At 36.4% G+C, this 72,089-nt stretch overlaps 2 protein-coding genes across 4 annotated transcripts; one reads left to right on the plus strand and one right to left on the minus strand.

Moving 5' to 3' along the window:
- The first annotated feature begins 18,045 nt into the window (after positions 1 to 18,045).
- LOC141677363 (pentatricopeptide repeat-containing protein At1g62350-like) lies at positions 18,046 to 27,754 on the plus strand. 2 transcript variants are annotated; one of them, XR_012557396.1, is made up of 4 exons: positions 18,046 to 18,402; positions 18,508 to 18,894; positions 22,387 to 22,467; positions 27,302 to 27,754. XR_012557396.1 is itself a non-coding variant. In XM_074483258.1 (3 exons), exons 1-3 carry the CDS (start codon positions 18,103 to 18,105, stop codon positions 22,414 to 22,416), a joined length of 717 nt encoding a protein of 238 aa, XP_074339359.1. In that variant the 5' UTR covers positions 18,046 to 18,102; the 3' UTR covers positions 22,417 to 27,127. The 2 variants fall into 2 exon arrangements, 1 of the variants encoding a protein (XP_074339359.1); XM_074483258.1 differs by lacking the exon at positions 27,302 to 27,754 and having other exon boundaries at positions 22,387 to 27,127.
- A 2,317-nt stretch (positions 27,755 to 30,071) lies between these two features.
- LOC141678216 (cation/H(+) antiporter 2-like) lies at positions 30,072 to 34,225 on the minus strand. Of its 2 annotated transcripts, none has more exons than XM_074484484.1 (4): positions 33,698 to 34,225; positions 32,181 to 33,179; positions 30,800 to 31,716; positions 30,072 to 30,603 (listed from the first exon to the last, which is right to left on the minus strand). In XM_074484484.1, the coding sequence occupies exons 1-4, from the start codon at positions 33,863 to 33,865 to the stop codon at positions 30,303 to 30,305; spliced, it is 2,385 nt and encodes a 794-aa protein (XP_074340585.1). In that variant the 5' UTR covers positions 33,866 to 34,225; the 3' UTR covers positions 30,072 to 30,302. The 2 variants fall into 2 exon arrangements, with proteins under 2 accessions (XP_074340585.1, XP_074340586.1); XM_074484485.1 differs by having other exon boundaries at positions 33,694 to 33,827.
- Positions 34,226 to 72,089: the final 37,864 nt, after the last annotated feature.

A 72,089-nucleotide genomic window follows, 5' to 3' on the forward strand; every position in this document is an offset into this window, starting at 1 on the left:
TCCTGTTCACGATCGAGCTGCTTCTTTAAAATTTCTTCCTTTTTCAAGGACTCAGTTAATTCCTCCTTGGCAATCCTACACTCAATTTTTAGTTTCTCAAACTCAACAAACTGAGACTCAAGCACATTATTCCTCTCACTCAAAAACAAGTTGTTTTCTTTGATTTTAGCATTTTCTTTAGTGAGGGACTTAAGTGTAACACGTAAATGATACAATTCTGTAGACATGTCATTTATGGTATCATTACACTCAGCTTTAGATAAATGTGCAAGGTTTGTAGTGATTACCTGATTGCTTGAGGAACTTGTCTCTGTTTCATCAGACTTGGCCATTAGGGCTAGATTGACATAGCTGACATCTTCATCTTCATCCAAGCCATCAGCTGCCCAGTCATTCTCTTGTGTAATAAAAGCCCTTTCCTTTTGTTTGAGTAGATCAAAGTATTTTTGCTTGTAATCTACAGACTCAAATCTTTTCTTACTGGAATCTGACTTTCTACACTCATTTGTAAAATGCCCTTCCAAGCCATATTTGAAACACTTGAATTTTGATTTATCCACCATGTTTCTATTTGGCTTGGCAGCTCCAAAGTTCTTCTTGAACTTGAGCTTGGCAAATCTTCTTGAAAAGAATGCTAGGTGCTCATCAATGTCCTCCATGTCATCTTGGCTCAATGAATCTTCATTTTCTGCAGCTAGCCCCTTACCCTTGCTTTCACAGACCTTTGAAGTTGATTCCACAGCTTCCATCTTCACTTCCTTCTCCTTTTCCAGATCAGCAACTAGTGCAATGTATCCTCCTTTCTTCTTTCCTCTCTCCATTCTTTCATCCTGCTCTATCTCAAGCTCATAGGTCTTCAGAATGCCATACAGTCTTTCCAAAGTAAACTCCTTATAATCTTGTGAGTTTCTCAATGAGACTGTCATTGGTTTCCATTCCTTTGGAAGAGATCTGAGAAATTTCAGATTGGAGTCTTTAGTTTGATAGACTCTTCCATGCAACTTAAGAGCATTTAGTAGTTTTTGGAATCTACTAAAAATGTCAGTGAGTGATTCACTTTCCTCATTATGAAAATGCTCATATTGCTGAATCAGGAGCTGCATTTTATTTTCTCTTACTTGCTCAGAACCATCACAGATTATCTGTATTGTGTCCCAAACTTCCTTGGCAGTCTTGCAGTTGATGATGTTATCAAACAAGTCTGCATCCACACCATTGAACAGAATGTTCATGGCCTTTTTATCTTTCCTGACTTGTTCAATGTCAGGATCAGACCATTCATGCCTTGGTTTTGGAACAGATGGCTCATTACCTGTTGCAGTTCCCATTGGAACATGAGGGCCTCTTTCTATGTACTCCACATAGGCCTCATCTTGAGAAAGTATATGAAGATGCATCTTTACCTTCCAATGATGGTAATTATCTTTATCAAGAAAAGGAATCTTGACTCCAACATCTTTCTTGTTCATCTTGCTGAATTGTTTTGATCTTTAAACTCTTTGTAGATTAAGAGCTTGCTCTAATACCAATTGTTAGTCCCTTAACAATATAGCAAGAATTACAGAAGGGGGGTTGAATGGAATTCTTGAACCTTTTTCTTGAAATAAAAATGTTCAACTCAATTATAGATATATTTATTTTGATTAGCACAATGCGGAATGTAAACTTGAATGAATCAAAACATAAGTAATTAAAAACAAGAGTCTTTAAAAACTTTCTGGTGGATTTAAACAATTCCACCAGAGATATATATATAATATATCGAGAGGACTCTGTGTGCAGAAATGCTCTTAGCTGCTTACAAAATGGAACTACTGAGAATACAGGAAATGCTAAAGATTATGCTTACAAAGATTTCTCTATTTTTGTGTTTCTCAACTATCTCAGTCATTTATTTTATTTGCTACTCTCTTGGTTTATATATTACCAAGATTACAAATTTAAAAAGACTGAACAAATATAAAATCTAACAGTCTTGATCTTTGTTGCTTTTCGTCCTCTATTACCCAGTTAATGGGCTTCCACAGTGTGTTTGTATCCAACTCGACGGCTGTGTGTCAGCTTTCACTATTCAACTGATGTTTGAATTCTTGATATGATCATCCGTCGACTTTCAGATCATCCGTCGATGACATGATTGATCATCCGTCGACTGCTATGTTAGACATCCGTTGATAGTCATTTGATCATTCGTCGAAGGCTTTGTTAATCATCCGTCGGTAGCTATTTTGGCACTTGACTTCATTTCACTTATACAGAATTACAAGACATTGCTTATGTATAATTAATCAACCTATTCAGCATATCTAGTTAAAGTCAACATGACTTATATGCTACTACAGATTCTATACAAAGGTGCATACATCACTGTGCTACAAACTTATTATTACATAAGCTACTCACTCGATGGATAATTAGTTAATCATCCGTCGGGACTATAATGAGTTATCCATCGGGACTATAATTCTTATCCGTCGAGAGCTACATAATTTCACTAAGTAAAATCTACTTAGACATTTTGTTTAAGTGATCATCAAGTACACAACATATTCACAACACCCATAAATCCCACCAATGGGTTACCAATCTAATCAGAGGCTGGAGGGAGCAGGCCATCCCTACCACCTCGACCCCAGCCTTGGGACGACCCTAATTATCTTAGAGGTCTACAACCAATCAACAATGAAAGAGACGTATCAGGACCCTATATAACTGAGGAAAATGGAGAGTCAACTGATGAAGATGCCCATCATAGGAGGAGAAGAAGGGATAAAGAGCCCGTTGGAGGTAGGCACCTCGAGCTCGTTGGGGGCAGGCAACCCGGATTTCAAGAAGCTCAGGAGTGGCATCCCAGAATTTCAAGGAAAGGATACGTGCCCATGAGGCAAAAATCCTGAGGCCAAGAAAGGACATGGAGAGGAGTCAGACTAGAAAGCCAACAAGGGCCAACTGAGATAGAGGAACTAGAGGAACTTCCCAGGTCATCGATTTGGAGGAAACTCCTAGAAAAAAATCAATGGATGTCCCTCGGGGAACCCGTTTAAGTTACTCCCCCTCCGAGACCCTGACGATCCAACCCCGCCTTTCACGGCAGAAATCATGAACACCCATATCATAAGAAAGTTCAAGATGCCGACTATAAAGGCCTATGATGGAACGGTGGATCCCGCTAATCATGTAAGGACCTTCTTTAATGCACTTTTGCTGCAGCCTGTGAATGATACAATCAAATGCCAGGCTTTCCCTCAAACGTTATCAGGAATGTCTCAAAGGTGGTACAGTCATTTGCCACCAAACTCAATTGGGTCCTTTAGAGATTTAAGTCAAGCATTCATCAAATAATTCATCAGCGGAAGGTGCATGAAAAAAACTCTGCTTCTCTCATAAGTATAGTGTAAGGGGCAAAGGAGTCTTTTAGGGACTACTTGAATCGATTAACAAAGGAGGCCTTGACAGTCCCAGATCTTGATGATAAGGTATCTATGATAGCGTTGCAACAAGGAACCGAGGATGAGTTCTTTAAGATGTCTTTGGCCAAGAGGCCATCAGAAAATATGCTATAGCTCCAGAGTAGAGCTTGAAAATATATCCAAGTTGAGGAGAGCATGAAAAAGACGGTAGTAAACAATGAGCCCGCTAGTGGAAAAAAGAGGAAAACAGATCAAAAGTATGATGTGAAGGACAAGTATCCACACATTAACAAAAAAGCTGACTCAACCCCGAAGAAGGGAGGGCCTGGACAAAAGTTTACCGAGTATGCTAGGATGAATGCTCCTAGGAGCTAGATTTTAATGGAAATTGAGAGAGATAGGGATATTCATTGGCCTAATGTAAAACCCCCAAATTCGGGGTCAAGAATCTGGGTCATCATGCAATCCTTCAATCATGTGTAACCTATATTAACTCTATACTCCAATAACTCTATATAACAGACCCCCAATCTCACACATACATACACACAAGTTATAGCCTTAGAAATGATGTACATAATGTAATCTTCTTTTATTAAAACTCTACATGAAGTTACAATAATTACTACTGACATCTTATACCTATCTGAATACTCTGGTCCACCTAAGACTAAGCCCCACGCCGGCATACTGGTAATCTGTTGTGTTGTGATATTTAAAAGAAAGAAAAAGTGAGCAATAATGCTTAGCCATAATAATCAACAGTATGAAAAGACTGTTAAAGAAATTATATTAATCCGTATAAGGATATGTATTTATTCAAAGTAGTTTTCTTGGTGATACACGCCTCTTTTCAAAATAATTCTTTGATTGACTTATTAGTCTGCAAATACCTTAATGGTAAACCCAGCACCTAGGCTTGGGTTACGGTATTGCATTTTAATTCCAATTGGAAGAATAGGACATTCACCGGAGCCCCCGAAATACGATGATCAGTCGCATAACGATAAATTTTTATTGTTCTCTACATGTAGAAGAACGACTCTCATACATACAGTTGTCACCCTTGCCGCATTCGGGCATATTATGTGTGACCCATACTTCCAGGCTTTCCACATACTTCACATGTTTACATGTGGCACACTAGTAGTCGCTCCAGTAGGCGAAGTACTAGAGTCTACCCCTCCTTGTCCTTTGAAGAATCTTATTATAAAAATGGAACTCGAATTATATCGAAGTTCCTCAAGCGTTCTGCTTGTTGATAGAAACAACTCATCTCATATATGTATATAAGTACTTCCGCGAATTTTCGGAGGAAGTACTAAGATAATGTGAGTTGACCATTGTCAACAGATAAATAAACAAGGGGTTTCTATTAACACTATAGTCAAAATATTTAAAAATATGTCGAGATAATATTTTTCGACGATCCGAAAGTATTATGATAATTTTCTGAAACTCAGAAAGTATTTTAAAATAGGTTTTATGAATTTTAAATTATATTAAATCATTTAATAAATATTTAATAATTAAATAATATTTATTAAATAACTAAACCTCGAATAATTATATTTTTAAAAGAATATTTGAAACAATACTTCTCAACTAATTTATGTTTAAATAATTAAAATAATCTTTAATAAATATAAAATAATTTAGTTTGAAATAAATAATTGTTAGAGAATATTTCTCCTATTTAAATGAATATTTGAAAAAATATTCAATGTTCGATTAATTAAATATAGTTGAGGGAATACGATCTTTGGAAATCGTTTTAAATAAATTTGAAGTATTTAATACATTGCAAGAAGACATTGAGTCCCTTAAAATAAATACGTACAGACTTTTAATTGCCCAAAATAACTTCGGGATGATTCCCGGGTTTTTACTTTGTAAAAGCTGACCGACTCTCGGTCTTACAACTTATACATCACGCTCTACTATAGCATTAATATTCTTAATTATAATACCTCCAGAATACTTCCAGGTTTTCATCAAATTATACTAACCGATCCTCGGTCTAAAATATACACCTCATATATGCAACGCTACTTTCTAGCGTTATCGATTGAAATTCAGTAATATTCATATAACAAAATCATTAACATATCATATAATATTATATATTATAATTCATGAAATACCGTAATAAACATCATGTATATATAGCATTTATTTGAAAACAAACACAACACAACAGTTTTAAAAGGCAGGGTTTGAAAACTTGCCTGGAGTCCAAGATACGTTCCCGACTTCATCTCGTTCTGGGTTTTCTAATCAACAAATATCATAACCTTAATCAGTATTCCTAATCCCATTACGGACTTATAATTCTAATAAGTACAATACTTCATAATTTTCAATATTTGACCGACTCGAAATAAATATCAATCCTTGGTCGAAACGGACGATCAAAGTGGTCTTCTAGAGTTGACTTTACCGAATGTTACTATTACGCGACTCGCACTCTAACATTTTTAATAAATCGAAAAATTATTATTTTAATACGAAACTACCTCAAGGAGCTTTTTGAGTGTTTTTAATATTTTTCATAAAAGTTTTATTTTGAAATTATGAATTTAAATAGGTGAAAAACATTTTAAAATTTTGGTCACCTATGAAGTTTTTACTATTCATACCGTTTTCACTAAAACAATGATTTCTATCAAACCATTAACTCAATTGACACACCGTTTTTGTGTGCACTATTTAGACAACATTTAGAGCAGATTAACTGAAAATGGTTTTCTGAAAATAGGAGAGGAAATCCCGAAGTGGCAGTTTAAAGACAGTGGGTTATGTTCGGTATTCTTACTCCGCGCGACCTCGGTTCCGACATTTTTATAAAGTTGAAAAATCAATATTTTTACTTAAAATTTTTATTGAAGTTATTTTCCATTTCTTACTCTCTGTAAAAATTTCATATTAATACTTCTAAGTCAATCATTTATATTCCCAAAGTTCGTAATTCGTAGCAGTTTTTATCGCTTAAATCATTTTCACTAAAACGTGCCTAACTTTTGAACCGTAAATCAAAATCAAGCGATTCAAGTGCCTAAACGATCCTTAAAATAATTTCTATCATTTTTGAGTCTTACTTTTCATTAATTCATAGTTTATACTTTCTGTATTCTGCAAAAACTTAAGGTTACGATTTACTCGATTTATCGATGTTACGCCCGTGATTCGATTTTCGTTTTCGCTCTTAAACTACTAATAATTAACCAAAAATCATCATACCATCATCTTAATACCTAATCCTCTCAAGAAAATCAAGTTATTGAGGTTACAACATCAACCTTAGTATTTAACTAACTAATCATTCAAGAAATCAATATAACAACACTCGTCTCATCCTCAATCACAAAATCCATCCAAGAAATCTTTAAGAGTAATAGTTTATACCTTCTCGAGTACAATGAATGCTACTATATTGTCTAGGACTTGTATGGCTTGGATGATACTTATAGTGGGTAGATCCTTCAAAACCTAAGCCAAGAAAACAAAGTTAAATTTCGGATTTACAATTCATCTCCAACTTTGAGCAAGGATTTGACTATGCTATACTAATACAATGGTCATAAAATTTTGAACGTACCTTTTAAATGATATGAGGACTATTTGGTTAAAATTTGGTGATGTTTGAATGCCTACAACTCATTATAAGGATTTTTCTTTCTTGGTGGTTTCTGCTGGGCAGTTTCCATACTTCTCTGCAAAGATCTGGAAAAATGAGGGCCTTAAACTGCTTAAATGGAAACATCGTGCGAGATAAAAAGTGTATATCATCTCAATACCTTTCTATCGAGCTATAGATCATAATTTTTGAGTAATAAATGAAGGAGATACAGATTTTCTAAGTTGTTGTTCCCAGTTTGACCGAGTTGAAAAATGAAATGGGGGGGAGAGAGAGAGAATTTTTTCTTTGCTTGCTAGTTGATTCTTGTATTAGTGTTAGATTATTTGTTATATATAATCTAAATATGCATATATAGATCATATCTTACTAGCATGGCCAACATTTTAAAGCCTAAACTATGGCCAAGTACTACAACCAACATCCTAGCTTACTATTCATCATACTAGGTTACTATGCTCTTTAGGTAGGTTACCATTTGGTTTCCAACCTTGGTTAATTTCTTACCTTAGTTAGTTTTCATGGTTTGTATGGCCTGATATATTTTATTTATTCGCTTACGTGTTCGCTTGGTCGCTTATTCGTTTTCGTAATAAATCTTCGTAAGTGGTTCGCGGGGTAAATCCATTCTTATACGTCCTTCACGCTTTGAATCCTTGTACTTGGGTCTTAATTCGTAGGATTTTATATTCATAAATGTATTGTAATTCTCGTGTTCATTGACGGTTTGTAGATACAGTCCTTTACAAAGTTTGTTTTCTTCGAAAACTAATGGCGTTTACATACACTCATTTGGTATGTATAATCACAATATCAACTCAGAGTCTTAAATTAAAAACTCGTATTAAGCCGTAAGGTTACTATTCATAAAGATCTTTTACCGATGTCAAAAATTCGGGTTTTTACACCTAAACCCTTGAAGGTTGATCCTGCTAAGCTAGATAAAATCAAATATTGTAGATTTTACAAGGATGCTGGTCATGACACCGACGAGTACCGACAACTGAAAGACAAAATTGAATTTCTTATTTGGAACGGAAGATTGAGAAAGTATACTGGAGATGGGGAGAGAGGAGAACGAAATAATAATGGAAGAAGGAATTTTGATGACCGTAGGAGGGATCAAGATGATTAAAGGCAAAATCCACAAAGCCAAGGACCAGTGATAAATACAATCTTTGGAGGACCGACTATAGCACGCTCGTCTAAAAAATCAATAAAAACTTATTCTAGGTAAGGCATGAACATAGTCGGAGAAGTTCCGAAGAGGGCCAAGACAGGAGTAACAATGGCATTCAATGACTTTGACTCGGAAGGGATCAAGTTTTCCCATTACGATCCCCTAGTCATAAAACCTATAATAGGAAACAGTCCGTTAAAGTGAGTCCTTGTAGAAAATGGAGCATCGGTAGACATCTTACTCTACGATACCGTCATAAGGATGAGATACAATAATTCTCAGTTAACCCCAACTGATATGCTCATATACGGATTCGTTAGAGTCGAATGCCTCATTGAAGGGATAATTAAGCTTCCTTTAACTATGGGTCATGAGCCAAGACATGCCACGCAAATGTTGAATTTTGTGGTGGTTAATGCTGGATCAATATATAATACGATCATGGGAAGGACGGGTATACATGCCTTTAAGGCAGTCCCTTCATCCTACCATTTAGTGATCAACTTTCCAACCAGAGACGAAATAGGAGAAAAAAGAGGAGACCATAAGATGGCGATAAGCTGTTATGTAGCCTCGCTGAGGGAAGATGGAGCCGGGGGCAGGTCTTGCCCATTGAGGATATGGATGTTCGTGAGAATGATGAACGAAGAAAACCGGCAGAGGATTTGATCCCGATTCCTTTGATTCCCGAAGATCCTGAGAAAGTAACTTTTGTTGGAGTATCGCTGGAGGAGCCCCTTAGAGGGAAAATAATAAGGTTCTTGCAAGAGAATAGTGATGTGTTTGTATGGTCGGCTGCAGATATGCTCGGTATTGACTCTATACTGATCACCCACAAGCTAAACATATATCTTAACCGAAAAACTTTAAAGAAAAAGAAAAGAAGCTTCACCCCTGAAAGGCAAGAAACCATCAAACCAGAAGTCGAGAAGCTCTTAGAGGCTGGTTTTATTGAGGAAATACAGTTTCCCGAGTGGTTGGCAAATTCTGTGATGGTGAAGAAGGCAAACGGAAAATGGAGGATGTGTGTTGAATTTACTGATCTAAATGATGCATGCCCAAAGGATTATTTTCCGCTGCCAAGGATAGATACTCTGATAGATGTAACCGCGGGTCATGCAATGCTAAGCTTTATGGATGGGTTCAGCGGTTACAATTAGATCAATATGCATAAGGATGACATTCCAAAGGTATCACTCATCACTGACTTTGGTGTTTTTTGTTATCTTAATTATTATGGTATTTGGTCTCAAGAATACAGGAGCTACCTATCAAAGGTTGGTAAATAAGATCTTTAAAGATCTTATTGGGAAAACTATGGAAGTGTATATAGATGACATGTTAGTCAAGAATCCTGTAAAGACTGATCATATATCCCATTTCAGGGAATTTTTAGAGTTGGATTCAGAATTTTTTTGGGATTGATGGTTTTCATGAGGGGAATTGAGGCCAATCCTGATAAAATAAAGGCCATCTTAGACATGAAACCTCCACGTTCTATAAAGGATGTTCAAAAACTCATTGAAAGGGTTGCAGCTTTGGGACGTTTCATCTCTAAGTCCGGGGAAAAGTGCTAACCATTCTTCAAAGCTTTGAAGAAAGTAAAAGATTTTGCATGGACTAATGAAAGTCAAGAGGCGTTAGTTGAAGAAATACATAGTTCAAGCCCCATTGTTGGCCAAAACAGTCCTAAATGATACTTTGTACTTATATTTTGTCGTTTCAGAAAACGCCTTAAGCGCTGTGTTGGTAAAAGAGGACCTCAAAGTCCAAAAACCCGTATACTATGTTAGCACAATTCTGCATGGAGCCGAGCTGAACTATTCCACCATAGAAAAAATTGCTTTAGCTTTGGTTATGGGTTCAAAAAGTTGCGTCCCTATTTCCAAGCCCATAAGATTGAGGTATTGACGAATCAGTCTCTGAGAAATATCATTCACAGTCCGAAGGCCAGCGGAAGGCTAATTAAATGTGCCATTGAGCTCGGGGAATTTAATATCAGATATAAGCCTCGAACGGCGATCAAAGCTCAGGCTCTGGCTGACTTCGTGGTCGAATATACCATTGGTAACCAAGAAGTCGGGGCAAGAAGATAAAAGAGATACAACCCAAGGCGAATGAGGAAAGAAGAAGATCGAGAACAAGGAGTTTTGGATCCTCTATTTTGATGGGGCATCAAAAACAAATTCGAGTGGAGCTGGTTTAGTTTTGCAAAGTCCCGATGGATTCCGTATTGAGTATGCCATAAAGTTATATTTCCCCACTATAAATAACCAAGCATAATATGAAGCCTTAATAGCTGGTTTGGGCCTTGTTGGAACACTGAGAGTTAAAAACTTGAAAGTTTGTGGATATTCGAAGTTGGTGGTATTACAAGTTAATGGAGAATTTGAGGCTAGAGATGAAACCATGGCCAGATATGTACGACTTTTAAGAGCTGTAATGACTCGGTTTAACGAATGTCATATCAAATACATCCCGAGGGAGGAGAATTCTAAGCAGATGCGTTATCTAAATTCACATCTTCTGAGATTGAGTATAGTTCTGGAAGTGTATACTTCCGTGTTTTAAAGAAAACGAGCATTGATGTTAAGCTGGTTTCCCCTATCGGGCTTGGAGAATCTTGGATATATCCCATTAAGGCTCATTTACAAACCAGATGGCTTCCTAGCGATGCAGCGGATGCGCGGAAATTATTTATACGAGCCCTGAGGTATTCTTTAATTTATGGGATTTTTTACAATTGATCCTTTGTAATTCCTTATTTGAGTTGTCTTAGGCCCGATGAGGCCCGGCTTGCTCTGGAAGAGGTACATCAAGGTATGTGGCCAACACTTGGGGGGCAGGGCCTTAGCTCACAAGATTACTCGTTTAGGCTTTTATTGGCTAGAGATGATAGCTGATGCCAAAGATTATGTGAAGAGATGTGATCGCTGTTAGAAACATGCCCCAGTAGTAAGGCAGCGACCAGAAATGCTGACCTCTATAAACACCCCTATCCTGTTTGTTATGTGGGGGATGGATATTCTTGGACCGTTCCCAATGGTTACAGCCCAAAGGAAGTTTTTAATTGTAGAAATTGATTACTTTACTAAGTGGATCAAAGCCAAGCCCTTGGCCAAGATTACAACCAAACAAGTTGCTCAATTCCTATGGGAAAATATAATGTGCATATATGGAATTCCTCGTATCTTGGTCACCAATAACGGAACACAATTCAATAACGAGGAGTTCAAGAAGTACCGTGAAGAGAATGAAATCGAGATACGGTTCACTTCTGTCGCTCACCCTCAAGCCAATGTCCAAGCAGAGGTTGCAAATCGGATTATTTTAGACGGATTGAAGAAAAGGATCAAAAAGTCCAGAAGCAATTGGGTGGACAAAGTACTCCCTATACTTTGGGTGTACAGGACCACATGTAGGGTTACAACTGGAGCAATCCCATTTATGTTAGCATATGGAACTGAAGTTATTGTTCCTGTGGAGATATCACATTCATCCCCGATGATCTAAGTTTATAATGCAGAAGAAAATGAGGAGGGGCAGAGGCTAGCCTTGGACTTAATATATGAAATTCGGGATCAAGCCCATGCTAAAATTGTAGAATATAAAAAAAAGCTTCTTTTTATTACAACTTGAGAGTAAAGGAAAGGTTATTTAAGCAAGGAGATCTAGTTTTAAGGAAGGTTTAAACATCAGGAGTTGTACCGAAAGGAAAGCTAGCCCCAAACTTGTAAGGGCCGTATAAGTCAAAAGCGTTCAATGGAGAGGATTTTACAAGTTGGAGACAATGGAAGGAGAAGAGGTGCCAAGAACTTGGCATGCGCAGAACTTGAAGGTTTACTATATATAGCGGCCATGTCAAAAGGAAAATAACTTGGACAATAGTCCCTTAGGATTTATATTCTTGTTTGTTGATTTATGTTTCAGTTTTTGATAAGAATTATAAGGGTTGGACCATTTTATATAAGGTTTTGAACGACCAAATTATGATTCTGAAATTGTGTTCTATAAGTTATGATTTTCTCGGTTTTAAAAGACCAAGTTATGTTCTTTAAGTTATGTTTTACTAAGCTTCGTAAGGCCAAATTCATAAACTTAAACGAAATAGCAAGTAACTGAAACAAAAATCAAGAAACACTTCATAAAACTTCAAAAGTACTTTAAAAAGGAAAGAATATAAAGGAAAGAAACTAAGCATTTGACTTAGAAGGCTCAGACTCCTCGCTAGAGCCACTCTCAGTCGTCCTCGGAGCCACTCTTTGAGGTTTCCTCAAAAGTTTTCTAAGTTGGCCCCTCTAAGGTTTCCTCAGAAGTCTCTGCGGAGGTCTCTGCCAAAGTCTCATCGGAAGTATCTTCGGATGCCCTTTGAGGTGCTTTCCTTAGAGGCTCTTCAACTCTGGATTTCTTCATGACAGTCTCAGCTTCTTCCTCGAAAGAGGATTCTTCTTCTCCAGAGCTAGATTCAGCCTCCTTCCTCTTTTGGCCTTGGCTCTCAACCGACCCTTCAGACCCAGAGGCCCTTGGATCAGGAGAAAGGATGGATTGATCTTCTTCATAAATAAGATCTATAATCCTTTTGGTGACACCCCCAAGGCTGGGGATTTTGAGGGGGTAAGGGAAGGATTTTGCCTCAAGCATCTCCGAGTATTCGGCTTGAATAGCCTCTACCGCGGCATCCCAGCCCTCCTTATAGCTCATGGGGTGAGTAAGGGCGTCGTGCTCCTCCATCAAATCTCTAAACTCCTGGGTATCCATCCAGGCATTGAACTTTTTATCTTTTTCATCATTCAAAATGACAATCTTTGCCCGAGCAGTTTCCGAATCAGAAGTTGAGGAGGCAAGTTGGGCCTTAAGGCGTTCAATTGACTCGTTGGCCTCCTCGAGCTTCTTGGTTGTGTCATCATAACCAACTTTCCAAGCCTTAGCCCGGTGAAGTGATCCTTGAAAATGGGCATTTTCCTGAAAGGAAAGGAAAGAAAGAAAAATTAATTTGGTCCAAGACAGGGTAAGTAAATAAGTACAAAAAGTTTGGCAAAAACGAGTTACAGTCGCCAAGGCTTGAGCACCAAACAACTCATTAGCCTCCAAGTCCTATTGAAGGACAAAATCCTTATAATCTACCAGGGAAATAGACTGAAGCGACCACTCCTTGGCATGCTTTGTATTTACGACTATGGTGTATTTCCCCCGGAGTCCCCAAGGAGGCTGAAAGAAGTCCCCTGGCTTATGTTTGGTCCTTTATGGCTGACTGTAGCCTTTCGCATCCCCTTCTCCCACTTGAATCAAGAACTAAGGGAAGCGATCCCCCAGACCCGGTTCTTTAAAAAGCTTTACAGCCCGCTTCATACTAGTGGTCTCCAAGTCTTTAGGTTTGGTCACATCTACTAGCTTAGCAGCCGTTGCATGAAGGGTTAAGTAATAGTTAAAACTGAAAAAATAGGCTAAGCTAAATATGTAGAAAAATGAAGATTAAAGTACAAAACTACTTTTCATTGAGACTTGGGAAAGGCCACTTTCGACGAGAACTATCTCATTAATAAGGTCCCAAGAGTGGGACGTCTCGTTATCCTGAGTGAGGATATCAAAGGCCTTTGTCTCTTCTTCGGACAAGATAATGTCGTTGGGGCTCCCGTTGACTATCTGTCCAAAGGATGAACGGAATAGGGTATCCCGATCTCCTCCCTCCCAGACAAGATAAACGAACTCCTTCTTCCACTTCAAATTGTTATCCAGGATAGATTTCCCATTGACTATGTGGGGGATTGTAGGGCGTTGGTTCAAAGTAACCCACCCTGAATTTTTATCAGGGCTGTTTTTAAATTAAATTTTTTCTGAAAATGGAAACTGTGGGGGACAAGTTGTGTTAGGAGTTGTCCCACATCGTTTATGGGAGCGACAGTTTACTAGAATATAAGCATCCAGACAACTCTAATTAGTATGAGGCCTTTTGGGAGGTGCCCAAAAACAAACCCGTGCAGGCTCGGCCCAAAGCGGATAATATCATACTAATGTGGAGTTAGGCCTGCTCAGCAAGCCCAACAAGTGTTATCAGAGCTATGGTTGTGACGGTCCATAACATCTCACGTGGGCTCCAGAAGTGACCTAGGAAGAGGCAGATGGGCTTGCCCTAGAATGGGCTCAAGAAAAAGGCAGACGGGCCTTCCAGTATGGGCCTAGGGGGAGCAGATAGGCAGATGGACTTTCAGTATGGGTCGAGGGGGAGCCTGGTCACACTGAAGGAGGCAAAATCGATAGGTATCGGGTCCAATGTGTGAAGGGAGAGATTGTTAGGAGTTATCCCACATCATTTGTGGGAGGGGCAGTTTGCTAGAATATAAGCAGCCAGACAACTCCAATTAGTATGAGGCCTTTTGGGAGGTGCCCAAAAATAAATCCGTGCGGGCTCGGCCCAAAGCGGATAATATCATACAAATATGGAGTTAAGGCGTGCTCAATAAGCCCAACAATTGTCCCACATCATTTGTGGGAGGGGCAGTTTTCTAGAATATAAGCAGCCAGACAACTTCAATTAGTATGAGGCCTTTTGGGAGGTGCCCAAAAACAAACCCGTGTGGGCTCGGCCCAAAGCGGACAATATCATACTAATATGGAGTTAGGCCTGCTCAGCAAGCCCAACAAGTGGTATCAGAGCTTCAGGTTATAAACGGTCTATAACAATCTCATATGGGCTCCAGAAGTGACCTAGGAAGAGGCAGATGGGCTTGCCCCAAAATGGGCTCAAGGAAAAGGCAGACGGGCCTTCCAGTATGGGCCTAGGGTGAGCAGATAGCTAGATGAACTTTCAGTACGGGTCGAGGGGGAGCCTGGTCACACTGAAGGAGGCAGAATTGACAGGTGTCGGGCCCGATGTGTGAAGGGGGAGATTGTTAGGAGTTATCCCACATCATTTGTGGGAGGAGCAGTTTGCTAGAACATAAGCAGCAGACAACTCCAATTAGTATGAGGCCTTTTGGGAGGTGCCCAAAAATAAACCCGTGTGGGCTCGGCCCAAAGCGGATAATATCATACTAATGCGGAGTTAGGTCTGCTCAGCAAGCCCAACAAGTTGTGCTTAGCACATTCTGATATGAAGCAAAGAATTAACCTCCAAGCGTTTGGAGGAAATTGGCATGGATTAATCTGAACATCTGCTGGAAGAGTAGGAATGAAGGGATGAAAAGGGAACCTGACACCCACTCTGATGGTATCCCTGAAGACACAGAGTGCACCCTTCTTCCAATGGCAGGCCCTGTCCGCGACACTAGCCAAAATCAGTTTGTACGGCTTCTGAACCTTGTATATAAGATTCATCCTTTCCAACTCCTTCACATCGTAGAAAGTATTGACACGATCGAACGCATCCAAGTGAGCGTCAGATGGATACTCGTCCTTCCGGGTATTGATCATATCGATCAAAGAAGAGTACCTTGATCAAATGGGGAATTCACTTGATTTTTTAGCCCAGTTCATTATGGCCAAGTGAAGTGATTTCTTGTCTGCCTTCTGAGAAATACAAGAAAAACAAAGAACATGGTGAATATATGCATGAAAAGTGCAGAAAAAACCTAGAAGTGATGAAGATATTCATCCGAAAAATGAAGTATCTACGAAGATATTCATCGAAAAACCCAGAAAATGGGCCAAAAACTGGGAAAGTATGAAGGATGCAATAAACATACCTGGAGAAGATATGAAGGCTTGACGATTTCACCAGAAAACTGGAACGACTGAGCGTCGAAAATTGCAGAGAGCAAATAGAAGAAAGCCGGAAAATGTAGAGAACTTTTTAGAGAAAAATTGAGAAATGAGAAGTAAAGTGAAGACAAATGAATCTACTTACTCTAATATATAGGAGATTTTAGGGAAGACGAACATTCAAAAGGCCCATAATCTAGAGGCCCAAAAATGAGGCCCATTCTCTGGAATGTTCTTGAAGCTTCCAAAAGAAAAATCCAAACAAGATTTGGAAAACTAAAGGCCCATTGGCCCAATCCAAATTGGATTTGGAAAACTAAAGGTCCATTGGGCCAATCCAAATTGGGTTTGGAAAACTAAAGGCCCATTGGCCCAATCCAAATTGGATTTCGAAAACCAAAGGCCCATTGGCCCAATCCAAATTGGATTGAGGTCGTATTTCAGGTCGTGCTTTATAGCCAAAAAACTTCGACTAGAGGCCCTAAAGAAAAACTTCGACTAGAGGCCCTAAAATGGATCACGTATTAGACCAGGATTGAGGTCGTGTTTCAGGTCGTGAACTCTAGTCGAAAAACTTTGACTATCCCCTAAAATAACTATTAATTTGACCAAAATTGAGGTCGAAAACCATGTCAGGTAATGATTGGAACTTCAACTTGGATCCTAGTCGAATTTCAGGTCGTGGATCCTGATCTATAGACTTCGACTAGACTACAGGGATTGAACCATAAGTTCGATCGGGATTGAGGTCGAAGTCTAATTCGATGTTCCTGGTCGAAATGTTTCGATTAGGATGCAAGAGATGACTAGAATTTCGAGTAGGATGCAAGAGATGACTAGAATTTCGTCCAGGATCCTACTCGAATTCCAGATCGTGGATCCTAGTCAAAAGTTGTCGACTAAGCTGCAGGAGTTGGCAGAAAAATTTCGACTAGGATCCTAGTCGAAATTTTGACCAGGATCCTGGTCGAAAATAGCAGAAAAATTGAAAAAAAAATCCGAAAATTAAGGAATTAAAAGGGTAATTCTTGAAAATTACTAAAGGTCGGGGGCGTGGCCCCCGAACCCGCAGCGAGAACCCCGAAATCCGAGCATTGGGGGCATTAAGCTATTCAAGGCATATTCTAGCAGAGGAAGTATGTAAGGAAAATGAGTATGAATTTTTTTCCAGAAAATAGTTTGAAGCCTCGAGAATGGAAAACATTGTAAATGTGTAGGCCGCTCCACACTTTATGATAAAACGATACCTTGCAAGGGCAAAATGAAAAAATTAACTTCTACGAAATCTTATATATTTTCTTAGAAGTTGGGGGGCAAATGATAGGGGATAAAAATAATTCTTACCACGTAATATATAAGCGCATTAATTATGTCTGATTTGGTCCAAAGACGAAGCCCAATTATTAAGGCCAAACAATTAATATATCATTAATTGGGCTTAAAGAGCCTGCAAACCAATGATTTATTACTAAATTCTTAGGTCTTGTATCAGCCCAAGTTGTAATTGAGAAAACAAGTTGAAATCATAATCAAACTCTCAAAAAAATAGTCCTTGAGGCACACAGTACTATAAGGAAGCAGATCCCTACATTGTAGTACTCCAAAATCTATTCTATATATGAGACTCCAAAATCTATTCTATATCTATTCTAATTTTAAAGAGTATCTATTCAATACTCTTTAATTTTAAATGGGCAAAATTATATACTCTTTTATTTTACCCATTTAAAAAATACCTGTTTATAAATTATTAATACTTAAAATTGTCTTTATAAATTTCAATTCTCGTACCCTATAAATTCAAATGTATTTGAATTTAAATATGTTAAAAATTTAATTATTAATAGTTAAAATTACATGATTTGTGAAAATGATTAAATAAAAAATTAACATAACAACACAATTTAAAATAAATAATAAATAATCTAAGATTATTATTAATAGTGCTATCAATTCAAATTTCTATCATAAAATATTTAGACCTTTCATATTTTAGTTTTATAGAAAAATTTAAAAGTTGTTTTCATAATAATTAATATGATAACATAATATAAATACTAATTTTTATTTTAAAAAAGCAAATTGTTTTATAAATTTTGATTACCCAACCTAACGCCCAAACATGGTCCAATTCTTCCTCCCTCCGGTGCCCCCAATCCAAAGACAAAATAGAATTAATGGGGTCTGTTGTTTTTCAGACATCTCAACTGGGTTTCATTCCAAATCTTAAAACCGGCAAGACCCATCACTTACATATATGTTGTGGTTTAAGGAATGGAAACAGAAAACCCATGTGGCGGTCAAGAATATTATCTACAGAAGCTATACAAGCTGTTCACTCTTTAAAATTAGCAGCAAAATCACCACCTAAATTACAACATGTTTTTAATGCCACAATTAGCAGGCTCTTGATAGCTGATTTGTTGGATACTCTTGCTGAGTTGAAAAGACAAAATCATGTGGATTTAGCACTTAAGGTCCTTCCATTTTCCTCCCATCTCCTATCTCTTGTATTATATTTTGTGTATATATGATTATATTGTTCAAGTGCGCAATTCATCTGAAATATAACTAGGTCCCAGGTATTTGAATTTTTGAGGAAGGAAGTGTGGTATAAACCAGATGTGTCATTGTTTAGTGACATGATATTAATGCTTGGAAAAAACAAACTGATTAGTGAGGCCGAGGAACTTTTCTCCCAACTCAAGAAAGAAGGATTAGTTGTAGACACCAGGGCCTACACAGAGCTTATTGGAGCATATGTTCAAGTGGATATGTTAGAGAAGGCAATGGAGACATACGAGTTCATGAAGGCATCTGGCTGCGTTCCGGATAAGTTAACCTTAATAATACTAATACGAAACCTACAAAGTGCTGGAAAAGGAGAGCTTGCAGCCCAAGTAAAGAAAGAGTGTTATAAATATCTGGATTCTCCAAAGAAATTCCTCAAAGAAGCTGAAAAGACATTTGTAAGTACCCTGTTTGTTTTTGATAACTTTTCAGTTTTGTAAACATAGTACATTTGGTAATTGGTTCTCATTCACGTTCTTTCTTTGGTGATGTTCCTGCTTGTAAAATGTATTCAATGTGTCACAATCCTAAGAATTTAATCCACCTTTTATTTACTTCCTTTTTTTTTAATCTCAGACTATTGCTGCATGCATAGTATTCGATCTTGGGAACAGCGGTAGCTGAAATTAGAACTGAGAAGCTGTAGCTAAAATTAAAATGTAATAGAAATATAAGTAGTGTGTGTTGTCGGTTTATGTGCTTATTAACGTGTGTGTGTATAAATGTATATCAGTATATAGATCACTCAAGTGTATAAACCTTTTTTCTAGGTACTTCCTGTTCGAATAAAATCATGGGCTCAAGTATTGTAAAAACCATTTTCCAGATTATGTTTTTTCGAAGTTTGCAAATTGGTTTCCAAGTTGTATTATCGCACATAGGTACACATATATCACACACAATTTTTGTGTTGCACTAAGCCGGGGGTCTTCAAGGAAACAACCTCCCTACTCTTCGGAGTAGGGGCATGGTCTGCGTTCATCTTACCCTTCCCATACACTGACACCTGCTCTATGCAAAATATACTCTGGGTACGTTTCGTTTGGTTTGGTTTAGTTTATTCTATATATATATTTATATTCTCAATTTTTAAAGGTTATTTATTTTAATTAGCAAGTAACACATACCTTTCTAATTCATCATGTAAAAAGCTAAGTACCTATTTAACAATTGTACAAGTAATAAAAGAAGTAGCATGTGATATGAATTTGTGCTCGATGAACACATATCTGGAGAGTGAGTAAATTTTTGGAGAGGATTGGGACATTAGAACACTAAATGCAGCCGATATGTGGGAAGCAAATCCCTCAGAGGTATTTGTGACAAGACCTGTCAAATAGCTCGCAAATGAAACCTAATACGCAGAGACGACATGCAATTGGGCCATTGGAAAAGAAGTTCAGACGTCATACCATTGGTGAAGAAGATAGTCGATATTAGAAATCATACAAGGATGAGTTCGTATTAATGATTTAGCATTTCTATCGTGATTTCGGCATTTTTCCATTGCACTTGCCTTGATTCTGGATCATGTTGTATGTATTTTATGTTATTATTCAGGATTAAAGTTGATAAAAAGTATTAGATACCTATTAGATTAGATTAGATAAGTCAAAGTTTAGAAATATTCTCGATTATAGTAATAGAAAACTACTAGGACGTATTTAAATCTAATCGAGAATATAATCTAATAGGTATTCTCGATTATAGTAATAGAAAACTACAATGACGTAACTAAAAGCATGTCAAAGGCGTGAAAAGAAAGGAAATAGGGTGGATGCATAATCACTTGATCAGCTATACATCATGATTGGTGGAGCAGAATCAGTAGACTTAATTGAGAGAATAAACGACAGATTGTAGACATACAAATTCTCAGCATGATTTGGTGGATTTAATTGAAGGGGGATATAGTATTTAATCTGGCACGCAGGTATAGTTTAGGCATTGAGTTTTATAAGGTTTTTTTTTTGGCAGAGAAGCTCTGCCCTGGTGGTGAAGCACCATCTATTGTAATTCTGGTGTATCACCAGAATTCTTTCAGTTTACTACTATAATATCTCTATTTGTTCCATATTTTACTTATATGATCTAGGTTCATGACATTTTTATTGGTGGTTAAATTAAGAGATTTACTCATCTATTATTATTATTATTGGAAGACTTTGATTGAATATTGAATTGAGATCGTTCTAAGTATATGTCAGTGTTTAGCACGCATACATATTAGCATACATATTATTTTCTTCCTGGCCTCGCTACCTGTCTAGCTTCCTCTTTCAATCTACTACTAAAATTCATTCCTATCCAGTTCCGGTGATCGTTAGTTCCTGTAATCGTTATACCTTCGTCTTTTTACTGAACACGCTTCTCTTATGTATTTCACACATTATCTACAAACTCGTTAGAGCAACTCCAAGAGCCTCCGTCCTAGTTCACTCCTAAAAATATTATAAACATTTAAACTCCTAGTAAGTTATTCATTAGTTAACTGCTAACGTGTCATCTCTATTTATTCATATAAATATTTCATATTTATATTTCATCTCTATGTATAAAAATTTAAATTTATACATGTGCAAATAGTGGAACAATTGGAGGGAAATGAATATTATATTGATAAAAAAAAATAAGTTAAGAGCCATCCAGAGGCTCTTAAAAGTTAAATGAGCAGGGAGAGGAGGCTCTTAAAATTTTAAAGAGTCTGGACCTCTAATTTAAACAACCCTCTTTATTTTTGAACTTAATAGCGCATATAAAGAGCCTCTTGAAGGTGCTCTTATTTGGAGAAACAAGTGTGATGTGGGTGCATAGAAAAACAAGTCTTCAATACTAGGAGCAGGCAAGGATTTTACTTGGTGGTGAAGTTTTAGAGATTTACTCCTATATAAAGAGAATGATCTGTATTCTATTACTATTGGAAGACTTTGATTGCTAATTGAATCGAGATTGTTTTCTCTCTTACTGTGGGTCGCAAACCATGCAAACTCCTGTCTTCAATCCTAGGGGTAGTGTTTCTTCCTCCGGTGGATCACTTTAGGCTTTTGTGTTTTCTGCTATTACTCTATCTTATTATCTGTTTCCTTGTTTTAATTCTTGTCCTGCATCACATGATCAATATATACACTAATTAAAGGTTTCACAATTTTTAGCTCCGCTCGAGAAGTCTCAAAACATGTGTTAGCATGTTGCTTTTCCTAGTATTCAGTCTTGCTTAAATTATGTTCTCAAGTTATATGGATAATGACTTCAGTTACAAATTGTCAGATCTCTAAACATGACGCAAAGAAATTATGTCAACAGTATATGATTCTGTAATCGCCTTCACACAGCCCAAGCTTTGGACCTGAAACTTCCCGTCGCCGAGTATATCGGGGATATGGTAAAATAATCTCTTAGTGACTGTGTTGGACAGTCTTTTTTTCGTTTGCTTCTCATCTAACCATTGCTTAAGGCTTGAGGAATTTCATACTGTTTAATCTATTACTGACTTCTGGTGTTGAAGGAAGCAATGTTTCTAGCAACTTTTACTCGTATCCCTGGTAGTCATAGACACATGGTTGTTAGAAATCATTTTTATTAACTCGGAAACCGAGACAAATTGTGGTAAATTCCGATAAGCCTAGGCGTGAACTAAGACCATAGGTTCGCGTTTTGGCACCTATGCAATGATGTCTATGTACATATTACTTGATGTCTATACAATGACTTAGGAAACCTTGATACTATGTCGATAAACGATTTGTTGTTTCTCATAATAATTACAGTATAATAATTAAAATATGTGTACAATTGGGATAACATGTTTGTTCATGTTAGTTTGCCTAGTTAATTTGCATATTAATTTGTAGTCATTGGTATTGACTAAAATGTTTTCTTTTTTATTTCAGCCAAAACGAAGGCCACTCAACCTTGATTGATGAACAATGCAACATTTTGCCTTTATAACTTATGGTATATGGTAAAGCAAGGTAACATCTAGGGGCTTTAGCGCAAGAAATATTTTGCTTCTTTTGTGAGTTAATGTCAAGCATATTTTTAGTATCTTATCTTTGCGAGAAATTTCATATGAGTCGCACTAGTTACTAGTTGCGATGTGAGTTACTAGTAATGATCAATATAATTTTGAGGATTGCATAAGTAATTATTATGGGATTTAATGATATTTGATTTGGAAATATTAGTCTTTATTTCAAATGTTTGGGTGCTTTATGTTGGGTTTGTGGATTCTATTAATTAAACGCATGAAAATAGACTATTCAGATTAGTTTATGGATTAGTCTACTTTTCAGATTTGGACTATAATTTTGATTTAGGTACTCATGTAATTGTAAAATCATGACACAACAAATTGTGAGAGATCAATACAAAATTAGTGTGGCTTGTGGAGTAGGAATTTCCGAACCACGTAAATCTTTGTGTTGTGTGATTGTCGTTTATTTTCTTGTTGTTTATTCGCTTTGGGTTTTGCTTTCGTTGTTGTATACTCAACAACTGGTATCAAGAGCCTAGGTTTTCAGGCGAGTGGGAGCGATGACAGAAGACAGGAAGGTAAAGATCGACAAATTTGATGGCAAAGATTATGGGTTTTGCAAGATGCAAATTGAGGATTATTTGTATCAGAAAAAATTACACGAACCGCTGGAAGAGAAGAAACGAACTTCAACGAAGGAGGAAGACTGAAAGCTTTTGGACATGTAGATTCTGGGGGTTGTCAGGTTGACTTTGGCGAAGAACGTTGCTTACAATATCGTCAAGGAAACGATAACTTATGGTTTGATCAAGGCTTTGTCAAACATGTATGAGAAGCTATCTACTTCAAATAAGGTGTATTTGATTCGCTTGTTAGTTGCCACTAGATTGAATGAATGCGATTGTGTTGCTGATCATGTGAACGAATTTAATTCCATCCTAGCAAGATTGGCATCGGTAGATATTAAATTCGATGATGAAGTACAAGCCTTGTTGTTGGCATCCTCATTACCAGACAGTTTCCTTGTTGAGTGCTGAGAGTAGAGGCAGAAAGTTCGAAAATGGGCAGAATAAGGGGCGTAGCAGATTGAAGTCACAGAAGAGAGGACAATCCAAAGATCGCAAGGATATTGTTTGTTGGAATTGTCAGAAGAAGGGTCACTTCAGGAATCAGTGCACGGATCCCGCGGCTCCTAAAGGACGAGTAAAGAGGATAATTCAGCTAACATAGTTGAAGAAGTGATGGATGACGATGCTTTGATTTGTTGTGTTGAATGTTCGGTTGAATCATGTGTTATGGATTCTGGTGCATCATTTCATGCTACCCCTTGCAAGGATTTAATGTTAAATTTCAGAGTTGGAAATTTTGGTAAAGTTCTTCTTGTTGATGATGAGACTTTGGATATTGCGGGCATGAGAGATATTAATCTCAGAACCTCTTTGGGAACTAGCTGGACGTTGAAAGATGTAAGGTACATTCCTGGACTGAAGAAGATGTTGTAATCTGTGGGTCAGTTAGATAAGAAAGGGTATCGAGTTACTTTCGGAGACGGACGGTGGAAGATTATAAAAGGGAATCTAGTTATTGCTCGTGGAGAGAAAAATGGGACTTTATACATTATTGAACAATCTAGCTATGAAGCAAATGCAGTTTCTGATGAGATTGAGTTTTCAACTTTGTGACACCAAAGGCTTGGTCATATGAGTGAAAAAGGTATGAAGCTGTTAACTTCGAAGGGGAAGATTCCAGAGTTGAAGAATGTGGAAGTTGGATTCTGTGAGCCATGTGTTCTTGGAAAGCAGAAACGTGTTATTTTTGCAAAATCAGGGAGGACCCCCAAGGCTAAGAAGTTAGAGCTAGTTCATACAAATGTATATGGTCCAACAACAGTTGCGTCGTTGGGTGGATCTCGCTACTATGTCACTTTCATTGATGATTCCACTAGAAAGGTATGAGTTTATTTTTTGAAGAATAAATCAGACGTGTTTGCTACTTTCAAGAAGTGGAAGATTGAAGTAAAAAATCTGACGGGTTTAAAGGTGAAGAGTTTGATGTCAGATAATGGAGGTGAATATAGTAGTGATGAGTTTAAAAGCTATTGCGCGGAATTTGGGATTAGAATGATTAAAACTATTCCAGAGACACCACAACAGAATGGTGTTGCAGAGCGCATGAATAGAACCTTGAATGAGAGGGCCAAGAGTATGAGATTACATGCAGGGTTGCCAAAGGTGTTTTGGGCTGATGCAGTTAGCACAGCTGCGTATCTCATAAATGGAGGACCTTCAAGTCCTTTGGGGTTCAAGATTCCTGAAGAAGAGTGGCTGGAAAAAGAGGTAAATCTTTCACACTTGCGAGTTTTTGGTTGTGTTTCTTATGTGCGTGTTAAAGATTTCGACAGGGACAAGCTTGATCCGAAAGCAAAGAAGTGTATCTTCATTGGTTATGGCTCAGATGATATGGGTTACCGTTTCTGAGATGAACTAACTAAGAAGGTCGTTAGAAGTAGAGATGTTACTTTTAATGAGAATGCAGTGTATAAGGATAAGCTTGTAGTCGATTCTGAGTTTACAAAGGAACAACCTGAGAAAGAGGAAGCAGTGCTTGAAGATATTACAGAAACAGATCTTGCAGGAAATAGTGGGAGTTCGGAGAATGTTGATGACAGGGTTCCAGTAACTCCACGGACTCGGGTAAAAAAATCCAGCAGAAGTGTGAGGCCACCACAAAGATATTCTCCTTCAGCATATTATATGTTATTGACCGAGGATGGGGAGCCTCAGTGTTATTCAAAGGCAGTACAAGTGGATGATTCAGTTCACTGGAAATCAGCCATGGACGAGGAGATGAGTTCTCTTGAGAAGAATGAGACTTGGTCTTTAACAGAGTTGCTAGTAGGAAAGAAGGCTTTACATAATAAGTGGGTGTTCAGGATCAAAGAAGAACATGATGGCAGCAAGAGATACAAGGCAAGGTTAGTAGTCAAGGGTTATCAACAGAAAAAGGGTATTGACTATACCGATATATTTTTACCTGTTGTTAAGATGACTACAGGTATTGTGGCTGCGGAGGAGTTACATCTAAAGCAACTAGATGTTAAGACCGCGTTCTTACATGGTGATCTTGACGAAGACATCTACATGGTTTAGTCGGAGGGATTTCAGGTAGCTGGGAAAGAAATCCTTGTTTGCAAGCTTATAAAAAGCTTGTATGGTTTAAAGCAAGCACCAAGACAATGGTACTTGAAGTTTGACAGCTTAATGATGAAGAATGGATACACGAGGAGTGCTATGGATCATTGTTGTTACTTAAAATAGTTTGATTCATGTTATATCATATTGTTGTTGTATGTTGATGACATGTTGATAGCAGGATCAAACATGAGGGAAATCAACAGGTTAAAGAGACAGATGTCTGAGGAGTTTGAGATGAAGGATATGGGTGCGGCAAAACAAATACTTGGTATGAGCATCATAAGGGATATAGCTGAAGGTACTTTAAAATTTTCTCAAGAGAAGTATATTGAGAAATTGTTACAAAAATTCAGTGTCTAGGATGCGAAGACCAGAAGTACACCGTTGGCGAGTCACTTTAATCTCACAAAGAAGCAATCACCTAAAACGGATGAAGGCAAGAAAGATATGGCTAAAGTTCCTTATGCATCTGCAGTTAGCAGTTTAATGTATGCTATGGTGTGTACAAGGCCAGACATTGCTCATGCAGTGGGAGTTAGCAGATTTATGTCTAATCCAGGAAGAGAGCATTGGGAAGCAGTCAAGTGGTTGTTACGCTACTTGAAAGGCACATCCAAGTTTGCACTATGTTTCAGTAAGAAAGATGTTATCTTAGAAGGGTTATCTGATGCAGATTTGGGTGGATGTTTGGACACAAGAAAAAGTACAACGGGTTATATTTTCACTTTGGGTGGCACCGCAGTTAGTTGGATGTCTCGACTTCAAAAGAGTGTTGCTCTTTCAACCACGGAAGCAGAATATATGGCTATCTCTAAAGCTAGCAAGGAGATGATTTGGTTGAAAAATTTTCTTGAGGAGTTGGGCAAGAAACAGGCGGACAGTGCTTTGTATAGTGACAGTCAGAGTGCTATTCATCTTGCGAAGAATCCCGTGTTTCATGCTAGGACGAAGCATATTCAGCTGAGATATCACTTTACAAGAGAGTTGATAAGTAATGGTACTTTGTCTTTGAAGAAAATCCTTGGTTGAAAGAAACCTGTAGATACGTTGACTAAGGTGGTTACGAATGAAAAGTTGAAGCTTTGCGTAGTTTCAACTGGCCTTCAGAATTGATTGATGAGAAGGCGCTGCACTAGTTAGAGTTATTGATTGAAGAATTGATTTTACTAGACTTACAAGAGTGAAGTGAAGTGAAGATTGACCAGACTCCAAGTGGGAGATTGTTGGGTTTGTGGAGTCTATTAATTAAGCGCATGAAAATAGATTATTTAGATTCAGATTAGTTTATGAATTAGTCTACTTTTCAGATTTGGACTATAATTTTGATTTAGGCCTAGTTTCTCCTCTTATAAATACTCATGTAATTGTATTGTAAAATCATGACACAACAAATTGTGAGAGATCAATACAAAATTAGTGCGGCTTGTGGAGTAGGAATTTCCGAACCACGTAAATCTTTGTCTTGTTTGATTGTCGTTTATTTTCTTGTTTTTATTTATTCGCTTTGGGTTTTGCTTTCGTTGTTGTATACTCAACACTTTAATCCGTAATCGTTGGTCAACTTTTTTTCAAATTCTTATTTGCTGTTTTGTTAGTAGAATCAATATTTGCTACGAATTTGCCTTGCATTCATTTTAGGACTTGCATAACAACGAGAAGACTTGTGCTGGAAAATCATGCGGAGTATAAAATAAATCAGTTGGAGTTGGTGAACATTTTTATCCAAGTTTGGAATGGAAAGCCAACTTTTGACGTAACATGGGCTCATAGAAGCTGCAGAAATACTATGACGGAACTGCTCAAGTGGATACCCTGTTTTGGTAGGAGTACTCATTCTTACAGGTGATCACTATCTTTGGGTAAATGCAAAGCTGATGGTGGCAATCTCTAATGGCTGCTACCTATACATAAATTATGTGACGCTAATTTGGTTTTGTGTTTAACTTTCGGCTTAAACTGTTTAAGCCTTACTTAAACCGTTCAAGACTCTGTGTGTAAAGCACAAGGCACCAGAGAGCATGCCTAAAACATTCAACTACGTGTAGCTTTTTATCTCACATTCTTGAATATAAATCATCTGAACAAGTAAAACTGTCATTTTATGTTTGGACCTTAGTAAATTAGAAGTTAAATTTTTTAAATTGTTAATGTTTTCCAACTGGGGCTATGGCTTCGTTTGTTTCTTAAGTTGTCGATGTTAATCTAAATTATTATTGATTTAGAAATGTTACTCAAACACCAGTAAATAAATATTTGAGAAAATTGCACTTTGCACCCTCTTATTTTGTTTAAAAAACAAATATGTATCAATAGTATTGAAAACTCAGTTTGCACCCTCAACTTCAACCTGTCAATTCAGAAAGCACTCCTTCGACGGTTATTATTAAAAAAGTAAGGGGTGGAATGAGAATTTCAGTAAAATATTAACTAAACTAATTTTTTTATTTTTCAGATTATATTAAAAATTGAATTTATTATTATAGCTATAAAATAATATCCTTAAATTTTTTGAATAATATTATATAGTTGAGTTTTGAATTTTAGTAATATTATTAATGCCAAAAATTATATAATTCTATCAAAATTAAATTCAAAATAATTTTTTTTATATATATTTTATATATATTTAATTTAATGTAATTATTTCATTTTAAAGACTTTGACGTCGTTATGATTTTAAAGTGCATTTAATGAAAATATTCTGATCAATATTAATATTTAATATACAAGAAATCATTTTTATAAATATTTTAACTTATTTTTGAAATTCCATCTAAAATTTATTTACATTTTAAAATAAAGTTCCCTTTTTATTCCTTATTATTTTAATTATAATCTGTAAAATGGTGTATACTGAATTAGTAAGTTGAAGTTGAGGGGTGCAAGTTGTATTTCCGAAAGTTTTGGTACAAAATTGTTTTTTCAACTTTGTTTGAGTATGCAAAATGCATTTATCTCTAAATATTTTGTATAGAATAGAGTTATTTGTTATGTCAGACTATGTTATATCAGAAAAACATAGAAGCCTTTGTTTCAAGCGATGATACTATCTTTATGTGATCACCATCTTCGGGAAAATAGTATGGTTACTTTTGGTTTTGATCATGATCTGTTTTCACAAGGGGGTGGAACAAAAATTGAGAAACCGAAATCAGATCGAAAAAACTGAAGAAAAACCAAAACAGATAAAAATAGGAAAAACCAATAAAACAATATGGTAACCATAACCCCTAGTTTTCTTAAAAAAGAAAAAAAATAAAAAGAGGTAAAGAATCCGCAACAACGAAGATTCATTACAAATAATAATATCAACCCATAAAATTTAGGATGGTGGCCTAAATGTCACTCCAACACAAATTATAGTCTAAAATATCACTTTTTGAAATTAAGACCCAAAATGTCATTTTTTAACGAAATTTCGTGTAGCGTTTAAGGCATTTTTTTTCAACCCGCAAGACGGTACTTCGTGTACCGTTTTACTCTTTTTTTAATAATTTAAAAATAATACAAAACGTTACTTGTTTTTTTTAAAAAAAGTGACAAAACGTGAGTTGAAGTTTTGTTTTTGTTCCAAACACTATATCATGTAGCGTTTTGGCCCCAAAAGACCACTTTATCTAGCGTTTTACACCCATAATGTTTTAATAATTTTTTTAACCTCAAAAAAAATTGTTAATTCCTAAAATACTAAAAATTTATTTTAATTGTTTCTAAAACCCAAATGGGGATTGATAAATCCTAAAATGTTAATTATTAAATTAAGTTACACTTTTAAATTTAAAATTGTTTAATCTAAAAATTACATTTTTGGTTCCTGGGTTTAGGGCCTAACGCTTAAATTAGGGTTTAAGCTCTAAATGCCATAAACCTTAAACTTTAAATCGGTATAATATTTATTATTTTTTTTAATATTTCTAAAACCCAAAAGAGTATTGGTGAACCCTAAATGTTAAATTTTTTTAAATTTTGGTATATTTTAAATTTTAAAAATATTAAATAAAAATAAATATCGAAAACGTAACATTAAGTGATGTTTCCGGGTTCCTAAATAATAAATCAAAACATCTCAAATAAGGGAAAAGAAAAATATAAACACAAAACGTTAGAACCTTCAAATATAAAAATGAAACACATAAAACGGTAGATGAAATTCCGTTTTATTATATAATAAAAACGGGACATTATGTACCTTTATGAAATGACAATTTGAGTCTTAATTTTCAATAATGACAATTTGGCATTATTCACTCATTTGGTGATATTTGAATCCCATTGTTCTAAATTTATAGAACATCCATATTCCACTGGAAAAAAAACATGAACCATAATTTTATATTTACCAGATCTCTTCGTAAACAAACATGGTCAAATAAGAGATGAATTTTGATGATAAAAATAAAGAGTAAATTTAAAACTACAAATTGAGATGGAATTTGGAATACTAAAATCCGGAAGTGTACATACTAAAATCTGTAAGCATATATCAGCGGGATCATCAGTGGCTACATTCCACAAATTAGTTCTTAAAATTCAACTAAATCTAATGATCTACCTTGCCACGAATGTCTATGAATGATGCAACTCTTCCAAAGTGAAAAAATGATTACGGAGATGAGCTTAGCTAAGTATGTGAGTTAATCTACCTATCCTCGTCAATGTCAATATCATCTTCTTCATCATTGTTTGGGACATGTTGTTGAACTACTAATACTGAACCACTGATATCGAAGTCTGAAGAAGCTAAATAGTCTCCCACTGTGCCTAGCTCTGGACATTCTTCCCAGTCGCTTATTCCCACTGTTATTGTGGTGTGTCCTCTCCCACCCTTTCCTACTATGAACATTGAGTACATTTCTGACATGTCCCTTAATGCTGATGCTGTATCTGTCCCGTTATTTACACGTTTTTCTACGTATCCCACACGTCCTGACGTCACATACCTGATAATCATTACCCAAAATATCACAGGCAGTGAGATAAGTCAAAATCTATTTTATGTCAATTTTAGCTATTTCTTACATTGAAGATATGTAGTTAGGTTTTCTTTTCCACTAAACAGTACTGGCAATTAAACGTCAATTTTTGATATTCAGGATAGAGGTTTTTAAGGATATGATCAGGTGTTGAATGACATACTTGTTATAGAAGTCTGTCATGACATTGTTGTCTATCTCGTTCTCTCTCTCATTATCTGATATGGCCATCAGAACACTCTCCTCCTTTTGTGCAACATTAACCTCCACATTTTGGTCCCTTGCAGGGAGGAAGCGAATGACTGTTAGATTTATATGATGATGTGCGCCCATACGTTCACTAAACCCCAGCGCTTCACGGTCATCAGTTCCCCCAAAAAACAGAGTTACCACATGTTGCAATGAATTAGACCCGGAAGCCATTAAGGATCCAGCTGTAAGTCCTCGGTCTACAAGTATGGCAACACTGCATCGAGCATGCCTCAGAACTTTCTGATTAGTATTCCTTATACCCACCTTGCCACTCTCCAATATTCCATCTATTCTCTGGTGCTTATGGAAAGGCATGATTATAATAGATGCCCGTACATCCTCAGCAAACTCACAGACATCTTCATACATGCTTGTGAAGGGTGCCACAATTTTAACTTGATGAATTATCACGCCTGTCTCTGCAGTGAAGTCATCGACAGCCTCATTGATCTCTACCACATCGTTGCCCCCGTAGTCATCTTCATCGTTCAATTCCTCGTAGTCTTTCTGGGGATGCATCATCTTTTTTTTAGTTTTAGTTTTCTTGGGGAGCTCAATCAAGTGCATCAAGTAAGGAGTAATAGGGACGTTTGCAGAACCTCTTGAAGTTGCAATGAGCCCAACCATGGTTGAAACAGGGCGAGGACTATGCACGCAGGCTAGAATTCGTAACTCACCATCTGGATCCTGCGACTCTAAAGCTACATGCCTGTATCCAAGAGTCTCACTTTCCCTTCTCACCATGTAAGCTATTAATGGCCCTAATATAATAGAACTAATCACCGCGGAACATGTCATCAAACTGTAGAATGTTTGACTGACAACCATCTGCACTAATTCAACACACAGAAATAAAAAGAAAAAAAAGTGGTTTTTTTAGTCCCTCGTCTTAGCAAATATTCAAATACAACCAAAAAACAAGACAGAGAATGTCAGAATCCCTGAAAATCCTCCCTAAATATTCTCTAGAATATATTGTATAATTAGAATGATATTGTTGGTAATACTTACCATATATATTTTAGGGTTGTATAGGATGTCAGTTTAATATACACTATATATACATTGTAAAGAATACGCAATGAGATATGAGAATTATTCTTCCATGTAATACAAGCACAGAAGCACAGAACCGATTGTTCTCTAATCTGTCTATATTTTTCTAGTAGAATAAAGCATGGTTAGATGACGGATTCAGAATATGGCAGATATATAATCACGAACCAGGTTAAAAATATAGTTAGATGACTAAATTTAAAGATGCTAATATGAAAATTGAAAATAGGACTTACTCCATTCTGTTGGCCTACAGTTAAGGCTACTAGATCAACATGGCATTTGAAGTTCAACAGGAAAGCAAGGAGGACTCCCTCATTTAATGGAGTGTTTACAGAACGGCAAGCAGCAAGAGTGCCAGTTATCTTGCCACCAATGCTCAACAGGATGACAAGGACAATAATTAAAACCCTCCATATATGTTTGTACACTACAGATAAATCGGCTTTGAACCCTGCATAGCCAAAGTAAATTGGGTAGATGAAATTGTGAATTGAATATGTTAGTTTTATCAGCAAGGTCCTAATAGTTTTGCCACCCCTTGGAAACATTGAGCCAATAAAGAAACAAGCGTAAATGCTGCTATATCCGATGGACTCAACTGCCATTGCAGCTCCAATAATAATTGCCAAAATAATACACACTTCAATATTTGACAGGTATTTCTTATTTCTGTTTCTCCGGTTCATAAACTTGGCGAGGTATATATTTACCACTACTACTGTCACAATGATCAGCAATGTAAGGAAACCATCAGAAATCCAATCTTTAGACTTCTCTTTCTTATTCCTGGAAACTATAATCATAACACCCACAGCATACAGGTCAGAGATCAGTGAGGATGAAATGGCAAGTCTTCCCACATCTGTGGTTGCAAATCTCAAATGAGCAGCCAAACGAATTACCAATGGGGATCCTGAGTTGGACATTATGACTGCGATCATGCAGCCCATCAAGAATTGATTGCCTTCCGCAGTAGTTTCTTCAAATATAAACTTAGTAATAGCAAAAGCGAAAATGGTACACATTACACAACCTCCAAGAGCTATAACAAATGCCCGCCTTAGGTTACGTATTAGATAAGCAACATCTAACTCAAGCCCAATCAGAAACATTATAACAATTCTTGCATACATTGCCATAGCCTCGTAATAATCCAAAGCAAAAGCTTGGAAGAAGAACTTTTTTACAGATTCTATATTCGAGATCACCGAGGGACCTAGCACAAACCCAGCCTGCAATCAAAAAAACAGACATTGAAACAAACATACATATCTGAGATGATAAGAACTAGCTAGCATATCATATTAACAGATTCATGGAATTGACAATTCTAATCGTCAACATAAATTGCCAACTTCAATCCTTCTTTTAATTTCATTAAAATTTAACACCCAACACGCATAACAAAAATATGACACATATATAAATTAGCCTGACTCCAAGTATTGATGCAATCATAAACAATAAGATTTTAGATATTAAGTTGTTAAACTTAAATTCTTAGTTTATAAAAATTATCAATTTTGTTACAATTATCATAAGTTGAATAGGGATTATACATTACAAAAAATTAATCCTACTAGGCGAAAATTAATCGACATTTAAACTCATAATACTAAAGAGTATCTATATACTAAAATGAAATTTCAAGAGATTTTTAAGAAATATACTAAGATTTTGACACATCAACTAGTATAAGAACTACTAGTTTAAAATGGTTTAGGATGAGATAGATTGAAGACATACTTACGAGAATCTGAGCAATGGGTCCAGGTATGAACTTGAGAACAAGTTGAAAGGCATGAGAAAGAACAAGAATTGCTGCCACTTGATACCCCATGGTGAGTATAGGATTGAAAAATTGATCCTGACTACACCCGGCACGACTCACCGAGGTTTCCATTTCAGCATCTCCCATTTTTCTTCCCCGATCGACTAATTTATCAAATCTCCCAAATTATACAAATCACCAACATTCTAACTCCTCATCGAATTACATAGAAACACCCCACCACTGAAATTATCTCTACGTTGACAACGAATTATCTAGCACCCAAAAAAAAAAGAAACCCAAGGAATTGAAAAACAACCAGAAAGAAAGGGAGCATGTACGAGCACGCATGCATGCATATACACATATGGATCTCCAACAAACGAATAGTAAAATAGATTCTTCTTCAATTACTTGGTTCTTCTCTGATTTAGTGTCCTTTGCAATTCTGGGTGGGAAAAAAAATATAACATGGAGAAAAGGACACATGAAACTAAAGGGCAGGGAGAAAATTGGATTCACAAAAAAATGAAAATTTGGGACTTTTTCTTTGTTTCCTTGTTTTTGGGAGGGCAGTCCATGCTTACCGGATATAAATTTTTAGATATGGTATTTTTTTTAATATTTTTTTGAAGATATGGTATTCTAATTAACATTTTTTTGGATGGATCAATTATTATTTTATGTATAAAATGAATGTACAATGAAAAAAAGTAGTCCTACAATAAAGTGTAAAGAAATGATTTGGACATTAGGGGTCGTTTTATTCGGAGGTTTCTGGAATCAGCTATGAGTTTCGTTCATTTCAACCACGTATTTGACATTTAGTTGATATTCTTTTTTCCTTTAACCCCATTTATTAAACTCCCAAGGTGCGGATTTTTCATACCCTAGCGGAGAGATGGGCATGAGAGACTGCTATAAAAATCAACTTTATTTTAATTATTTTCATCATTATTTGAACAATTAATTTAAATGTTTAATGTAAAAATTAATTCATAAATTAAAAAATATTAATAACATAAATTGAATTAATTATTATAATTAATTTAAATTTTTGACTGAAAAATCAATCAAACATATTGATTAAAGCACCCAACCAAACACATTATATCATTAATGATACATCAACTCCATATCAGTTTAACCAGATACCTACTTACAACCCGATACCCTTTCTCTAGTAATCTTCTGCCCTTATGCTCAACATAGGTCTATCCTAGTGTATGTATTCTCTTTTTAATTTCGATACTGTTGTTCTTTCTGTTGTACAATCTGCGAAAAACCAAGTTATAATAACAATCCTTTTCGTGTGTGATTAACAGAGTGATGCAAACAAATAATGAATAAAATAAAATTAAATAAGGAGACAAGAACAAAAAATATCCGAGTCCAGTGCGTGACTGTCTCCTTAAACCATATTAGCCATCATCGTATGTGCGAGCGAATAGCCTCCCAGGATAAAATGAGTTGTAGTGAGGCAGAGTGTCACTTCCGGCGAGTTTGAGACGAACAAGAAACTATCACCGGACTATTTGGAAAATTTAGGACTGAAGAGAACGAGAAATAAAGAGACACATCTTATTTTATCGACATAATAAAACTGGTGTCCCAACACTCTATTTATAAAGAGGCTTGAAAGGACTTATTTTTCTTTTCGATGTGATACATGGTATTTATAACATAAAATAAGGAAGGGGTTTGTGCTATTCTCGATGTGGTACAAAAACACTTTTCATATTAAAACGTCACACTTTGAAACATCAGTTCTCATTCACATTTTACTCATTTTGAGCGTATAAATATGTGTTGGTATCCCCTCGTAGAGAAGAATACGTTCCAATAAATACACACCACTAACACATACGGTGTCTGACTCATATAGAGTCTCAAAATGAGTCACAACTTAGTCTAAAATACTAAGTTTTTTCAACAATCCCCCACAAATGAGATTGATAGTCCAGTAGCACACACCACATAGACAGACAGACAGACACAAAGTTTGACTTAGTGATAGTTTCTTCGATCAAATATAGCATATGATAGGTAGAAAATGCTCATGAACCTTCTCTCGAATAAGCATATCGACTTTACTGGTAGATATTGGACATGCTTGTCCTTGAACTGTTTGACCGTTTATGTAAATGATGATACACTCATCACTATATTTTTTGATTTGTTTAGCTCTCATGAGTATGTCCATTTTGGCCATGGAACATCGTCTTGGTTTTGCAGGAGTTTCTAAAGAATTGTGCCTCGCAATTCTTCTTTAAAGCGGCCCCACTTCTCTCCCACATATGTGATCTTTATCTTATAGAGTAACCCGCGTTTACTCAACTGAATACCATGCGTTCACTCCTGAACTCCATGTATTCGCCAAAAGATCATTAAAAGCTCAAAAGCTTAGCCTTGTACCATACATGTCTCACTGTTTCCTCATCATAAGAACATGCCTGGGATTTCTCCTATAGTGATTTGGTCATCATGATTTAGTTGGCCCACTGAACCAAGTTTTTGGGATCTCCAGTCAACATTATTTGGGCGTTCACCATGACATCGTTAAGCAATAGGCTAGGCCCATTGCTCTCGATGATTTTACAACTATCTCTCGGTATAACTAGATTCTTTTGGATTAACCAAACACGCTCAGCTTAACCATTTAATTAGTGGATCCAAAATTATCATTTGACTTAACATAGTCCATCACGATAATTCTTATCGAGAATAATTGTTTAATAGTGCTATGTCTTTATCATAGATGTGAGACATGCCATTGCACAATGTTATCTCCCAAATTTGCATTCTATACATATTGAAGACACATTTCTTGTTATTTTGGAATATCCTTTAAACCGTGGCTACTATTTCAGCCTTTTACGTGAACTTATCTGATGCACTAGACTCGTATTCCATCATGAATGGAGATTAGTTTAGGATTTTCATGACATGACTGTTAAGTGTGAAATGTATTCACCAATGACTTTTAAGTTCCTAAAGTCAAATATCTAATTTACATACTATATCCGCATAATATGATTAGATATCTTTCGTATTGCAGTCCAAACTCACGAGCACATATCATACACCTTGAATCCCATTGCAATCACTTCTAAGTGACCAATTTCTGTTATACTCGTGCATCTACTTAGTTTACCAACTGTGTAGCCTATGTCTAATTTTATACAATTCAATAAAGTACAATAGACTTGTAATCCTTCTTGAGAGATCCTTATTCATCTATCCTAGAATATATACTAATCCATTATATCTATAGCAGAATTAGCCTCGTTGATCTCTTCAAAATTCAAATCACCAACATATGACATGCATCATCTAAAACTTTTAAAGTCTTGAAGATTGTAATCTTTAAATCAAAACTTTTTAATCTTATCAAGATTTTCAAAGATGATCCTCTTGTCAATACTTCCCGTAATGATCAGATCACTCACATGCAATTAAGCTAATATCATGTGTAAATAACACATGCACATTTGTCAATCCTCTGATCTTGAATCAGTTTGACATCTCAATATTGACATATTTCACATTTATGAAATGACTTTTCCAGTCATTTATCAAGGCTTCGACTCGTTATTGACATTACCCGTTTTAGCGTCCCAAAAACTAGCAATTTCAGTTTACATCATTACTGAGTTTAAGCGTCCTTAGATCATAAATTCTCATTCAACTAGTTACCAATTTTGAGCATCCTCAAAATGGAAACTGTACAGTTTATTTGAATCCATTTCTTATCATAGTAATATCAAATTTTAATATGCCATTTTTTCGTGTCTATGTTGTTTCACTCAACATGATCACCGAAATACTAAGAAAAACTGTCTCAATATTTGTTGATGTTCTTTTAAATTCCACAATACGAAATTATAAGTATCATCTTGATGAACCTTATTCTCATAACTCGAGAATATTTCTTGAAGTATATTAGTTCATCACTTTTGACTGTATCAGCCCGACCTTTTACTTTCCCTCGACCCACATATGCATTTTCATAATTTGAAAATTCGTTGGGTCCAAATGGCTTCTATCTCGTAAGAAGATCCATATATTTTAAATAAGATTCTGTCAAACAGAACCACTCTCTCTATTTCTTAACATCCTTTGCCCCCACAAAGGACATAGAAAGAACATAGACAAACCATTTTCTAGTATACTCGCTAATTTTTTTTGATTTGTTGACTTCTTAACTTTAGTCAATATTTCTCTTGATATATTCGTTTATCAAAGAACTATACCAGAAGCGAATGGCTTCTACCAAACTTAGAGATTTACCTTCAAGCAAATTATCAAGACATTCAGGGCTAGCAATTACCCAAGTCTTTTGCGCTCTAATGGTTCATCCTCACATTCATCCAATAGCCCGTAAGTTCATTTAGATGACTATTAATTACAGATCTACAAGGAACTACTAGCTTATCGCAGAAGCATTCATAAACTCTTTAAAATTATTGTTATGAATCTAACAAATTAGATTCATATACCGGATATCATTAGACTCAACCATTGTTTATGTATCCATCAAAATAGATCAATAAATTTTGGATCTCAATTTACCTTTAGAGGTATTGGTATCAAGTTCCGAGATACCCCCACATTTCAATTATTTTCGAGAATGTTTCACTACATTCCACTATAGAAAATTCAATAATTTTTTATTCTAGATACCCCCACAATTTTAGTATTGCAAAAAATGTTAAAATACATTCCAAAACTAATAGAAAATTCAATTATTTCCTGTGTGGTATCTTATTTAAAGTATGATTAGTCACTCCTTAACTAATATCTTCAATTTCAGTGGTAATCTGAACTGATCATAATCATTTCGCATCTCCTTTAGAGCGCAACTCAAGCCTGCATCTACTACATTAATTTAATTAATGCGCGTAAGGTGCAACAACATTATAAACATTTATGTTGTGATTAAAATTCATCCATTGATTATTCATAATTAATTTTATGCTTTACCATCTTAATATTCTATATTAAGTTGGTTTTCAGTCTTGAGCTTATAGAGACCTAGTCTCTATTTAGCTTCAATTGTTCACTCGATAACGAGTACACGTGACCAATGTGTTAGATGAAATTGATGATATTATTATATAACTATTAGAGTTTTTCATCAGCGTTTGATATCAGAGTTTGACATAGATGACGTCATCAACATTTGTCATTAGCATTTGTTGATTAGTACTTGTCATCAACATTTTTTCATATCAGTGTTTGTCAAGCTGGAAATCGGAAGATATCATAGGAAGATATATTTGCAGAGATATATCGATATAGGACTTTACTTATTATAGCAATCAATAGTTGGATCTGTATTAGGATTACTTATTCACTTGTAACATATCTTCTAGATTGATTGTGTAACTATGCAGTATATAAGCACATATTAGGTTAACACTATATATGTCGTGAACTGATATATCATACACATAACCTAGCAGTTCTCAAGGATATATGTTCATCCTTTGAGAGAGTATTGTAATCAGTTTTTATTCAGTAATATAAAAATGCTCTTATCTGTTGAGTTTTTTTTATTTCAATTTGCTTGTTTAACTATACTCACCCCCCTATACAATTGATTTAAAGCCTAACAAGTGGTATCAGAGCAGGTCATGGGTTTAATTCCCACTATCGCACATATTTATGAGGTTTATGCCAAAGGCATGTTGTGCAGTCATGGTCTCTGACAGTGTAACACCCACAGATCCGGGTTCAGGAATCCGGGTTGTCATGGTCTTTCTTTCCATTAATATCACTTATCTTAAATTAAAATAAATAACTACATGATGTGACCCCACAATAACACACACACCATAACACGTTACAGTCTCAGAGATGAAATTGAAATAAGTAAAAGTCGTTGAAATCCATAAGTTAAAAGATATTATAAACCCCAAATGATTACTTAATAAGTTTACAGTTCTTTTTCATTATCCAACACAAGTTATATTTAGATATAGTTTCATTCCTAAAAGCTGAATGCCTGAACTACAGATAGATCTACCTCTGCAGCAATGGCGGCTAAGATATCAGCGGGTAGACGCGGGACGCTTCCCACGCTCTTGCACTGGGCTGCTTAAGTCTGGCCATCCATCCTAACTGTTGTTGTGTGATGAAGAAATGAAGCAAGAGTGAGAATTACAGCTCGCAAGATAATATATAGTTTAATCAATAATGCAAGTATCTGAATCGATAACAAACTGAAAATCTTTATCAAGTGTAAGATAATTACTTACTGAATATAATCTTAAAAGATGAAGTTATAAAATACTCCAATATACTTATTATAACGACCCGTATATTTTTATTATTATTTAAATGTGTAATTATGGAATAAATAGTTAGATAAAATATTTGTGTGGGTTCAGTCAGTGGGTTATTACTCTGTCACTATGGGTATGTGATTACTAGTGTATGGAATTGAATTGCGTGGTTAATTAATGAATTGTATGATATTATATCGTTGTTAAAAATGGTGTTATTGCAGTTTTATTTCCATAAATACTTGGATTGTCTCTAAAATTATTTTTATGATTTTATAATTTCAATAATTATTTTTAGGACTTTATAAAATTGAGAAATCAATATTCCATTAATTATTTATTTTTAAATGATTTTCTAAGTGTGTTTAATGGTAAAATCCATATTTAATTATAGAAATCTTCAAAAATTATGAAACTCATATTTATTGAAGTTTGGAATATTCCGAGAATTTTAAAATTTGTTTGGGAATTTTTGGGATTAATTTCAACTGCGTGCTGATTCTTTTAATTGATAAAAGCGGTTACAAATTGCGTTTCAGGAATTTTGCTAAAATTTCAAAATTTATATTTTTATAAACTTTGGGATATTTATAACATTTTAAGACTATTTTCGTGATTTTCTGAATTTGTTTTAAGTGCAGCTTGGTTCATTAAGTGTGAAATGCGGGTACGAGTTGCGTTCCAAAAATGCCTTAAAAGTCATGAAAATTTTATTTTATTAGTTTCGGAATTTTTAGAAAATTTTAAGACTAACTTGGTAATTTTTGGGTTATTTTCGCCAGTGCAATGGTTCGTTAAAATTTAAAGTACGGGTCAGAGACGGGCAGAAAAAAGGGGTACGTATCCTGAAACGACTACGTGTCAATTTCCCAGGAATTCATTGGACACGTGTTAAGATGCTATTGCTTAATTTATATAAAAAAAATAAATAAAAATAAAAATACAAAAATAGATATACACCCACGGCCCTATCTTCATTCCCCCCTCTCGCCGGATTCTCCCTCGACCTCAGCTTCTCTCACTCTCGATTTCTCTTATTTCCTTCCTAATCTCTCCTTCTGTATCTCTCGATTTTTCTCCTGCCTCCCCGTTTCTCCCTCTTCCCCCTTCTTTCCCCTGTTCGCCTGGTGTTCCCTGGTAATTCCGCCGCCTATCCTATCCTCCGCGTCGCCGGTGTATTTTCCGGCGAGGATTGTTTAAGTGTGCATGTGTCTTGCTTGATTGTAATTGTTGTGCGTGTTGTGTACAGTGTGGTGTTGATTCTGTTGGCCGTTAATTTATATTTTCCGGTTGTTCTCCAGTTAATTACGCGTGTATTGATTTGGTTTTCTTGATTTGTTTTCTGCAGGAATTAATTGATTTATTTTAATGAAATAAATTTATTCATGCGGGAAATTATTGTTAGTGATCGGTGGAATTCGTATGGAAACCCGAATTTATCGGGCACCGATGAATTTTACCGCCGTCGGCGATGAGCCTTGGCGAGCCGACGGTGGGCGGTGATGAGTTGTTTCTGAGTCCTATAATTATAAAAATAAAATATTAAATAAAATACTATTTCGTATAATTAGTACGAAGTATATTAGCGGTTGTAATGATTTAAGCGGTAATTGTGTGATTAATTTGGATTATAATTGTTGGGTTGTGATTGAATTGATTTGGAATTGTGATGGGGATTTGACGTCGAATTGTTTCGAGGGATAGTCCGATAAATAGAGGAGACGCTGCTCGATTTCTGAAAAAAATCTAACTATGAAAATATGGGAGCGTATCCGGTGATTATCGGGACGTAGAGCGGATATATAAATACATATGTATTGTTTACGAAACTTGATTGTGCGGTGTGATGAACTATTTTGCCAAAACCAATAACCATAATTACGTAAAATGACGAGTCTATGTATTTTCTAGAAAACGAACACCGAACCGATTTTCGAGAACGTGAACCCTAACTGTTAGGTGTGTTATTGTAATATGTATAATTATGAGTCGGGATTTGATATCGTATGGGTAGATTGTTAGCGAGAATATGTCAAGCATACCTAGAAATCTAACATAGGGTATTTCGGCTCTGTAGGTTCTAGTTGAAGGAATCCAGAAGTGAAGTCGAACTAAAGATAACCTAGTGATCAGTCGACAAGCGTAGCGAGGTTCCAAGCGAAGGACATGAACGTTAAAGTCGGATCCAGGATAGTCTGATAGTAAGGCGATAAAGCCGAGTGTCCAAGTTAGTCCAAAGTCAATCAGTAATAGTGGTAAAGCTCTGCAAGGCAAGTACCCCTGACCATTCTTTTATGGTTCAGTATATGTGAATAGCTAATGTTTTAATCTCGTAATGGAACAAAAATGTTTTAAGTTACGTATCCCCTATATTTGAAAATGAAGTTTAAAAATGTTTTGGGGAAAAGTAACTTCTAAAAGCACCTATCTCTAAGCGTGATTTAAGTGAAAAGAGTTTTTGAATAGTGTGCTGTGATAGAATGATTTTAAAAAGAGATAGGTGATAGTGATTTTGGAAACTGGATAAAGAGACTGTTTTAATCCACCTATGTCGTGGAATGTTTTGATCCACCTATGTCGTGGAATTTTGGAAAGAGGCAAAAAGGGGAATTCAGTTAATCTATTGGAGTTGTGTAAGAGGCCCGTTATTCGGTAATGGCCCAGCATGTGGTTGTGTAAGTGGCTAATTGGGTTGGGCATTCTGTTTAACCGATTAGTCCAGCGTTGGGGGAAAGACCTAGCTAGTCTTTTCCCAAGTTCCGGAACACATTCTTATTCTGGATGGCCGCTAGTCGCTGTCCGGTGAGGGTAGACTGATCAGCTATCTTCACCCGTTAAACGTCCAATAGATTTGATTGATTCAGTTTTGGAATTGATTAACAACTCAACTTGATGTGAAAATGAAATAACATGCTAAGCTTTGATTCTGGTAATTATACATAGCACACGATTGATATGGTTGTTTCTCGGAGCATGCTAGTTTTGGTATCCAGTTTATGAATGTTACCTGTTTTCTAACGAGTTATGAATTCCGTTCCTATGACTGCTTTACTTTAAATTGTTTTTCTTGTTATTCATATAGTGGTACTGCTGAGCAATTAATTGCTCACCCTTGCCGAATGTTTTTATATATGTATTGCAGATGCCTAGGAGATTCTTCCGTGATATTCAGGGAAGAGTCCCAGTTCCTTTTGCGTCAGGCTCCTCTAAGGTAGTTGTGTGGACCAAAGATGGTCTGTTGAGTTGCTGTATTAAGATAGTATTGTTCAGAGTATTGTTATAAGTTGGTTTTGTATTAAGTGTAACCTAAATCATACTTAAACCTGGAAAAGGTCTTGGTAAATGGGGTCGTAATTGTGTATTATTAATGTTTTGAAATATATTATGTTTAGTATTATGGTTGTTGGTGACATCAACTCCTGACCCCGGGGTTGAGGCCGTCACAGTTGGTATCAGAGCTACAGGTTTGAGTCCCTGATTTAGGTTAAGAGTAGAGTTTAAAGAGTGCAAGAAGGTTCATGTGTAGATGTGAGTCCGCAACTCAATCAGAGGAGCGAGTCTATAAGTTTAGTCAAGGGTTTCAGAGACATAACCCTGACGTCTATTGAGGATTGGCTGGAACTTCCCTAACTTAGAGTACGTTTCCTTCGTATACGTATTATTAGTAATGTCCGATAGAGACTTCTAGTTCCCTTTCGAGGACCCGAGTCTGATTGCGAGAGCTCAGCTTTTGAGTGGACCCTGGATGTGCCATCTAAAGAGACACCAATATTATTTCTAAATATTGCTTTTCCTATGTCAAATGATGTTGTTGGATCGAGTGCGTGACCTCGGTGAGTTCGGATATTATGATAGTAGTCAGTGGCTGTTATGACGGCCAAGTTTTATAGTGAATATGGATCAGAACGGGAGGTGGTATCTTTGAACCCTTATACTTCTTCCTTGAAATGCATTTTGTTTCCAGAGTCATTGTTTCTTATCATATAAGTTGCTTGCTTTTCCTGTGAGAAAGTTGAGAACTCAGAGTAAACCACTTAGGGTTCTGCTGGTTTAATTATAAATCAGATTTTCTCCCTCCTTGTTTGTAAATCTCTATTTAAATACTGTTTCTTTTCTCAGAGATTCTATCGGTTGATTGGGGCAAACAATGCATATGAGTTGACCATTTATCTGTTTGGTAAAAGGGTCTGGTGGGACACCACCGAAGTATGTGTTGTGAGCTATGCGGTACTAAGACTGGCCATCTTATGTACTTGTATTGTTGCTCTCAGTCGTACCTATGTTTTATTCTCTTGTCCTCCCTGTATTATTGATTCTTTGACTTTAAAATTTTATTTGAAGCCCCGAGGCAATGAATTATTAGTAGCTTTTGTAATTAGATAGTCCTGGATATTGAGAATAAATGAGAGTTGACCGTCTGGAGGAAATAGAAGTTTTACACTGGGTTGCTAGCTATCTGAGAAACGATAATAATAGAGAGGATTCATGATTTAATAATAAAGATTGTGGCTTTAGGAAAGTTAACTCTGTGGAAGATAGGGTAATGGTAGGAGATAAGAAGTCGCCTTGGGAAGGAAAGGTAACTCAGTGATTGTTGAATCATTTATTGGTGATGAGAAATCATCCTTAGAGGAATGGTTGGTTTAAATTTGGACCAGGGTGCCTAGAGGAGTCCCGCATTCCTTAAGCTTGGCTTGAATTACTAGTGGGCTCTGTGTAATTGGTGGCTGTTATAGCCGGCCAAGTTTCATTGTATACCAGATTGGTGTTAATATGGTAATAGAGCAGTGATGGGGAGTTGGTCAGCTGTTGTTGTCTTGAGAATCTAAGCTATGGTGTTCAGTTTCTTTGTATTTTAGTTTTCCTAAACTGTTGTTGATTATGCTACTGTCATTGTTGCTATGATTGCTAGTGCTATTAATCTAGATTTCTTTTGAATGGACCCCGATATTAAGGACATGGGTATTTTATTGGGCAGCATTTTCCTGATACTGGTGCACCGTTTAAACGGTGTTAGATATATTTGATAATGTCGTGTCTAATATTATTTATGTTTAGTTTTCAGATCTTACTTAAACATGACAAATCAGTACTTAACTGAAATCAGCATTTATACTGAAGTCAGGACTTAAGTGATCTGTACTTAAGGTTCAGGAGATATTTATCAGGAGATAATATCAGGACTTAAAGGAAACTTTCAGATAAGGAAGACGGCTGAGTGAAAGGAAAGAAGATCAAGACAAACGTAAGAAGAGATATGCATGAAGAAGGAATTCTATGAAGAATGGAATACTTGGAAGAAAAGATAACTGATTGATATATTTTAGGAAGCATAATTATATTCCATATCAATTAGTGATTATCTTGTAACTGTGTGATATATAAACACAGACATAGGGTTTACACTATAAGTGTTATCATTATCAAGAATATTATTCATTGTAACCCTAGCAGCTCTCGTGATATTTGTTCATCACTGAGAGAGGACAGTTCTATATTGTAACAGAGTTTATTGCATTGAATAAAGTCTGTTTTCTGTTACTTGTGTTATTTGAATTCGATTTGATTATGCTATACACTGTATTCAACCCCCTTCTACAGTGTGTGTGACCTAACAAGTGGTATCAGAGCCTATCTGTTAACACACAAATAGTTTAAGATCCAAAACAATCATGTCTGAAGCAGAAACTCCAACCAAGCCCACCAAAACTGAAGAACCACCAAAGATTCAAATCCATAGTCGATATGAGGCTATTAGAGTTCCCATTCTGAAGCCATCTGAATATCCCATATGGAAGGTGAGGATGACTATGTTTCTGAAAGCTATTGATCCAGAATATCTTGACAAAATCCATGAAGGACCTCACAAGCCAACAAAACTCGCTGTTGTAGTTGCAGATGAAGCAGCAAAGTCTATACCAAAGGAGAAGAGCGATTACACCGCTGAAGATATTGCTTCAATTGCTAAGGATGCTAAGGTACGACACTTGCTGCATAGTGCCATTGATAATGTAATGTCAAACAGGGTAACTAACTGCAAGACTGCAAAGGAGATATGGGATGCCTTGGAGACAAGGTGCCAGGGAACTAATTCGATTAAGAAGAACAGGAAGACAATACTCACTCAAGAGTATGAACACTTTGACTCAAAGCCTAATGAGTCATTGACTGATTTATATGACAGATTTGTCAAACTCTTGAATGGTTTGTCACTAGTTGATAAGGAGTATGATATTGAAGATTCAAACCTTAAATTCCTGTTAGCTCTTCCTGAAAGTTGGGATTTGAAGGCAACAATTATAAGAGACAACTATAATCTTGACTAAAACAACTCTTTATGAAATTTATGGGATGCTCAAGACTCATGAACTTGAGATGGAACAAAGAAGCAAGAGGAAAGGAGGAAAGTCAAGGACAGTTGCTCTTAAGGTTGAAGAAGAATCCCCCAAGGCAGCTACCTCAAGGAAAGGCAAGAGAAAATCACTCATCACAAAGTCTAATACTGAGTCATCAAGTTCTGATAGTGATGACGACTCAGAAACTGAAAGCTTTCCTGAGATGGATGCTGATGAAGAGATGATGAAGCTATGTGCTTTTATGGTGAAAGGAATCACAAGGATTGCATACAGAAAGTTCAGGAAGGGAAAGAGGTTTTCCAGGAAAGGTGCAAGTTCTGATAAAAAGAATTTCAGAAAATCTGAAGGCAAAGGAGGGAAGTCTGACAGAGGAGATTACACAAATGTCAAATGCTACAACTATGGTGAGAAAGGCCACATATCTCCTGATTGCAAGAAAGTGAAGAGTGACAAAGGCAAGGCTCTTGTCACAAAGAAGAAAAGCTGGACAGACACTTCAGATTCTGAAAGTGAGGAGAACTATACCTTGATGGCAAATGCTGATATGTCAAATGCTGATAGCAGTCCTGAAGCTGCTGAGTTAAAGGTACCTCAAACTATTTATGCCTTTCATACTGATGATATTAATGAGTTGAGAAGATATCTTAAAACCATGTTCATTAGTTATAGAGATCAAACTTTAACATGTGAAAGATTAACTTCTGAAAATCTTGCTTGTAAAAAGAGGAATGATTATTTAGAAAAAGAGTTAGTCATGTTCCATCAAACTCAAAAAGATAGAGATGATGCTTTCTATGTTAGGGATGAAGTACTTAAAATGAATGAATCTCTAAAAACTGAGCTAGAAAAGGAAAGAGAGATTATCAGGACTTGGACTAACTCTGGCAGAACAACTCAGAATTTGTTAAGTAGTGGAAACTGGAAAGAGGGCTTAGGTTATGGAGATGATAAGAATGATAAAGGAACTGTAGATATTAAGCCTATAGTTGTTAAACAAAAGCCAAAGTTAAAACCTGTTAAGTTTGTAGCTGTAAAGTCTGAAACTGAGAAATCAGAAGTTAAAGAGGAATTAACTTCTGACAAACTAAAACAGGAAAAGACAGCTGAAGTAAACGTAGGCTTAATGACAAAGAAACAGCTTAAGCATAAGCTGAAAGATGTAAAGAATATAAGCAAGGTAAAGTCTCCTAGGAAAAATAGGAATGAAAAGGAAGGTATAATTAAAAGCAATGATTATAAGCCTGTTCCTAATGCTCCTAGAAAAATATGTCATAACTGTGGAAACTCTAACCATCTGGCTTCTTTATGCAGGAAGAATAAGAACATAAACTCCTTACCTTCAAAGAAAGGAGTTAAGAGTCAGTCTGTTAGATATAGGCCACAAAATTCTTGTTTTTATTGTGGTAGTTTATGGCATTTCATTTATACTTGTAAGGAATATCATAGTTTGTACTATGATTATTATCAAATAAAACCTTCTTTAAAGAAAGTTAGCATTGTTGCTTCTAATGTAAGTTCTGATACAAAGTCTGATAGTATAAATACTGATAAGAAAAATGTTAACATAAACCCTGATGCTAAATCCGCTGCAAATGTTAACAAACTTAATAAGGCCACAGGATCCAAGCAAATCTGGGTCCTTAAAACTAATCATTAGTGGTCTTTGTGATTGCAGGGCAACAGGAAAAACATCCTAGTTCTGGACAGTGGATGTTGAAGACATATGACTGGAAATAAAGCCCCGCTATCAGACTTTGTGGAGAAGGCTGACCCAAGTGTTTCTTATGGAGATGGCAACATTGGAAAAACATTGGGATATGACAATATCAATCTTGGGAATGTCATCATTAAAGAAGTAGCTCTGGTCTCAGAACTTAAACACAATCTGCTGAGTGTTAGTCAAATCTGTGACAGAGGTTATTATGTGGATTTTTTTGAAGAACACTGTGAAATTGTAAGAAAATCTACAGGCAAAGTTGTTCTGAAAGGATACATGCATGGTAACATTTATGAAGCCAAGCTTTCAATAAGTACTGATGGTTCTGCAATCTGTCTGATGAGTAGAGCATCAATTGAAGAGAGCTGGAATTGGCACAAGAAACTCTCTCATTTAAATTTCAACAATATAAATGAACTAGTCAAGAAAGATCATATGAGAGGATTTCCAAAATCAGTATTTGCTCCTGATGGGCTTTGTGATTCATGTCAGAAGGCTAAACAAAGAAAAGCTTCATTCAAGAGCAAGACTGAATCATCAATTCTTGAGCCTTATCACCTACTTCATGTTGATCTATTTGGCCCAGTGAATTTCATGTCTATTGGAAAGAAAAAATATGCTATGGTCATAGTGGATGAGTTCACCAGATACACATGGGTGTATTTCTTGCACACAAAAAGTGAAAACTCATCAATCTTAATTGATCATGTCAAGCAACTGGATAAATTGGTCAAAGATTCTGTGAAGATAATAAGAAGTGATAATGGCACTGAGTTCAAGAATTTAACAATGGAAGAGTTCTGCAAAGACCATGGAATCAAGCAGGAATTTTCTGCTCCTGGAACTCCACAACAAAATGGAGTTGTTGAAAGAAAGAATAGAACTCTTATTGAAGCTGCACGAACAATGCTTGATGAAGCAAAGCTACCAACCTATTTTTGGGCTGAAGCTGTGCAGACTGCTTGTTTTACACAGAATGCAACACTCATTAACAAGCATGGAAAGACACCATATGAGATGGTGTAGAAAAAGAAGCCAAATCTGAAGTATTTTCATGTATTTGGATGCAAGTGTTTTGTTCTTAAGACTCACCCTGAACAACTATCCAAATTTGATTTAAAAGTTGATGAAGGAATTTTTGTTGGATATCCACTTTCCACAAAAGCCTTCAGAGTCTACAATTTAAGAACAAGGGTTGTCATGGAATCTATCAATGTCTCCTTTGATGATAAGAAGATTACTGGAGTTGAAGATTTCAATGATCATGATCAGCTGAGATTCGACAATGAAGACTTAAATTCTGATACTGAAAATCCTGACAGTCTAAATCCTGATACTACAAACTCTGATGGATTAAACTCTGATGTTATTGAAACTGTGGTGACTACGCCAAAGGAAGATGCACCTGTGCAGGGGGAGCATACTGAAGATATAACCACATCTCAAGAAGCATCAGAACATACAACTGGCTCTTCAAGTTCTGATTCATCAAGTTCTGATAAGCCAAGTTCTGATAGTTCTGAAAACTTAAATTCTGAAGGATCCAACTCAGAGAGCATATTTTCAGGGGGAGCATCAGAAAATGTTGATGAAGATGGCATGGATCATGGGGGAGCATCCAGTTCTAGAGAAAACCTTCCATCTGCAAGGAAGTGGACTAAATCACATACACCTGACTTAATTATGGGAAATCCTGATGCAGGTGTCAGAACTAGAACAACTACTTCAAGTGAATGTCTTTATAATTCTTTTCTTTCTCAGACTAAACCAAAGAAAGTGGAAGAAACTCTTCAAGATGCTGATTGGGTGCAAGCAATGCAGGAAGAGTTAAATGAATTTGAAAGAAACAAAGTCTGGACCCTAGTGCCAAGACCAAAGAACAGATTTGTTATTGGTACAAAGTGGGTGTTCAGAAACAAAACTGAAAGTGATGGCATAATTACAAGGAATAAAGCAAGGTTGGTTGCAAAAGGATATTCTCAACATGAGGGAATTGATTATGATGAAACATTTGCACTAGTTGCTAGATTGGAAGCCATAAGAATATTTTTGGCTTATGCTGCTCACAAAACGTTTACTGTCTTTCAAATGGATGTGAAAAGTGCTTTTCTCAATGGAGAATTGGAAGAGGAAGTATATGTTGAACAACCTTCAGGATTTGTAGATCTCAAATATCCAAATCATGTCTACAGGCTTGATAAAGCACTTTATGGCCTTAAGCAAGCTCCAAGAGCATGGTATGAGACTTTAGCTCAGTTTCTTCTGGAAAGTGGATTTAACAGAGGAACTATAGACAAAACACTGTTCTACCTCAACCATGGAAAGGACTTACTTTTGGTTCAGATATATGTTGATGATATCATCTTTGGTTCTACAAATGACAGGCTTTGCAAGAAGTTTGCCAAACTGATGCAGTCAAGATATCAAATGAGTATGATGGGGGAGCTTAGCTATTTTCTGGGCCTTCAAGTCAAGCAAAATGAAGAAGGCACTTTTATTTGTCAAACCAAGTACACCAGAAATTTGCTGAAGAAATTTGGAATGCAAGATTGTTCAAGTGCATCCACTCCCATGGCCACTGCAACAAAATTGGATAAGGATACTGGTAAATCAGTAGATATTACTGATTACAGAGGTATGATTGGTTCTCTACTCTATCTAACTGCTAGTAGACCTGATATCATGTATGCTACCTGTCTTTGTGCAAGATTTCAAGCAGATCCAAGAGAACCTCACTTAACAGCTGTGAAAAGAATTTTCAAGTATCTTAAGGGAATAGCTGATCTGGGATTATGGCATCCTAGAGAATCAGACTTTAAACTAATAGGTTACTCAGATGCAGATTTTGCAGGTTGCAAAATAGACAGGAAAAGCACAAGTGGAAGCTGCCAATTTCTTGGAGGCAGATTGGTTTCTTGGTTTAGCAAGAAACAAAAGTCAATTTCCACATCAACTGCAGAAGCAAAGTACATTGCTGCAGGAAGCTGTTGTGCACAGATTCTTTGGATGAAGAATCAGTTACTAGATTATGGGTTAACTTATTTTAAAATCCCTATTTACTGTGATAATCAAAGTGCTATTGCTATGACATGTAATCCAGTTCAACACTCAATGCCAAAACACATCAGCATAAGGTACCACTTTGTAAAGGAACACGTGGATGGAGGTACAGTGAAATTGCACTTTGTTCCAACTGATCAACAACTAGCAGATATCTTCACCAAACCACTGTGTGAAGCTACTTTTACAAGATTGGTAAATGAACTTGGAATGGTTTCAGGTTCTTTTTCTAAATCTGCTTAGCTGTTGTTCTGATGTATCGGACTTTATGATCATTATTTACAAATATTACTATCTTTGTGTATTCTGTGCCTAATTGAAAATTGCTTAAGTACTGATTGTTGTCTGATGTGAATTTCTAAACTCTGATAGTGATATGAATGTTTCCGTGATTATTCAATCCAATGAGGATAAATATGCTAGATGCTGACCTAGTAGTCTTTAATATACTAACAAATCCCATGTTTGAAGTAATTATTTATGTGGAAATCTATTGACACAAGCAAATTCTGATATTGAGCTTAGTTAAGTTTACTTTGTCTATCTTATTATTAAGTCAACAACTAGAATAGTGATTCTCATCTGTTAAGTTCTGATGTTAGTAAATCTGGTGAATGTACTAAGTGCTGATAAGCCTCACTTATCAAAAGAAAAGGAAAAGAAAAAGAAATAAAAATCAGGTACTCCTTTGAGATCTAGAGTAAAAACTGTGGAAGGGAAGACCCAAGTGCATTGCTGGTATTAAGTAATATGCATCAGAAAAGTAAAAATAAATAGTTTTCTTGGTGACTTTTCACACTCTATGATTACTGGAGAAATACTCTGATAATAGCATAAATTCTGATAAGCAGTTGTGACTCACTTACACTGAGAAGCCACTGTAAAATGGAATTTCAAAAGATACATAAAATGTGCACAAAACAGTTGAGGTGGACTCATGCATGAATTCATTCTAAAGTAGACTTTAGAATTATGATAGATTTTGAGCAAAGTTCTTAGTTCTGCCTTATTTCTAAGATGTACTGAAGTGAATCAGACTTTAATCTTTATCTGATATTTTGTCACACCCCCAACTTAAATAGCAAAATAATTATAGCTATTACATCATTTTAAAGAGTATTACACAACCAAAATCCAAGATCTTTACAGTTTAGGGTTTGAAACAGCCCAACACTACCAACTATTACATCTGATTACAAATACCGAGTCCTCACACAACTATTATTACTTATTCTACCTGAGCTCGAACATAAGCGTCAGCATCACAGGTCTTACGGGCAGTCTGCTTGAATCTAACCATGGCTGCTAGCTGTAATATCAGGGTAAAGCAAGAAGTGAGCCAAAAGCTCAACAAGTGCAAACAATACAGCGCAAAGCATAAATCGGGATATACCTTTAGGAATGACAATGGAATGACATAATCAATGATAATCGAGAGATAAAACTTACGTGAGTTGGCATCATTTTGCTTGCATCAAAACAAATTTTAAAATCATACTTAATCAAAATCATTTTATGACGCTACGGATTACAGCCGGTGATCAGCCGCGAAGTAATCCCGAACCTCGCTGGGTTCTAAAACATTATTGGGAATCCCTAGGCAACTTTTAAGCCTAATATAAGTGTGGAAAGGACTCGCGTCTCAGTCCAGATCCACCATTCAAGAAAACATTTGTCCCCCTTTGGGACTGAAAAATCCACCTTTTATTCATTTTGAAAACTGATGCCGATTTATGACAAAATCTCTTTTGACTGAAATCATTTTTATCAGGGGATTATAGATCAACTTGAAACACTGGAAATATGACACTAAATCTCAGGGCCATGATCCACTAGACTTTACTATATTAGGGTAATCGAGAGATTTCCATAAACAAGAACTTTGACAAGGAAATTGAGCAAGGCTATTGGATAATATGAAAGAGTAATGCCAAACTAGGCTTAAAGCAATGGTTGTAGACAAGGTATAGGTATTAGAACATCAAGAAGATAAGCATCACTGGTTCCAATAGGATAGAGGGGTTAAAATATAAAGAAAGCGATCATCAGCTCAAGATATAACAGGGTATCAAGCTTTTAGGGTAAGGATAGGATTATCAAACAATCATGAATGAATTTAAGAAATGATTGGCTTTTAGGTATCAAGATAAAGTTTCTATCGAGGTTATTTCAAGAGTTGAATCAAAGCATCAGGGTGCAATATCAAGATTTCTCAGGGATCAATAGCATGATAATCAAAAGGATCAATAAGGTATTATAACAAATCTCTATTTTATCATGGCATTAAACTATCATGAAAGACTTTTGAACTACTTGCAATACGTACTCGAGGGTTCATGGCATCTCTATGTAATTCAAAGATAAACAAAAGATACTCTTGATTTAAATATATCAAAATGACTCAGGATAATTGCATCGATATATATATATGAACTGTTTACAGTAAATGCGAAGGTCAAGTTGAATCACTTGCCTTAAGATAGACTGGTCTGGTCTGACTGGTAGGAGCAACAACTGGAGCTTCACTCGACTTTTAAGGCAAGTTTTCCCTCGTCTCGAGATCCTACATAAATAATAATAATCCTCATTATAATATATTCCTTCCATCTTAACCTATTTACAACCCGAAATTAAACATGGATGGCACTTAGGCCTATACATACTTAATTCATATCCAACATTTATATTTTTAAATGTACACACGTAGCCACATAATCACATATCGTATATTAATACCAAATAACATCATATACACCATAATGCCACACTAGGCTTGGATGATCTCGACTCACCACTCAAGTTACTTGGTCGCTAACTAAACGAAGTCTTCGAATTTGGGCTTCCTAACTCAATGTGCCTTTCTTAAATTATCCAAAACCTATTGACCCTCACTTGTGCCTTTTGTTCTACTGACCTTACACTATCTTACAACTATGGTGGTCGACCTAATACTCACTTCTAAGTGTCCTAAAACTATGTGATAAGTGAAAGTGCTCACTGGTGCAAATTTCAGAATGGTAACTAAGGTTTCTTGAGTGCATTAGACACTCTTAAACTACAAGTTTTTCTTCAAAATTTTTACACAAGACTCTCCTGACCTAAGGGCATCTCACAAGCTTGATGTGGCTCAAAGGCCTGGCTTGGGCCTTCTTGGGCCTAAGCTAAAAGTCCAAGGTTCCCCTGTTTTTCTGGGCAGAAAATGCCCTGACTTGAATTAACTTGTGACACATGGTTCTAGCTCATATCCTATGAACTATGGTTGGAAAAACTTCTCTGACGTACCCTCTAACTAAGGCCCAATTGGGCCTAATGAGGGCCTACCCATGACATGGCCAAATCTCCCTATTTCTAAGTTGTAACAAAACTGTCCCCTGCTGGACAGATTTTGTTATTCTACTTGTGCACCTAACCAAATGACATGCAAACCTCCAATCAACTCCTAAAACCTATTATATACTCCCCATACTAACTTCTGGTGGCTTGGGCCTCAAAGTGCCCATCAATGACATGGTCAAAACTCACTCTAAACTCAGGGTACTAAACTGATTTTTCTGCAGAAACTATAACTCTTATTTTCCAAGGTTTTGACTTGACAAACCCAATTATCAACAACTAAATACTTAAACCAAGACCTATACTTGGTGTTCTACTGAACTAACTCTTTTTTTTCTCAAAATACCCTTGGTGAGATCATCCTTACCTATGGTGCAACTATGGCAAAATAAAAGAGACTACTCTTTACAACTCATAAACCTTTATGCTTTTGAAACAACATGATATATATTTTTATAAAAGAGAACCACAAATTATTACCATGCAACAAGAAGCATAAATCCATATTATCACATTATTCCTACTGAAATTAAGGCTCACTAACAAAATCTTTTCCAAATGATCAAAATCTTACAACAAACTAAGAGAATTCCACATGCATGCATGCCTTCGGGTTTTTCAACCCAAAACAACCCATTTTCTACATATATTCCATCTTAAAATTGACATGCAAGCCTAGCATAAGGTATACCTAGATGATCACTTAGCATGCAAGGAGTTTTATCAAATTATCATCACAAAATTTAAGTCATTATCACATAAACATGCAAAAATTGATCAAAACAACAAGAATGATTTCAAGGACCATTCATTCGGCTCCCATATGGTCATGGCCGAATGAAATGGATGGAAATGGCCATTAAATCATCAAGATTTTCCTTCTCATGACTTGGCACTTATCCATTCATTGTAGTCCTCTCAAAAACAACCTTAAATCCATAAGAATCAAGATTGTATATTTGAGTTTCACTAAAACCTTAACATGCAACTTTAAAACTTAAACTTTTTACTCAAAACTCTTTGGAATATAAATGATCATGATATAGGAAGTAATATTTACTTGTATGGGAGGTGGAAACTTGAATGTGGAATGAAGAAAAGGGGAGGGGGTAGGGCTTCGGCAAAAAGCCGAGAGGAAAGGTGGGAGGAGGGAGAGGAGAGGGAGAAAAAATGTAGAAATGGTGGAGTGATCATCTTGATTGTTTGGTTTTTATTTGCCCACAAGTGAGTGGATGTGAGAAATTACAAGAGTAACCCTCTAGCCAAAGTTAGGCAAGTTTGCATGCAAGGTCAAGGAGGTAATTTGGCTAGCAATTTGTGAGTTAGTGGGGTGGTTATTGACTCTTTAGCCCTTTGGTTAAATAGAAGAGAGTTTGCATGCAAGGTTATTCATGTAATTTGATAATTATTAAGCAACTAATTTCCAAAGATTTATTTTTATATAATAAAGTACAAGTTCAAAAATTATAAAATTTATACCATAAAATAACTTGGATTTTTAGAGACTTTATAAAATCATTTTCAAAATTTGTGTACAAAATGTCTTTTAAAAGAAAATTTTTCCAAAGCTTAGAATATTCCTTATAAATCAAAAATAAAGAAATTAAATAAATTCTTGCTTTGAAAAATCATATACTACCCAGAGCAAATTTAAAATGCAAAAATTTTCACTCACACAAACGTACAAGCATTGAATATATTTTTATTTAACTTAATATTATTCACAAATAATATTACATAAAATGCCGGTCGTAACATCCTCTCCCCCTTAAGGGATTCTGTCCCCAGAATCTAGGAGAACAGATGAGGATACCGGGAACGCACATCAGACTCTAACTCCCAAGTCGACTCTTCGACCTTAGGGTTCCTCCAAAGTACTTTCACTAACTTTACTGATTTATTTCTAAGACTCTTTACTTGCCAGTCGAGTACTTTAACCGGTTGCTCCACAAATGACAGGTCTGCCTGAATTTCTACAGGTTCATATTCTATCACATGGCTAGCGTCAGGATTGTACTTCTTAAGCAACGACACATGGAACACATTATGCACATGCTGATACTGAGGTGGTAAGGCCAACTCGTAGGCCACCTTTCCTACTTGACTCAAAATCTCAAAAGGACCTACGTATCTAGGTGCTAACTTTCCTTTCTTGCCAAATCTTATCAACCCTTTCCTAGGTGACACTTTTAGCAACACAGCTTCGCCAATTTGGAATTGAACATCCTTGCGCGCTGGATCCGCATACTTCCTCTGTCTATCTTGAGCAGCAAGCAACCTTTTCTGAATTAACTTGACTGAGTCATGCAACTGTTGTACCAATTCTGAGCCGAGAATTCTTCCTTCTCCTACTTCATCCCAACTTGTTGGTGATCTACATTTTCGCCCGTACAAAGCTTCATATGGTGGCATGCCGATACTGGAATGATAGCTGTTGTTATATGAAAATTCAATTAATGGCAGGTGGTCGTCCCAACTTCCAGCAAAATCGATTGCACAACTGCGCAACATGTCTTCAATGGTTTGAATTGTTCTTTCACTCTGGCCATCAGTCTGCGGGTGATACGCCGTGCTCATATTCAACTTCGTGCCAAGACATTCCTGGAATTGCTTCCAGAATCTTGAGTTAAATCGGGGATCTCTGTCTGAAACTATTGATACAGGTACTCCATGCCTTAATACGATTTCGTGCACATACAGATGAACCAACTTGTCCAGTGACGACTTCTCATTTATTGGAAGGAAATGCGCCGACTTCGTAAGACGATCAATTATAACCCATATTGCGTCATGTCCGGATTTTGTTCGCGGTAGTCCTACTATAAAGTCCATAGCGATATTTTCCCATTTCCATTCTGGAATCTTCAGGGGCTGAATTAACCCGCTTGGTCGTTGATGTTCTGCCTTTACTTTCTGACAAGTATAGCACTTCGCAACCCATTCTGCCACGTCTCGCTTCATATTTGGCCACCAAAAGTTCTTCTTTAAGTCTTGATACATCTTGGTGCTTCCCGGGTGGATTGAGAATTTCGAATGGTGGGCTTCATGGAGGATCTCATTCTTTAATTCAGATACATGGGGAATCCATATTCTGGATGAAAACCTTAGTATTCCTTGCTCATCCCTTTTAGTATTAATCTCTTCTCCAGATAACTGATTTTTCTCTTTTTCCATTACTTCCTCTTGATACTTCTTTATCTTTTCCAGTAGTATTGGCTGAAAGGTCATTGCATGACAAACTTCTTTGACTTTCCCATAAGCACAAAGTTCCAGTTCAAATTTTCCGATTTCTTCAGATAACTCTTTTGATGTTATCATTGCATTCAATCTTTCCTTCCGACTCAGCGCATCGGCCACTACGTTCGCCTTTCCAGGATGGTAATTTATCGAACAGTCATAGTCTTTAATCAATTCCAGCCATCTCCTCTGCCTCATATTGAGCTCTTTCTGAGTAAAAATGTACTTTAAGCTCTTGTGATCCGTGTAGATTTCACACTTTTCTCCATAGAGATAGTGTCTCCAAATCTTGAGTGCGAACACTATGGCGGCTAATTCCAAGTCATGCGTCGGATACTTTAACTCGTGCGGCTTCAACTGTCTTGACGCATATGCTATTACCTTACTGTGTTGCATCAACACACAACCCAAACCCTTATGTGAAGCGTCGCTGAATATTACAAAATTCCCTTGATCATCTGGAAGTACTAACACCGGAGCTGTTACCAACTTTTGTTTTAACTCTTGAAAGCTATTTTCACATTCTGCACTCCATTCAAACTTTTGATTCTTTCTGGTTAACTTGGTCAATGGTGTGGCGATCTTCGAGAAATCCTTGACGAATCTTCTATAGTATCCGGCCAATCCTAGAAAACTTCGCACTTCCGTAGGAGTCCTTGGCCTCTCCCAACTCATAACTGCATCAATCTTCGCCGGATCCATTTTAATTCCATCATTTCCAATAACATGCCCCAAAAATTGAACTTCCTTTAACCAAAACTCACATTTGGTAAACTTGGCATACAACTTCTCTTGTCGGAGTATCTCCAATGCTATCCAGAGATGCTGCATATGTTCTTCTTCCGATTTAGAATAAATAAGGATGTCATCAATAAATACCACGACAAATTTATCCAAATACTTCTTAAATACTCGATTCATCAGATCCATGAATGCGGCCGGGGCGTTGGTCAATCCAAACGGCATTACTAGGAATTCATAATGCCCATATCTGGTCCTAAATGCGGTCTTGGGAATATCTCCTTCCTTGATCTTTAATTGATGGTATCCCGATCTCAAGTCAATCTTCGAAAAACATTTTGCTCCCTTTAACTGATCAAAAAGGTCATCTATCCTTGGTAGCGGGTAGCGGTTCTTGATCGTTACTTTATTCAACTCCCGGTAATCTATGCATAGACGCATACTCCCATCTTTCTTCTTCACAAAGAGAACAGGTGCTCCCCATGGCGACGTACTTGGTCGTATCACTCCCTTATCCAATAATTCTTGTAGCTGGCTCGCTAACTCTTTCATTTCTGCTGGTGCCATCCTATACGGAGCCTTTGAAACTGGTTCCGTGCCTGGAGCAAGGTTGATCTCGAACTCAATTTGTCGATCTGGTGGTAAGCCTGGTAGTTCGTCGGGAAACACATCGGGGAACTCATTTACTACAGGAATATCCTCCATGCTGGGGCTGCCTCTCTCTGAATCCACTACATATGCTAGGAACGACTCACAACCTTTTCTAAGTAACTTCTTAGCCTGAATAATTGTAAGAAATAGTCGTTCTTGCCTCTGTCCCTTAAATACTACCTTCTCTCCACTCTTCGTCTTTAAATACACTCTCTTGGTCTTACAATTTATCTGAGCGCTATTCTCTCCTAACCAATCCATTCCTAAGATTATATCAAATTCTCCCAGCTTGAAGAGTATCAAGTCGGCCGAGAACTTATATCCCGAAATATCAATCTCACATTTTGGACAAAATTGATTCACAGGAATCTTCTCTTGGTTCGTAATTACCACATTTACTACCTCACTCATAACCGTTTTATCACATTGGATCTTATCAACAAAAGATTCTGATATGAAAGATCTTGTTGCTCCCGAATCAATCAATACTTTAGCTTTGACATTATTGAGTAAAAGTGTACCTGCTATCACCTCAGAATTCTGAACAGCATCTTTCATCTTTAGGTCAAATGTCCTTGCTGTTGCTTGCGGGGTTGGTGCGGGTGGTGGAGGTAATGCCAATACCTCAGCTGGCACGCTTGCACTGGTACTTGCCACGTTCATCAGAGCTCTGACTGGTTCTGTTGCCTTACACTCCCTAGCCATGTGTCCAGTCTTCCCACACTTGTAGCACGTAACTCCTGGCCTCGGCATCTTGCACTCATTTGCCAAATGTCCCTTCTGATTGCACCTATAACAGGTCATACTCAGCTTATTGCATACTCCGGGGTGCCTTCTTCCACAGTGCTTGCATTCTGGCCTCTGGAACCTGTTTTCTCCAACTTGCCCTTGGCTTGCCTGATTGTTCCCTTTTGATTCTTGCCTTTTGCCCAAATTTCCTTTCCTTTGAAAATTTCCGCCCTTCTGGAAACCAATCCTCTTTACATTCCGATCTTGCGAACTTCCAGCTTCAGACTTTTCTCCATAAAATGGAACCTTCCTCTTCTTGTTATCCCTCTCTTTCCTTGACTGCATCCCATTATTCTCAATTAGAGCAGCTTTCTGTACTACTCCCACATAAGTCTCAAGCTCAAACATAGCCACCCTATCTCTGATCCAAGGCTCCAATCCTTGCTGAAATTTCTTTGCTTTTTCCTCCTCAGTGCTGGTATACTTTGTCACAAACCTTGACAACTCAGTGAACTTCTTCTCATATTCCAGTACAGTCATGTTCCCTTGTTTTAACTCAAGAAATTTTAGCTCCATCTGATTCTGCATGTACTTAGGGTAATACTTGTCCAGAAATAACTTCTTAAATCTCTCCCAAGAAATCTGCTGAGTGACTTCCATAGCTTTTACTGATTCCCACCAATAAATGACTTCTCCCTTCAAGAAGTAAGTGGCATACAGCGTCTTCTGATCGTCCCCTAACTGTACCAACTCAAAAGCCCTTTCTATCTCCTTGATCCATGTGTTTGCTATCACTGGATCAGTGGTATCATGAAATACAGGTGGATTCACATTCTGAAAAGCCTTGAAAGTGACAATTTGTCTTGGTGGTACTGGTGGTTCAGGTGGTTGATATGGCTCACGGTTATCTTGGTTTTCAATTCGTTGTTGAAGAGTTAGTTGTTGTTGAGCTATAGCATTGGTTTGCTGTTGCAAGGTTTCCAGTAGTTGAAGAATGTTTGGGTCTGTGGTGAAGGTGGTTGTTGGGTTCTTCTTTTTGGGAGGCATGATCCTGAAATAAGAGTTGTGTTATAACAAATATGAATGATAAAATGATTCGAGGGTATCGCATGGCATTCTTGTTTACATATGGGGTCACGTTTCCAAATTAAGCAGATATGATGATAAAAACATAAAATAACAGTTGAGAGCAAATGGAACAATAGCACATAATTATTGAAATTTTTAAAGGTCACAGTACATAGGATTGGGACATAGTCTGATTCTAGAAATAACAGGCTTATTTAAAGGAAAGACAGAAACAACTGGGGATTCCTTAGAGTTTGATAGTACAACAACATGAAAGGTAAATGGAAAGAACTAAGGCTCCACTCCATCTGAACGGGGCTTGGTAGACTTTTTCTCTCGAAGCGTCTTCGCAATGCTCTGGAGCTCATCCGCCACCATCTGAATGACATACTGGCTGGTACGGTCCCGGTGCGCTGGCATCTCTTCAAGCTTAGTGTTGACGTACCCAACCAAGGTCTCAAGTCTCGCAATCATCTGCTCCTTGGGCTTCCCTTCGTAGTTTCGGCTGTCCGGATACACGTTCTTCAGTCGGTCTATCAGTCGGTCGTACTTGCCCTGAAGCATGTCGAACTCGCGCCTCAACTCAGCATACACGGAGAAAGCAATAGTGTCGTCCGACCCAGAGGATGACGAGGAATGCGCCCTTTGCTGACAACCAATAAGAGGAGTATTAATAATAATTTACTTTACCTACTCTCTCGCATAGTATCTATAACCTACTCACAAGTCCTATAACCTATTTGGGCTGTTCAGGGACTCTAAACCGTAGCTCTGATACCAAAACCTGTCACACCCCCAACTTAAATAGCAAAATAATTATAGCTATTACATCATTTTAAAGAGTATTACACAACCAAAATCCAAGATCTTTACAGTTTAGGGTTTGAAACAGCCCAACACTACCAACTATTACATCTGATTACAAATACCGAGTCCTCACACAACTATTATTACTTATTCTACCTGAGCTCGAACATAAGCGTCAGCATCACAGGTCTTACGGGCAGTCTGCTTGAATCTAACCATGGCTGCTAGCTGTAATATCAGGGTAAAGCAAGAAGTGAGCCAAAAGCTCAACAAGTGCAAACAATACAGCGCAAAGCATAAATCGGGATATACCTTTAGGAATGACAATGGAATGACATAATCAATGATAATCGAGAGATAAAACTTACGTGAGTTGGCATCATTTTGCTTGCATCAAAACAAATTTTAAAATCATACTTAATCAAAATCATTTTATGACGCTACGGATTACAGCCGGTGATCAGCCGCGAAGTAATCCCGAACCTCGCTGGGTTCTAAAACATTATTGGGAATCCCTAGGCAACTTTTAAGCCTAATATAAGTGTGGAAAGGACTCGCGTCTCAGTCCAGATCCACCATTCAAGAAAACATTTGTCCCCCTTTGGGACTGAAAAATCCACCTTTTATTCATTTTGAAAACTGATGCCGATTTATGACAAAATCTCTTTTGACTGAAATCATTTTTATCAGGGGATTATAGATCAACTTGAAACACTGGAAATATGACACTAAATCTCAGGGCCATGATCCACTAGACTTTACTATATTAGGGTAATCGAGAGATTTCCATAAACAAGAACTTTGACAAGGAAATTGAGCAAGGCTATTGGATAATATGAAAGAGTAATGCCAAACTAGGCTTAAAGCAATGGTTGTAGACAAGGTATAGGTATTAGAACATCAAGAAGATAAGCATCACTGGTTCCAATAGGATAGAGGGGTTAAAATATAAAGAAAGCGATCATCAGCTCAAGATATAACAGGGTATCAAGCTTTTAGGGTAAGGATAGGATTATCAAACAATCATGAATGAATTTAAGAAATGATTGGCTTTTAGGTATCAAGATAAAGTTTCTATCGAGGTTATTTCAAGAGTTGAATCAAAGCATCAGGGTGCAATATCAAGATTTCTCAGGGATCAATAGCATGATAATCAAAAGGATCAATAAGGTATTATAACAAATCTCTATTTTATCATGGCATTAAACTATCATGAAAGACTTTTGAACTACTTGCAATACGTACTCGAGGGTTCATGGCATCTCTATGTAATTCAAAGATAAACAAAAGATACTCTTGATTTAAATATATCAAAATGACTCAGGATAATTGCATCGATATATATATATGAACTGTTTACAGTAAATGCGAAGGTCAAGTTGAATCACTTGCCTTAAGATAGACTGGTCTGGTCTGACTGGTAGGAGCAACAACTGGAGCTTCACTCGACTTTTAAGGCAAGTTTTCCCTCGTCTCGAGATCCTACATAAATAATAATAATCCTCATTATAATATATTCCTTCCATCTTAACCTATTTACAACCCGAAATTAAACATGGATGGCACTTAGGCCTATACATACTTAATTCATATCCAACATTTATATTTTTAAATGTACACACGTAGCCACATAATCACATATCGTATATTAATACCAAATAACATCATATACACCATAATGCCACACTAGGCTTGGATGATCTCGACTCACCACTCAAGTTACTTGGTCGCTAACTAAACGAAGTCTTCGAATTTGGGCTTCCTAACTCAATGTGCCTTTCTTAAATTATCCAAAACCTATTGACCCTCACTTGTGCCTTTTGTTCTACTGACCTTACACTATCTTACAACTATGGTGGTCGACCTAATACTCACTTCTAAGTGTCCTAAAACTATGTGATAAGTGAAAGTGCTCACTGGTGCAAATTTCAGAATGGTAACTAAGGTTTCTTGAGTGCATTAGACACTCTTAAACTACAAGTTTTTCTTCAAAATTTTTACACAAGACTCTCCTGACCTAAGGGCATCTCACAAGCTTGATGTGGCTCAAAGGCCTGGCTTGGGCCTTCTTGGGCCTAAGCTAAAAGTCCAAGGTTCCCCTGTTTTTCTGGGCAGAAAATGCCCTGACTTGAATTAACTTGTGACACATGGTTCTAGCTCATATCCTATGAACTATGGTTGGAAAAACTTCTCTGACGTACCCTCTAACTAAGGCCCAATTGGGCCTAATGAGGGCCTACCCATGACATGGCCAAATCTCCCTATTTCTAAGTTGTAACAAAACTGTCCCCTGCTGGACAGATTTTGTTATTCTACTTGTGCACCTAACCAAATGACATGCAAACCTCCAATCAACTCCTAAAACCTATTATATACTCCCCATACTAACTTCTGGTGGCTTGGGCCTCAAAGTGCCCATCAATGACATGGTCAAAACTCACTCTAAACTCAGGGTACTAAACTGATTTTTCTGCAGAAACTATAACTCTTATTTTCCAAGGTTTTGACTTGACAAACCCAATTATCAACAACTAAATACTTAAACCAAGACCTATACTTGGTGTTCTACTGAACTAACTCTTTTTTTTCTCAAAATACCCTTGGTGAGATCATCCTTACCTATGGTGCAACTATGGCAAAATAAAAGAGACTACTCTTTACAACTCATAAACCTTTATGCTTTTGAAACAACATGATATATATTTTTATAAAAGAGAACCACAAATTATTACCATGCAACAAGAAGCATAAATCCATATTATCACATTATTCCTACTGAAATTAAGGCTCACTAACAAAATCTTTTCCAAATGATCAAAATCTTACAACAAACTAAGAGAATTCCACATGCATGCATGCCTTCGGGTTTTTCAACCCAAAACAACCCATTTTCTACATATATTCCATCTTAAAATTGACATGCAAGCCTAGCATAAGGTATACCTAGATGATCACTTAGCATGCAAGGAGTTTTATCAAATTATCATCACAAAATTTAAGTCATTATCACATAAACATGCAAAAATTGATCAAAACAACAAGAATGATTTCAAGGACCATTCATTCGGCTCCCATATGGTCATGGCCGAATGAAATGGATGGAAATGGCCATTAAATCATCAAGATTTTCCTTCTCATGACTTGGCACTTATCCATTCATTGTAGTCCTCTCAAAAACAACCTTAAATCCATAAGAATCAAGATTGTATATTTGAGTTTCACTAAAACCTTAACATGCAACTTTAAAACTTAAACTTTTTACTCAAAACTCTTTGGAATATAAATGATCATGATATAGGAAGTAATATTTACTTGTATGGGAGGTGGAAACTTGAATGTGGAATGAAGAAAAGGGGAGGGGGTAGGGCTTCGGCAAAAAGCCGAGAGGAAAGGTGGGAGGAGGGAGAGGAGAGGGAGAAAAAATGTAGAAATGGTGGAGTGATCATCTTGATTGTTTGGTTTTTATTTGCCCACAAGTGAGTGGATGTGAGAAATTACAAGAGTAACCCTCTAGCCAAAGTTAGGCAAGTTTGCATGCAAGGTCAAGGAGGTAATTTGGCTAGCAATTTGTGAGTTAGTGGGGTGGTTATTGACTCTTTAGCCCTTTGGTTAAATAGAAGAGAGTTTGCATGCAAGGTTATTCATGTAATTTGATAATTATTAAGCAACTAATTTCCAAAGATTTATTTTTATATAATAAAGTACAAGTTCAAAAATTATAAAATTTATACCATAAAATAACTTGGATTTTTAGAGACTTTATAAAATCATTTTCAAAATTTGTGTACAAAATGTCTTTTAAAAGAAAATTTTTCCAAAGCTTAGAATATTCCTTATAAATCAAAAATAAAGAAATTAAATAAATTCTTGCTTTGAAAAATCATATACTACCCAGAGCAAATTTAAAATGCAAAAATTTTCACTCACACAAACGTACAAGCATTGAATATATTTTTATTTAACTTAATATTATTCACAAATAATATTACATAAAATGCCGGTCGTAACATATTTAGCTTACTGCACACACATACACTCCATATGAATGATGAAAATTACTGTGGTGACAAATGATGTTTTAGATGAACAGTTTATGTGTCAGATTGCATAAATTCTGAGGACAAGTTATGATGGAAGTTCTGATGATTAAGTTCTGAAGAAATGAAATCAGAATTTGTGTGAAGAATTGCAGAAATAGGCATTCAATTTTCGAGTTAAGAAATCATGTTCTGATGACTGTTAAGTTCTGATATAAGTCTAAGTTCTGATATTAAATTCTGATTCTTTACTTGACTTATTTGTGGTTAAATCTGAAACAGTCTTATTTAAAATCAAAATATATTTGGGTGAGATATTAACAGTCAATACAATTAGGGTTAGTGGTACACGTCTATGCACAATAATTTTTACTTATTTCTTGTGCGCATTAAACCCTGTTTTACACTTCCAATGGCTGTTTTTCTTCTCATCAGTCTAGGGAGACGAGGTAGAATTAATTTTACCTATCACTATTTAATTTTCTTTGCGTCTCTTGGCATTTTATTGCCTATTTAGACCAACACTTCATTCCAGCCAGCACATCTCTCATTTTCTCATAAACTCACTCTCTTCACCTCAACATACTCAACCCTCTATCAGAACATATCTCAAACCTTCACAGATATCTCAAACTTTATCATTAGCACCTACTGTGAGGCCTTCATCTTCAAAGCCCAAGAGGACAAAGACTGTACCTCAGACACAACAGAAGAGAAGGAGGACTATTTTGAGAGATGAGTCAGACAGTGAGGAACAGGTTCCTGTGTCAGAACCTGTTGTCAAAGAAGCTGAGAAGGTTTCTTCTCAGAAGGATATTGGAATTGGGGGTTCTAAGCTTCTAAAAAGGCTCAGAAGGATGTATTCTGATGAAACTCCCAACGAATCTCCACCTTCAAAGAGATACAAGAAACAGAGAGCACAAAGGTACAGGGCTGAGTCAGTTTCAGAGGATGAGGAAGCAGCAACTCAGGAAGGAGATCAGGAATCTCTGATCTCAAAAGAGCCAGAATTTGCTGAAGCTACTGCATCTACACCTCCATTATCACCAACTCAGGAAACTGCTCAAGATAAAATATCTACACCACCTGTGACTCCTGTAAATGAATCAGTATCTACTGCAGACCCAGGCATAAGTGCTGAGATTGATATTCACAACCTAATTGTGCCTGAGGTTCTCTACTTAGAAGCTCCACCAGCTCAAATCAATCCATCAACAACATCAATTCCTGATGCTAATGAAACTCCAGAATCGTCTACAACACCTTCTCTGCATCTAGACATTGAAGATCAGACTATAGGTAAACATCAAAATATGGCTGTTGATCAGAACTTGGAAGCAGATCAGCACTTAGAGGATGATGTTGAAGCCTCCATAGCCTCTCATACTGTTCTTTTATCAGAGGATGTTGACTCTGTAAGTTCTGATGCTGCAAATGCTGATGATACTGGTGATGCTGCTATAAATGCAGATGCTGATGAAGCTGGTCCTTCTGGCCATTCATCTCTACAAGCTCCTTCAAAAGCTGAACTAGTTAAAAAGTTTGTTTGAGGAGATGCACTAGTACCTTGGAGTGAAACTCCTAGAGGACAGGAGTGGACTAAGGAATGGAACTCAGTCAGTTTTATTCCTTCTGAAAAGATTCTTGCTGATCACTTGGCAAAAGCTGATGAGATGTTAGTTAATGATGATTTCAAAACACAGCTGAGAGTTACTGCTTTGAGTACTAGACATCTTCAAGGTCAACACTCAACAACTCATGCCGAGGGGCATAAAATTCAAGAAACTTTAATCAAGCAAGAAACAACTATGAAACTTGAAAAGAAAAGCTTTTTCAAACCTACCTTTGACTGAGTTGCCTACATTGAGAAAACCCAAGAAAAGCAACAATCTCAGATTGATGAAATTTTGAAAAATCAAGCTTCTCAGCAATCTCAACTCAATGAAATCCAATCCTCCGTGGAATTGCTTGTCTCTCTTCTTTTACCTGCTGATGCCAAAAAGGGGGAGAAATTAATTAAGTCCAAATGCAAACCTATCAAGACACTGAAGGGAAATGATGATGGAAAAGATGACCCGGGAAACTCTAGAATGGGTGGAGGTCATGGTCAAGGTAGAGGTCTCTCATCAAGAAGAGCTGGAACTACAAGTCATAGAACAAGTTCTGATACTGGGAGAAGAATAACTTCTGATACTGGTAAAAGGCTAAGTTCTGATGACATTTTGGATCTTGATGAAGAAATTTCAAGACAGTTATTTCTGAAAAAAAAATCCAGGAATGGACTTTAAAAGTCTAATGGAAGAAGAAGTTAGACTTAAGTCAGAAAAAGTCAACTCCAAATATGAAGCTTCTGTTGGTAAAAAGAAACTTCCTACGGCTAAATGCATTGTGATAAAAGAAAGGACAAATCCTGTGGCAACCAAGGCCAAATCACAATAGCAGATAGATCCAAGGTCCAAGGGCAAATAAAACGTTGGTGAACCTATAAAGGTTTATGTGCCTCCTATGGATGAAGAAATTTCTGTTGAAGATGCTGATCTTACCCTGACTTCAAGGAAGATTTCTAAGACAACCTCTGACATGGCTCAAGTTGTTCAGAGTCAAGATATAGTTAGTTCTGATATAACCATGAAGCAAGCAACCTCTGACATAGCTCAAGTTAACTTGATATCAGACGATAAGTCAAAGGAAACCTCTGACATTGCTCATGTTAAATCCTCAAGGTTACTCCTACCAGGTTTCACCAAAGCCAAACAGACTCAACCTTTGAAGACTACAACAAGTGGTTTTGAAGCAAGAGTGGTGACTGGAAAGGAAGCAAGAGATAAATCTGGATTGGGTAGTGCTGATGAAAGAAGAGTGCAGAACACAACCAATGATCCAACTTCCTTAAGTGAACCAGGTGTTGGAGCAACTCCTGAAAGATTGAATTCAATCTAGAGTCTGAAAAAGCCTATGTCATAAGACTAGATCAGGAGTTGAGAAAAGCAAAAATTAATGATCTCAGATATGCTATCTTCCAAACTGGTGAAGATACTGCAGAACTCAAAGATGCTAAAAGGAGGATGATTGATGAACTCAGATATGCTGAGAGATGTTTGTTAAAGAACTATCTCAGAACAACTCCTGACATCAAAGAGATCAGAAAGTGAAGCCAAGTCAAGATCTACAACAGCTCAAATTCTGATATGTATACAGACTGAAGTTGTTATCAAAAGTTAAAGTTGGTAAAGCTTTAAGGACTGTAAGTTGTAGTTATCTAGTCAATTTCTCATGCATTTGTACTTAATGTTTTTGAGATCATCAAATATCTGTTAAACTTGTATATTATGCTAATTTACAAGTTGGGGGAGATTGTTAGATATATTTGATAATGTCATGTCTAATATGATTTATGTTTAGTTTTCAGATCTTACTTAAACAGGACAAATCAGTACTTAACTGAAATCAGCACTTATACTGAAGTCAGAACTTAAGTGATCAGTACTTAAGGTTCAGGAGATATTTATCAGGAGATAATATCAGGACTTAAAGGAAATGTAATAACCCCAATTTTTGGAATTTTTGAAACCCTTATGAATAGTGTTTTGCTGATTATGCTGATTAAGAAAAATTTTCATGCCACACTATGTAGGGGTTCTTTTATTGATCTTCTGGGATATTATTAGTACTCTATGTGGTATATAAGTGTATGTAAAGATCGTCAGAATCCAAATTCGAACACTTTGATTTTTTTCCCGAAAATCCACCAGATATCGAAAGAATTGGGTATAAGGTAACAGGATAAAAAGGATTTGAATTCAAGGACTGTAAGAGAGGATCATAAAAGAAATATAATGTATTGAGAAAGGTTAAGGGAACCCAAGTAATAAGATCCCGGGTATGATCCCTCAAACGATAAACGAAAATGAAAGTTAAGTGAACCGTATAACAGATCAGCGGTCATTAGCCAAGTAATTAGAAGCTAATCAAAGAGATTAGTGGGGATGATGTCATCGAACCAATGAGAAGAGGACAAAGGTGGGAGGGTGACATCACATGGTGACATAAGCATGACCAAAGCAAGTGTGTTGTTGGTTGATTTAGAACCACACAAAAGTTACCATGGTAAAAGGTAAGAAAACAAAACAAAACATATCAAAATCAACCAACCAACAAATCATTTCACCAAAACACAAAATTATTTCATTTCTTCATCCAAAAAGCTCTCGGCTTTTTCTTCTTCTTCAAAGCAAGAAATTCAAAATCTTAGTTCCAAGCTTTGTTAATTAGCAAGGTAATTATCCAAGACTCCTTATGCATAGATATAGCTATCCTATAAGTTTGAGCTCCTAAATCATTCACAATCACTTCCTAAAAATCATGGAAGAAGATGGTGAATAGTGTTTTTTAAGAACTAAAATTTTTGTTCTTGAGTTTTTGTTTAGATTAATCCTGTATAAGGACTTTTAAGGGTGATTCCAAGCTAGTTACTTGATTCTCCACTCTCCAAGGAAGGTATAACCCCTCCAAACCCTAACTTTACTTGAGTATTAGGTTTAGTTATATTGTTATAGTTCATGAGAGGCTTGTTTGTTGTGAATGTAGAGGATAGTTGGTGTTGTAATATTTTGGAGTTGTAATTCTTGGAGTATTGATTAATGAACTTAAGTATAGTTTAAATTCATGTTTGAGAATAGTATAAATTTATAATGTTGAGTTGTTGGGGCTGTTATGATGAAGTATGGATGGAGTTTTTATTGGGATGTTGATTGTGAATTGATTGTGGGTTGGTTTGGAGTAGAATAAAATTGGTAATCGCGTAAACATAGCCGTCGTAATGTCCGATTTACTTTAGACTGTTTTTGCTCTTAACATTAGGACCCGATAACTCCCTGTTAGATTTTGACCATTTCAATGATTAGATAGTTCATGTTACGAACTTCATTTTGATATGTGGTTCATTTGATTCCGATGTACGGTTTAGGAGAAACGACCATTTTAAGTAACGTAGTTTCGCGAACGAACCATTACCCCTCGCCTTACTTTGAAACATAGGTTAAAGACCTTAAAGGACTAATTGGAGTATGGAACATTTAATTAAAGTGTAATAGGCAGTTGGTAAGACACTCGCGAAAGAATCACCTTAAAACTCGTAATGGTTAATTTATTAAAAATGGTGGAGCCGAGGGTATTCGAGCGACTTAAGAGAATCATTAATTGCAAAGCGAGCGTTAGAGTCTAAATTGGTTAAAGTATAGGTTTATAAGTGACTTTGGTTTAATTCCAACTTATATGTTGTTTATAGGTTACCAGACTCGTCCCAAGCCATTTGTAACCCCCAGTCGCTCAGGCAAGTTTTCTACCCGTATAACTGTTGTTGTGATGTATATGTGTATATGCATTATCTTGGGATAGATGCATGATTGTTATTAGCAAATTTTACGATATATTGGAGCATGATGATATGGTATATATACATGTCTGTTTCGTAATCTTGATATCTAATTGTTGATTCAAATGCTTATAAGTTGCATAATACCTATGCTAGAGATAAGCAGTAGTTGCGTATACCCTTAGTATAGGGGACCCAAAGGTGAACCCTTTTCTAAAACCGGGAGTAGATGTTCCCGAGTATATGATATATATATATTTATATATATATATATTGATATAGTTTTCAAAACTATTAATCGAATAAGGTTTATTCGATAAGTTTATATTATTTAATGAATATTACTCGAATATTCATTCGAGGACTTATGGCTCAGTTTATATTATTTAATGAATATTACTTGAATATTCATTCGAGGACTTATGACTCAGTTTATATTATTTAATCAATATTATTTGAATATTCATTTGAGGACCTATGACTCCGATTATTTACTGAATAATATTCTTTATTTTATTAAAGAATAATGTGTCGTTAATCAAACTTACTTTTGATTATTCAAATAAAGATATTACTTTCGTATAAGTATATCTTTGGTTATTTACTATTCATTTCAAGTATAAGTTTTACAACTTCTACTTCAATTATTTTTATAAAGATTATTCTTTATGGGAATATTATTTAAATAATAATATTCAGACATTTTCTAATATATTGGGACTGGTTTACTTTATTAAATCAGCATTACTCCAGACACTCTTTAAAGTGTTTTCGAGTCTTTAAAATGATTTTTAAAAGTTAGAGCGGATCCCAAAACTCATTTTTTTTTATATATTTAAGATCTTCCTTTTAAAGGGGATTTAAATACTCGCTTAAAACCGGGGGGATACGGCTCTGTGGTGTATTTTATATTCGCAACAAGGTTGCTGTTTTGGTAAATGAATTGATTACTTACCCAACGTTCGGGAAGTAAG

The sequence above is a fragment of the Apium graveolens genome, chromosome 8, assembly GCF_009905375.1.
Source record: "Apium graveolens cultivar Ventura chromosome 8, ASM990537v1, whole genome shotgun sequence".
Classification (NCBI taxonomy): Eukaryota; Viridiplantae; Streptophyta; class Magnoliopsida; order Apiales; family Apiaceae; genus Apium; species Apium graveolens.

What these genes read in the sequence shown, in the direction of transcription:
- LOC141677363 (XM_074483258.1), top strand. Translation starts at nt 18,103, where the DNA reads ATGGGGTCTGTTGTTTTTCAGACATCTCAACTGGGTTTCATTCCAAAT. An exon ending in ATGTGGATTTAGCACTTAAG is followed by an intron (nt 18,403 to 18,507) that starts GTCCTTCCATTT and finishes ACTAGGTCCCAG; the next exon opens with GTATTTGAATTTTTGAGGAA. An exon ending in AAGAAGCTGAAAAGACATTT is followed by an intron (nt 18,895 to 22,386) that starts GTAAGTACCCTG and finishes TTTTTATTTCAG; the next exon opens with CCAAAACGAAGGCCACTCAA.
- LOC141678216 (XM_074484484.1), bottom strand. Translation starts at nt 33,865, where the DNA reads ATGGGAGATGCTGAAATGGAAACCTCGGTGAGTCGTGCCGGGTGTAGT. An exon ending in GACCCATTGCTCAGATTCTC is followed by an intron (nt 33,180 to 33,697) that starts GTAAGTATGTCT and finishes TTTTGATTGCAG; the next exon opens with GCTGGGTTTGTGCTAGGTCC. An exon ending in ATGACAGACTTCTATAACAA is followed by an intron (nt 30,604 to 30,799) that starts GTATGTCATTCA and finishes AATGATTATCAG; the next exon opens with GTATGTGACGTCAGGACGTG.